At 39.6% G+C, this 66,021-nt stretch overlaps 1 protein-coding gene across 1 annotated transcript; it reads right to left on the bottom strand.

Moving 5' to 3' along the window:
* Nucleotides 1-22,966: 22,966 nt before the first annotated feature.
* LOC148112466 (zinc metalloproteinase-disintegrin-like NaMP) lies at nt 22,967-60,406 on the bottom strand. Its single transcript, XM_087875910.1, has 17 exons — nt 60,244-60,406; nt 56,953-57,059; nt 55,926-56,002; nt 54,516-54,594; nt 51,733-51,809; nt 48,002-48,191; nt 45,860-45,922; nt 42,583-42,654; nt 41,045-41,214; nt 38,107-38,191; nt 35,987-36,117; nt 33,573-33,750; nt 31,420-31,509; nt 29,829-30,024; nt 28,383-28,485; nt 24,306-24,435; nt 22,967-23,038 (listed from the first exon to the last, which is right to left on the bottom strand). Exons 1-17 carry the CDS (start codon nt 60,404-60,406, stop codon nt 22,967-22,969), a joined length of 1,983 nt encoding a protein of 660 aa, XP_087732036.1.
* Between the last annotated feature and the right edge of the window lie 5,615 nt (nt 60,407-66,021).

Here is a 66,021-nt window from a genome sequence, read left to right as displayed (position 1 = left end):
AGAGTTGGTTTTTATAGTATTTTGTGAGTAAGAGGCACTTTTTGAGCAATCTAGCATTCTTTCAATATTGCTAGCATTTAGTGCTGGTTGCTAATCAGGAAGCTCAATGAGCTGACTTGTAGTCTCTGAAAAATGATGTTATTGGGGGAAAGACTGAATCCATGTCAATGCATTTACCTAAGGGATCCCTGACTTCACTACAGGGGGAAAACCCCCTCTATGCCATAATAGATTTCTCCCTTTGTAGAGAACTCAATAACTTTTATATGTTGATGTGAATGTCAGCTGCAGTAATGTGCATTCAAAGTGAGATCAATTAATTAGTGGAATGGTTTGATTTCAGAAATTGTGGGTTCTCCAACACTGGAAGTTTTTCAGATCTACTTTTGATCTGAATTTTGGATTTTCTCCCAAATTTTGGCAATTTTGGGAGAAAGAGAAGCCACAGTAAAAACAGCAGCTGCATTCCAAGAGGACAAAGGCAAAATAACCTTCTTTTCATTTAGAAACAAGGAGGTATGTGAGCCTTTGACACTGTATTTGGTGGCCAGCTTGTTTTCTTTTAGAACTTCTGCCCTTACCATCATCAGAAGTCCTCTTCCACTAGCACCAAACTAATTAAAATTGCAAAGCCTGTTAGGGGAAGAACTATAAAAGTAGCTCAAGCCACATCTTATGCTGAATTTAACCTTTCTGTTTGAGGGGAGGATACATGATAAACCAGTATTACAATGTATGCAGACTTCTGGAAATATAGACTGCTTTTAACACTTTTCTTATCTCAGTTAGATGCTGAATCTGATTTAAAATTTCTAAATTCTTCTCTCATAATTTTTTTTTTTTAATTTGATTTATATGCCGCCCTTCTCCGGAGACTCAGGGCAGCTTACAATGCGCTAAGCAATAGCCTTCATCCTTTTGTATATTTATACAAAGTCAGCTTATTGCCCCCACAAACTGGGTCCTCAATTTACCTACCTTAGAAAGGATGGAAGGCTGAGTCAACCTTGAGCCTGGTGAGATTTGAACTTGCAGTAATTGGAGGCAGCAGATGTAAGTGGATGTTAATTAGTCTGCTGAGCCACCAGAGCTCTGAAGAAAAGATAATCACTCACATGTCAGTAGACAAGGAAACTTCTCGATCATCACATACTTTTCCCCTATGATTGTTATTCATTTCCAGGTGATTCAGATTAATTCTGTCTAAATTATTATTGTCTGAGCTCTGTTTTTCTTTCTCTGAATGTGGCTACATTTGCTTTATTACTTATAAAATACGCTGGATTTTGACTGCACATTTATTTATTTATTTAAAAAATAGTTTTATTAAAGTTTTATTTGCTAGAACTAGAATTTGTCTTTTTCTTGTTAATGAATTGGTCAATGACCATAAGAAAGTTTCTTGATTAATAATTAACCACTTCATAAGCCAATTTTCTGGGTAAATTATTTTAGTTCACCAAAACAACATATGAAAAATAAGTTTCTAATACTTATATCTAACACACTCCCTAAATTTATCTAAATTTGTTTTCAATTTCTTCTTTGACTAGTTTTTAATTTTTTTCTCCATCTCTTCTTCCACATGCTGGATTATGCTCCCTCATTTGGTAAAAATCACCATTTATTTTTTCTTTTACCTCCATGATGAAAAGAAATTGTATATAGCAACTTTTGCTCAGGAATTCACTAGCTTAGTGCAAAAAAAAATATTTCTACCTGCATTTTATTCAAGTGGGTGAATACCGTGTTTCCCCAAAAATAAGACCCTGTCTTATATTTTTTTGAACCCTGAAATAAGTGCTTGGTCTTATTGCGATGCACGCAAAAGCCTGATTTGGCTTATTATCAGGAGATGTCTTATTTTGGGGGAAACAGGGTATATATACAAGTATAAGAACTGTATGCATAAGGATTTTTTTTTTCAGAATCTTTTGCCTTTTCCTTACTAATAGTCTCTTAGACTTCCAGATATTGCTAATCAGCTGGGCATCTCCCAGCAATGTGGCCAATGTATCTAGATTTTAATTTAGCAGCATCTGGAAGTTTCAGGGTTACCATCTCCTCTACAAAATTCATAGGTATTTATTGCCAAATTTGCATCTTCAAAAACCCTTCAGCCATCTTTGCTGATGTAACAGTTCTTGTCTAGGTCACAGTTATCTCTTGGATTCCCATACTCTATCATGCATGCCATTCTTTAAAACAAGAACCTATGGAACATCTCAATGATATGTTTATTCTTTTCAACTATATTAAGAAGTGAACCTCTTGAGGTTCTTTTATTAGAGATAGCAATCATACATTCTTCTGTGCATTGAACTCTTGGTTATTTGTGCTTGACAGTCCAGTATAATTATGATTAACAGCTTTTAGTGCTCCTGGAGCCAGGCAATACATGCCAAATTGCAACTTTTATGGTTTCTTGGCTAGCCATCACCATGATGGACTATGAACATGCACTAGCTGATCTCAAACACTGTAAGTAGACTTTCCAACTGTACTCATGGAGAATGAGTGGGCATCCATATTCATTTTCTAAATAAATAAATAAATTCTCAGAAATCCCTTCTTGAACTATTCTGCATATCTTCTCCAACCATTCAGATATCTTAGTCGCACAAGTATCCCAAAATTCAGAAGGACATTATCCCTAGCACAATTCAATGCCCTCCCAATAGCAATTACTGAAGGAGGATAGCAAAAAATCCCTTCAAACAGTGGTAGAGGAATAATTAAATTGATGGAACATGTTATACTATATTGTCCTCTCTACCCAGATGTTTTCCAATAATTATTATTTCTATTCTTTACTAAAAAATCTGGTCTTTTCTGATTTGGTTTATTTCAAGATGTTATTGGATCAGTCTGTTTTTATTTCCCTGACCAAAGCCAAGTACTGTCCTATAATTTGCTCAGAATGTCATATTTACTCTAATCCTTTTTAGATATTTTAGAACAATTATATTTTTCCTTTTTATCCTATTTACTTGTGATTTTTGTATTGTATTTGCTGGTCTATTATTATCTATTGTCATAATCTAGGAGTTATTAGGTACAGAGTCAAATGATATTGTTTTAGTCAAAGAGAAGAAGCATAAACAGAAAATCATCAATGTAATCTAAGAAAATTGTTGCGTAAGAGCTACATTCAAGAATCTTTCATTCTTTTACTTTAATTTCCCATACTTCCTCCATAGAGCCCAAAATATAAATGAAATCATTTATCATTTTATCCTCATAGCACCAATCTTGGGAGTTTGTCTACACTAAGAAAAGTAATCTCCAAAGTCATCCTGTGAGTTGCATGGTAACCAGAGACTTAAACATGGCTATCCAGAATCCAATCCAACATCTTAATTTATATCAAACTGACCCTTGAAAAAGATACCAAAATAAAATAAATGTTAAAATTCAGTTGGAAAGTCTAGGATAGACATCAATACATTTTCAAATGATTCAAAGCATGCTTGGATCATTCTTCTTTTTTGCAATTCAATCTTTTTTTTTTTTTTTTAAAGGTTAGGCAGGGAACCTCAGAGAAGTATGTTCTCCAGGAAGTTAGTATCCGTTTCACCCCACTCATCAGTTGAACGAAACTTCTTTACAAGCCAAGAAAAACTGATAATATTTGTGTGGGCACAGACTTTGCAGGCTGAAAGCCCTTCTGAGCCACAACACCAGTAGAAAAGAAAGGACAACAAAGTTTAATTTGTCATTTGTGATGTTTACTATACTTGAGAAGAAATGGTTCTTTGCCAAACCACAATATTCCAGAACTGGCAGCAGCCATTACAAACATACTTATATATTGTTGCATTAGGATTAAAGTCTTAATTTTATTTATTTATTTATTTATCTATTTATTTATTTATTTATTTATTGGTTCGATTTATATGCTGCCCTTCGGTGTTCTTTTTTATACAAAGTCAGCTTATTGCCCCCACAATCTGGGTCCTCATTTTACCTACCTCGGAAGGATGGAAGGCTGAGTCAACCTTGAGCCTGGTGAGATTTGAACTCGCAGTAATTGCAGGCAGCTGGCAGCTAAGTGCTACTTAACAGCACTTTAGTCTGCTGCACCACCAAGGCTCTTGGAAAGTAGGCATTAAAGAAAGAAGATTAAAGTCTTTGGAACCATGACCAGTCCATGAATATCAGCACTATCCACAATGTGCAGTTCCCATAATATGGGATATAATTATAGTATATTATCAGGTACAAATAACCAAGAGCAATCCTAGAACATAAAAAGATATAATTGGAAGAGACCTTCTATTCCAAGCTCTGCCCATGGCAGGGGACCCTATACCATTAGAGACAAATGGCTGTCCAACCTCTTCTTGAAAACCTCCAGTGATGGAGCACAATTTCCACAGTTAAACTGTTCCATTGATTAATTGTTCTCTCTGTCAGAAAATTTCTAGGTTGAATCTCTTTTTAATGACCTTCCACTTGTTACTTCTTGTCCAGCCTTCAGCAGCTTGGAAGAATAAATTGACCCCCTCTTCTCTGTGACAGCCCCTCAAGTACTGGAAGACTGCTATCATATCACCCCTAGTCCTTCTCTTTGTTAGACAGGACATACCGAGTTCCCTCTTCTTTCATCATGTGGTTTAGTCTTCAGACCCCTTATCATCTTTCTTGCTCTCATCTCATCTCATCTCATCTCATCTCATCTCATCTCATCTCATCTCATCTCGTCATCTCATCTCATCTCATGTCATGTCATGTCATGTCATGTCATGTCATGTCATGTCATCTCATCTCATCTCATCTCATCTCATCTCATCTCATCTCATCTCATCTCATCTCAATTATTTTTTATCATGGTGACCAGAATTAGGTATAATATTCCAAGTGTGGTTTCAGCAGTGCAGTTTAAACCAGTATTATCATTTCTTGAAATTATCCACTTGTTTATGCAACCTAGGAGTACATTAGCCTTTTGGGCAGCTGCAGCACACTGCTGGCTCATACTTTAGTGGTGGTTCTACTAGGACAACTAGATTTCTCTCACAGTTGCTACTGTTAAGCCAGGTATCACCTAGTCCTATGATGGTGAACCTATGGCACGCGCGCCACAGGTGGCACACATAGCCATATCGATGGGCATGCGATCTCAGCTCCAGCAGGCCTTCTGGGTCCACCAGAAGTAGGGAAACGGGCTGTTTTCAGCCTCCAGAGGGCCTCTCGGGGATGGGGAAAGCCGTTTTCGCCCTCCCCAGACTCCTAGAAAGGCTCTGGAGGCTGGAGAAAGCAAAAAATGGGCCTACCGTGCCATCATGTGCCAGGAGCATGGGGAGCGTGGGAGAGCGTGCATGCGTGGGGGCCAGGCGCATAGAATTATGGGTGTGGGCACACGCGCACGCATCCCCCCTGCTCCTGGCACACAATGGCAAAAAGGTTAGCCATCACTGACCTAGTCTATATCTGTGCATTTGGTTTTTTTTGCCTATGTGTAAAATTTTACTTTTCTGATCACTGAATTACATTTTGTTAGATAAGGCCCATGTTCAAGTCTGTCATGGTCATTCTGAATCTTGAGTTTACCTTCTAAAGTGTTGGCTGTTCCCCCCAGCTTGGGACCATGTGTAAATTGGATGAGTTCCCCTTCTATTCATTCATCTAGATCACTTATGATGATGTTGAAGAGTAATGGGCCTAAGTCAGAATTTGGGGTAAACCACTGCATACTTCCTGCCATTGAGATGTAGTTCCATTGAAAACTATCTGTTGAGTGTGGTTGTTCAGTCCGTTGCAAATCCATCTGGTGGTGGTACTGATTATCCCACTTTTTTTTTTTAATTTGATTTATATGCCGCCCTTCTCCGAAGACTCAGGGCGGCTTACAATGTGCTCAGCAATAGCCTTCATCCTTTTTGTATATTTATACAAAGTCAGCTTATTGCCCCCACAAACTGGGTCCTCATTTCACCTACCTTAGAAAGGATGGAAGGCTGAGTCAACCTTGAGCCTTGGCGAGATTCGAACCCTGCAGTAATTGCAGGCAGCTGGTCTTAATAAGCTTAATAACAGGGTGCCTTAAACCCCTGTACTACCAAGGCTCTTCAACTTTGTTCAATCTTTCCAAGTGGTAGGCTGTGGTCTACTTTGTCAAATGCCATACTGAAGTCTAGAAAAACTATGTCCACAGTGTTTCCCTTATCTACAGATTTAGTCACTTTGTCAAAGAAATAAATATATATATATATATATTGAGAAACCCATGGTGGCTTCAATTAACTGTGGAAGGAATAGAGGGTCAGCTATACTGGACTGAATTCTGATTAACAGAGATGGAATGATAAGGGATGGATTGAAGTTGCAGGAACGTTGGCAGAGAGTGACCATGTTATGTTGGAATTCAACACAATGCAGACACAATTAATTAAACAAAACCGTTGAATTCAAAGCACAGAAGGTTTACTGTTGCCACTATACACACAAATCTAGTCAACTAATGGTAAATCCTAAATTGATACTAGAAAAGGGTCAATGAAATTCATGGAGGACTGGACTTGACAATGCAACAACTCCAAACTGATGTTACATTTAACTCCATCCTCCAGCTTTGTCTTTTCTTCTCCTACCTCTATATGATTTATGGCCAAATGTTTTCTTCTTGATTTCTGGTTTATGTTTAGATTTTCTCCCCTGCCTTTATTATTTTTATAAACAAGTCAAGGTGGTGAACATACCTAATACTCTTTCATTGTCCTACTTTCCCCAACAAGATTGTTGGGGAACCTTATGTCTTCTGTTACGCTAACAGAGAAGTCCAAAGTCACCCAATTTGCTTTCATGCATAAAATGGGCTCAGTCTCCTAATTCCTAGATAAGCATTTTAACCACTACACCAAACTGACTCTTTATGACTCCATTTGTTATTCATTTTCCTAATGAATCTCTTTCCCAATTCTAACCACCATTAACAAGGTTCAGTGATTTTCATGAGTTTTGATTGCAGCTACGGGCATCTGCAGGGAGGGTTAGTAAAAGAGTGTCAAGATGGTAGCCAAAAAACCTGTTTATTTTATATATCCAGGTGAAATGTATGCATTCTTGACTGCCAACATTAATGCTAATGTTGCATAAGGCGCAGCATGACCCTTTACAGCTTTGGAAGATAAAATCAAAATAAACAGAGAATACAAAGAAATAAAGAAACAGATCAGGGAAGAAAATGGTTCCTTTCTACATTCCCCTTGGCATTAATCTCCTTTTAATCTCCTTTAATCTCCTTTTGTCGGTTTCTTTCAATCAAATGCTGGCAAGAGACAAGGCAAAACAACTGTGAACCAATTATTATGCATAACCTTTTGGCTATCAGTTATTATTATTATTAAGGCTAGTTTTTAGGATGCAGGTTTTTCTACTGTAAAACTATTGTATTACCGTGCTGATATTACTGCTGTTTAGGTTTAGGAAAACTAATGGAGTAAATTCATGTAAAATGTAAAGGGGCAAAGTGATTTCAGTCCATACTGAAGTCCTCTAGCTCTGAACGGTGAAGCCAACTATAAGGTTCACTATATTGGTTATGCCCTGAGATGTTGACTCTAGTACAGTGTTCTCTCAACCTCAGTAACTTTAAACTGTGCAAACTTCAACTCCCAGAGTTCCCCAGTCAGCATGCTGAGTTGAGTTGCTGAGGTTGAGAAAGATTTCAAAACTTCAAAAACACATGACAGACTTCAGAATTAGGGAACAGCTGGGATTATGCCAACTTAATAAAAGTTATTAATTGTTAAAAGATCAAATGCAATATATTTCGTTGGGTTTTCTTTGTGCACTCAATATACTCTAATAAGTTTAATTACTGAATGTTTATTTGGGATTATAGTATTTACGCATCAACTTTAGTTTTTCTGCCTTTCTGTCCATAACGATATTTTGAAGATCAGTTAGGAGAAGCATTGCACACATGAACAAGATTGGGTGAACTAATGACTGGAGTAAAAGCTAAAATTTCATGGGACATCCATATTCTCTCTCTCTCTCTCTCTCCCCCTCCATCCCTCCCTCCCTCTCTTATCTATTTCTTCCTTGTTATTCTAATATATCATTCTTTCTTCCTCTTCATATAGGGTTAGGGTCTTTTTCTTCATATAAGAGGACAAAAAATAGTCCATTCTTGCCAGAGTTATGAACAGTTGTTGCAGTAATGTTGATTGTTTTACAATGAATGTTTGATATTTGGCTAAAGATTTGCAAAGATTTTTTTTTGTTTTATAGACTATTCCATAGTCTAATCTGATAGCTTTTGTGAATTTATTGCATTAAATATTAATTTGAGATGAAAGTTGTGGTATAAATGAAATAGATAAATGAGCATATTATGGCTAATTTCAATCATTATAAATTTTGTATTAACAAGAAGACTGCATTAAAATTTGTATGCATGTATATGAGCATCTAATATATTAATTTTCTTATGTACTTTTCCTAGTATGCCTAGTTCAAAGAATTGCATTAAGACATTATATAGTAATGTTGCTCTAACTTTTGTCTCCTTTGTGTTAGGGGACCTTTCCATGTGCATTTTATGAGTTGCGAATCGCCTGGTAGCCATCTGAAAATGGAGGATTTCATCAGAGGTGACCATTCTAATTTATTGAAAACCTGAGAAATCCTCTTACCTATTTATTTTTTTTTAACCATAAACAAGGTTAAGAATTTAGGAAGATTATTTTGAAGCAGAGGTCACCCAATGAAATTTAGTCCTGGAAATATATCTTTTTTCTTTCTTTCTTTCTTTCTTTTTTCTTTCTTTCTTTCTTTTTTTTTTACAGAACTTATAATTGAGCTTTGGAATTGGCTACTATGAGAGGTGGCGATGGCTACCAGTTTGGCTGATTTCCAGGACTGAGTGGCTGTGGCTTCCGGCGTCCCAGTATAGTCAGCTGGTGCCATCGCTGACTATTGGGGGTGAATCTCTGCCCCCCACAGAGAGGGCTTGCAATCTGGGCGTCCTCCTGGACTCACGGCTGTCTTTAGAAGAGCACATGACGGCCGTAGCCAGGGGGGCTTTTTATCAGGTTCGCCTGATCCGCCAGTTGCATCCCTTTCTGGACCGGGACGCCTTGCACACAGTCACTCATGCCCTCGTCACCTCCCATCTGGACTATTGTAATGCTCTCTACATGGGGATCCCCTTGAAGAGCACTCAGAGGCTCCAACTGGTCCAGAATGCAGCTGCACGGGTGGTTATGGGCACACCTCGTTATGCCCATGTAACACCTCTCCTGTGCGAGCTGCACTGGCTCCCAGTGGTCTTCCGAGTGCAATTCAAGGTGTTGGTTACCACCTTTAAAGCGCTCCCTGGCATAGGACCAGGATATCTACGGGACCGCCTTCTGCCACCAACTTTTAAAATTGGGTTTTAACTTTGGGTTTTAAAATTCGGCCAAAACTTTTTAATGATTTTAATTAATTTTAACTATGATATTGTATATTTATGTTTTTAATTTTGGCTGTACACTGCCCTGAGTCCTTCGGGAAGAGGGCGGTATATAAATAAAATAATAATAATAATAATAATAATAATAATAATAATAATAATAATAATAATAATAATAATAATAATTATTATTATTATTATTATTATTATTATTATTATTATTATTATTATTATTATTATTTCACAGAATATAGAATCATAGGGATGGAAGGGACTTCTATTCCAATTCCCTGCTCAAGACAGGAGTCTTATACCATCCCAGTCAAATTGCCGGTGAATTTTCATTCCATTGATTAATTGTTCTCACTGTCAGAAAATTTCTCCTTATTTTACTTTGGATCTCTTTTTAATAACTCAGAGGAGACCACAGAGTTGGTCTCCTCCGGGTCCCGTCAGCTAAACAACGCCGGCTGGCGGGCCCGCGGGGGAGGGCCTTCTCTGTGGCTGCCCCGGCTCTCTGGAACCAGTTACCTCCGGACCATCCCCACCCTATTGGCCTTCCGAAAAGCGGTGAAGACCTGGCTCTTCCGGCAGGCCTGGGGCCGTTGATCTCGCTGTTCCGATCATGTGAGATCCAGCCATGAATGGTGTGAATGGGTTTTAATGTTTTAATTTTTAAATGTTTTTATAATGGTTTTTTAAATACATTGTAAGCTGCCCTGAGTCTCCGGAGAAAGGCGGCATATAAATTGAAATAATAATAATAATAATAATAATAATAATAATAATAATAATAATAATAATAATAATAATATTTCACTGGAAATTGTGCCAGAAGTTTGGATTTGAGTACAGCAAAAACCACTGGGAACATCAGGTTGAGAAAGTTTTAGAGAATGAGAAACTCAAGATCTTGTGGGACTTTAGGATTCAGACTGACAGGCACTTGGTCCACAACACACCTGACATAACAATAATTGAAAAGAAAAAAAGTATGGTTCATTGAATTTGAAATAATAAAATTATTATTATAAATAAATAAAATTGACATTGCAATACCTGGTGATGCACGGATTGAAGATAAGCAGCAAGAAAAAAATCACAAAGTACCGGGACTTGCAAATTGAAGTCGAGCGACTGTGGAAAAAGAAATTGTGTGTTGTCCCGATTGTAATTGGAGCCCTTGGAGCAATACCCAAAGGGCTACCCCACTATTTAGAAATTCTAAATTTGCCGGACTTGAACGTTTTGACTCTACAAAAAACCACCTTACTCGGAACAGCTTCCATCCTCCGACGATACCTTAACAGTTCCTAGGTCCTTGGTTAGGACTCGAGCTGCTGAGCTATTAACCAGCCTCAAAGGCTGTGAATCTCACTAAAGATTAACCAATAAATAATAATAATAATAATAATAATAATAATAATAATAATAATAATAAGTCAATGCCCTCTTCACTATGATATCCCCGCAAGTACTAGAAGACACTTATCATGTCCCCCTTAATCCTTCTCTTTGATAGGCTAGACATACTAGCTCCCTCAACCTTTTTTTCCCCCTTCAGAAAAGAGTTCAATCAATTCATAGAAGTCATGAAAATAGTCATGTAACCTTACCTGGCACTGTCCACTTTTATGTTTACAAAACTTTCATATGACTTGTGATGGCATTTCATTGTCTTTCTGGAGATGGTCCTAATCCTTGAAAGACAAGTACAAAACATTTAGCACAATAAATTTCATCCATGCCAAGAACCTGTAATAATAAAAATACACCTTGGCATTTAGCTTTCTTATGGCAGGGATTAGAAAGTAATAGGAAAACATATTTACCCCAATCATTTCTGCAAAGGAAACTTTTTAACAGAATGAAGAAGCTAAAGCCCTTATTTATATTTTACTGATGTCCTCTACAGAAGGTGATGGCTTTTTTCCCTGGCATTTGATGGGTATCTTATAGTCTTATCTAATGGTCCAGCTCTTGATAAAAAATAATAATCCTAAACTTCCCTGAATCACCAAAGCTTTTCTTAAGATTTTAGCATTCATAATTATGATTTAACAAGTTAGTTACCTTCTCACTGTTGAAAGTAGCAAGCATCTTGCTGCCAACTATGGTCCATCTCCCACTTGGATTTTTGTAGTGTGTTCTACGGGGGCTTCCCTTGAAGAGTATTCAGAAGCTACCTTTCAAGAGTATTGGGAAGCAACCTTTGGTCCATTTTTGGCATTGACAGTTTTGGAGGCTCCTTGGATAGCATATGTAACACCTTGTTACAAGAACTGCACTGATCGGTTACTGGGTGCAATTAAGAATGTTAATTATTATCTTTAAAGCCCTTCATGCCATGGATCTAGGATATCTGCAGAACCATCTTTCCCCAAAACTTGCCCCACTCATGTTGGCAGAAGGGGGCTGCTGCAGATCCTTCTGCCAAGGAATTTCAGCTGGTGGGATCCTGAAGAATTGCCTTTTCTGCCATTGCTCCTCCCCTTTAGAATATCTTGCCACAGGAGGTAAGATCCACTCTCTTTCTTTTATCTCTCAGGCAAAGCCTTAAAATCTGGCTATGCTGGCCTGTCCTCTCCAAATCCTTTATTTTTAAAATTAATTAACAATGATGAAAATTATCTTGAATGCATTTGGGTCAATATTAAAGGGGAATGGGAAATGACATTGCCATAGGTCTATACTATAGGCCACCCAACCAAACAGAGGAAGTAGATGAACTTTTTGCTAGGCAGCTAACTAAGGTATGTAGGAAGTACATCACAATAGTAATGGGGGCTTTTAACTACCCTGACATCAACTGGGAGACAAACTCTACACCAAGTGGAAGATCCAACAGGTTCCTAACAAACCTAGCAGACAACTTTGTTTCCTAAAAAGTAGAGAAGGGAACAAGAGGATCAGCCATATTGCACTTAATTCTCACTAACAGAGACGAAATGATAGAAGGTGTTGAAGCTACAGGAACCTTGGGGGCAAGTGATCACTCAATATTGGAATTCAACATTATGCAAACACAAGTAGTAGAACAAAGTCAATCTAGAGTCTTGGACTTTAAGAGAGCTAATTTCAATAAACTTAGCGAGAGCTTGAGAAGGATTCCATGGATGAGAATCCTCAAGGGGAAAACAACTCAAGAAGCTTGGGAAATTTTGAAAAGTGAGATTATAAAAGCCCAGTCTAGCACAATACTAATGAAGAAGAAAAATAATAGATCTCAAAAGAAACCAGCATGGCTGCATAAAGAACTCTCTAACAAATTGAAAGACAAAAAGGACAAGCATAAAAAATGGAAAGGGGGCAAATAACTAAGGCAGAATATCAGCAAATAGCCCAAGCCTGTAAAGATGAAGTGAGGAAAGCTAAGGCTCACAATGAACAAAGGCTTGCGACTAAAGTAAAAAATAACAAACAAACAAAAAAAGCTTCTTCCAACATATTAAAAACAAGAAAAAAGTCAAGGAAACAATTGGCCCATTGCTGTGAGAAAGTGGCAAGAAGGTGACAAGCAACAGGGAGAAAACAAAACTACTATATCAGAGATCTTGGAGCACAAGGGAACTGCCAGAGGATTGGAAAAGAGCTGATGTAGTTCCCATCTTCAAAAAAGGAAAAATAATAGATCCAGGAAACTACAAACCTATCAGCCTGACCTCAATACCAGGGGAGATTCTGGAAAAGATAATCAAACAACAAATCATCGAACATCTAGAAGCAAACCAAGTAATAACCAAAAGCCAACATGGGTTTGTCAAAAACAGATCATGCCAGACTAATCTTATTGCATTCTTTGACAAAGTGACAAAATTAGAGGAATACTGTCGATATAATTTACTTGGACTTCAGTAAAGCATTTGATAAAGTAGACCATAACTTACTACTAGATAAAGTAGAAAAATGTGGGTTAGACAGCATCACTACCAGATGGATTCGTAACTGCCTGACCAACTGCACTCAAAGTGTAGTCCTCAATGGAACTGCATCTACATGGAGGGAAGTATGCAGTGGAGTACCCCAGGGTTCTGTTTTTTTGTTTTTTTGTTTTAAATTTTGATTTATATGCCGCCCTTCTCCGAAGACTCAGGGCGGCTTACAATGCGTTAAGCAATAGCCTTCATCCTTTTTGTATATATTTATACAAAGTCAGCTTATTGCCCCCACAAACTGGGTCCTCATTTCACCTACCTTAGAAAGGATGGAAGGCTGAGTCAACCTTGAGCCTTGGCGAGATTCGAACCCTGCAGTAATTGCAGGCAGCTGGTCTTAATAAGCTTAATAACAGGGTGCCTTAAACCCCTGTACTACCAAGGCTCTTTTAGGCCCAGTGCTCTTCAACATCTTCATCAATGACTTGGACGAGGGGATAGATGGGGAAGTCATCAAATTTGCAGATGACACCAAGCTGGCAGGAATAGCCAACACTCCAGAAGATAGACTCAAGATACAGAAGGATCTTGACAGACTTGAACATTGGATGCTATCTAACAAAATGAAATTCAACTGTGAAAAAGCAAGATTCTACATTTAGGGAAGAAAAACAAAATGCACAGGTACCATATATGTGGTACCTTATCAATAGTAGTAACTGCGAGAGGGATCTTGGAGTCCTAGTGGACAACCATTTAGATATGAGCCAGCAGTGTGCAGCAGCTGCCAAAAAAGCCAACACAGTTCTGGGCTGCATAAACAGAGGGATAGAATCAAGATCACATGAAGTGCTAATACCACTTTATAAGGCCTTGGTAAGGCCACACTTGGAATATTGCATTCAGTTTTGGTCGCCACGATGTAAAAAAGATGTTGAGACTCTAGAAAGAGTGCAGAGAAGAGCAACAAAGATGATTAGGGGACTGGAGGCTAAAACATATGAAGAACGGTTGCAGGAACTGGGTATGTCTAGTTTGATGAAGAGAAGGACTAGGGGAGACATGATAGCAGTGTTCTAATATCTCAGGGGCTGCCACAAAGAAGAGGGAGTCAAACTATTATTCAAAGCACCTGAGGGTAGAACAAGAAGCAATAGGTGGAAACTAATCAAGGAGATAAGCAGTTTAGAACTAAGGAGAAATTTCCTGACAGTTAGAACAATTAATAAGTGGAACAACTTGCCTGAAGAAGTAGTGAATGCTCCAACACTGGAAATTTTAAAGAAGATGTTGGATAACCATTTGTCTGAAGTGGTGTAGGGTTTCCTGCCTGGGCAGGGGGTTGGACTAGAAGACCTCCAAGGTCCCTTCCAACTCTGTTATTCTATTCTATTCTATTCTAATTTATTTTTTTTTAGTTTAGTTTAATTTTTTTAGTTTAATATTCTCATATTTATAATTGTCAAATGTTTGTGTATTTTATCTGGTAAGCTGCTCAGAGTCACCTTGAACAATGAGATGGGCATAAAATCAATATAAATAAATTAATAAAATTGTCAAAAGAAGACAGTCAATGGTCTAAAGCTTATTTCCATCTAGATGCGTTGGCCTACTGGGATTTGTGAAAGCTGCAGCTCTGGAATGTTGCAATCTACCAGATCAGAATCAGATTGGAGAAAGTCAGTCTAGCTCCTATTACAGAGTAAATACTTCCATTTGATTGTCACAAGGAATGATTAGTTGAGAAATATTCAAGTTTTTGGAGCAAAATATTGATTGATTTGTTACTAGGCGGAGTTAAGGCAAAACAATGGGAAAGAATCAGATAAAAACTTATTTAATTCTGCAATTATGATATTTTTCAGAGTATAAGACGCACCAGAGTATAAGATGTACCTTTATTTTTGGGGAGGAAAATAAGAAAAAAAGATGATTGGTGGGTGGATCCGCCTCCCAGAATACCCCCAATCAGCTGTTTCAGAGGTGAATTTTAGCAATAGGTTTGTTGGTTGTGAGCTCTGTGCCTTGCTTTTTTTTCTGCCTCTGAAACTTCTGAAACTCCATTCAGAAAAAACTTTTTTTTCTGCCTCTGAAAGCCTCCAAAACATTTCTGAAACTGTTTGGAGGCTTTTTTTTTTTTTCTGAAGCTTCTTTCAAAGGCTTTTTTTCTGAAGCTCTGTTTTGAAGGCTTTTTTTCTGAAGGACTGTCTGTACTCTGTTCAATCTCCTTTGTTTTAAATTAACCTCTTCTGATCTGTTGGTTATTGTGTCATTCTCCAGATTTGTTAGCATAGTTTGATTAGAACCTTTACTGATTCTTCTTTTGTTGCTTGCCATATTATTTTAGATAAAAGCCTTTCAGAGGCTTTTTTTCTGAAGCTTCGTTTCTGAGGCTTTTTTTCTGAAGCTTTTTTCAGAGGCTTTTTTCAGCCTTTGAAATCTCCGTTTGCGAGGCTGGGTGGGGCTACATTCAGAATATAAGACGCACCCAGATTTTCACTCTCTTGTTTAGGGGGAAAAGGTGTGTCTTATTGACTTCAAAAAATATGGGTAATTAAATGTAGAAGGATCATTCCCACTTCTATCAATTTATAAAATGCAGCTTGTTGGAAATGAGGGAATCAAAGTGAAGGTCATTAGTGGCTACATTTGGCCCTGGTAGAAAAGTGGTTGTGAAACTGAGCCAACAATTCAGGAAGAATTAGCTTTGTGAAATGGTTTCTCTGCCAAGCTCATCTAAAAAAAAAAAAATTGCTTCCTTGGCACATATTCAGCGGTAGTTCCTGTTGCCTTCAATAGGACTTACCTCTGAGTAAAAACATGCCCAGAATCATCATCTAGGAATGGAAGCTATAAGGACCACCAACTATTGCTATTTCTTCAGGAATACCTGAAGTCATGAAAACCTCTTCTACAATTCACTAGGCTTTGCTATTGTTGTGGATATATAGCTAGTTTATATTTTACAATTATTTCATGCCTCAGTGTGATCATTTTACAAGGCAGACTCAGGAAGAGTTTGCTCAGGAGTGACGCCAGCAAGGAAGGTGGCTGGGTCGGAGGGAGGTGTAGCCCGAGCTCTCTGGGATGGCTAAACAAGTGTGGGAAGACGAAGGGTAGCGGACTTGGCCCTCTGCGTGTTGCACCCCCCTCCCAGCCTTCACTCGCACCTCCCTGCCACCAGCATCTCCCGAAGCCGCTGCACTTGGAGCCACGATAGGGACTGAGGCAGCCTGGTAGCAGTCATGAGCCGTGCTTTCCTCTAAGCGGTGTGGGTGGCAGAGGAAAATGGGTGCTTCTTTCTGTGAGACTTGGAGGAAAGCGCAGCTCATGGCTGCTAAAGCACCTCAATCAGCTACAGCCCAGACGAGCTGAGGAACTGCGGGGAGCCTCCCGTGTGTTGCATCCCCCTCCCAGCCTTCTCCTGCACCTCCGTGCCGCCAGCATCTCCCGAAGCCACCGCCGTTGGAGCCACGACAGGGATGGGGGCAGCCCAGTAAGCTGGGTGCCCAAAAATGGTGCGGAGGTGCAGGGGGAAAGCTGGGACGGGGTGCAATACGCGGGAGGCTCCCCGCAGTTCCTTGGCTCGTCTGGGCTGCAGCTGAGTCCGCTGCCCTGAGCTGGCAGAGTGGGTTGCTCCGGCTGCAACCATGAGGAAGGCCTATCAGAGGCGAGAAGGGGCGCTTTTAGGCCAGGAAGGGCAACGGAGGGAAAGCCGAGACGACCACCACCACCCCACGCGTCCTGACTTGGATATGGGGCCGGAGCGTCAAAAAAAAAGTTTCAAAAAGCCCCCAAAATTTTAGCCACCTTTTCAGTGGGCGTGGCTTGGGGGCAGGTCATGTGACTGAGTGCGTGAGTGACGTCACATTGCCCATGCCCAATCAGTCATGCCCCCCCCCTAGCCACAGCCACTGAACCGGTAGTAAAAAAAATTTAGAACCCACCACTGGCTGGAGCCCAATGATATTCTGGACAATTTTAATAATTCTCTGTAGAGCTTTTATGTCCACTGCAGAGCTGCTCCCATACCATGCAAGAATGTCGTATGTCAGGACACTCTCCATGGTGCTGCGATAGTAGGACAGAAGTAGATGCTGAGATAGATTTATCTATTTACCATTTCTGAATTCAAAGGAAAATGCCAGAATCATGTGTTCTGTCTGGAAACATACCTGCCATTAATATCAGCTTGTCTTGCCTAGAATTTTCAAAGGCAAAGCTTGTACTACCTAAATTAAATAAAATAAAAAACTAGAAATGACATCCCTTCACATCCTCTTGAATTTTATCTTGCATATCATCAGTTAATACTACTACTACTACTAATAATAATAATAATAAAAAAGAACTGGGAACCTAAACATAAAATTTACTGTCCTTATCTTGGCAAAATCTACACAACTGGTGAGTTCAATTAGCTGTAATGCTCACAAAGTCTTCCGGCAAAGAAATAAATAGCATCTGTTTAAGGATGCAGTTGAGATTCATGCACAGTAGATGTCAGGATTGCTACACATATAAAGAGCTTTCTTTTTTAACAATCTACTTTTTAAAAATCTAAACATTTACAAGAGACTAGAAGACCTTGGAGTCTTCCAGTGGAACCCCTGCTGGCCAAGGCAGGAGACCTTATACCAGGGATGGCTAACCTTTTTGTTGTTGTGTGCCAAAAGCGGGGGTAATGGGGGGGGGTTGCATGCGCGTATGCCCACCCCCATAATTCAATGTGCCCCGTCCCCCCACGCATGCGCGCGTGACCCCCCCTGTTCTCCCCCCGCTTTTGGCACGTGATGGCATGGTGGGCCCGGTAGGCCCATTTTTTTGCCCTCCCCAGGCTCCAGAGCCTTTCTAGGAGCCTGGGGAGAGTGAAAACAGCCTTCCCCACTCCCCCGGAGGCCCGGAAACAGCCCATTTCCTGACTTCCGGTGGGCCCGGAAGGCCCAAAAATCAGTTGGCCAGCGTGCACATGCGTGCTGGACTGAGATAGGGCAACGCTCGTGTGCCCACAGATATGGCTCTGTGTGCCACCTGTGGCACTCGTGCCATAGGTTCGCCATCACGGCCTTATACCATTCCGAACAAATGAAGGTCTTGAAAAACCCCAGTGACAGAATCCACACTTTCTGGAGCCAAGCTATCCCACTGAGTAGAGTAGGAGTGGTGGGCCCCAGTCTCAGCCTCTCTATTCACATATGCTTGCCTTTTAGCTAAAAGATAGTAAGAAGAAAGCATACTCCAGCAACCAAAAAGATTATGTGTACATGGCACTTTTTTGGAACTGTCAGCATGGCTTGAATACATTTATTTTGAATACTTTCATGATCATTATGCTTTGCAAAAGAGCAAATTTGGGATCCACGGAGTAGCTAAGTACCTGAGTTTGGAAAATCTTGCAATCTGTAGGAATATACATGGGTTCAGTGATTTAAGTGATTGTCCAATAGGACTCCAAGATACCTCTTGCATTTACTACTATTGAGCTAGGTACCACCTATACCCGTGATGGCGAACCTATGGCACGCGTGCCACATGTGGCATGCACAGCCCTCTCTGCAGGCACGCGAGCCGTCGCCCCAGCTCAGCTCTGCTGCATATGGCCAGCTGGTTTTGGGTCTCTGTCAGACATGTGCAGGGTGCATGCAGGAGATGGGAGCGCATGTGTGGGGCACATGGGTGGAGGGTCATGTGGCATGCATGGGGGAGCGGGGCACACATGGGGGTCATGTGCGCATGCACGGGGGTCATGCGGGGGTCATGCAACATATGTGCAGGGGTGGGGGACCGAGCGTGCATTGCATTATGGGTATGTGTGCATGCTTTTGGCACTCAGCGCCAAAAAGGTTAGACAGTGATAGCTAACCTTTTTGCCGTCATGTGGCAAAAGCAGGGGTCACGTGGGGGTCACGGGTGCGTGTGCCCACATCCATAATTCAATCAGCCCCGCCCCGCCCTCCCGCATATGCACATGTGATCCCCCCACACACTTCCCCCTGCTTTTGGCATGCGATGGCATGGTCGGCCCGGTAGGCCCGTTTTTCCCCCTCCGCAGGCTCCAGAGGCTTTCTAGGAGCCTGGGGAGGGCAAAAACAGCCAGTTTCCCGACTTCCGGTGGGACCGGAAGGCCTGAAAATCAGTTGGCCAGTGCGCGTATGTGCGCTGGAGCTGAGCTAGGGCAACACTCGCGTGTCCACCAATATGGCTCCACGTGCCACCTGTGGCACCCGTGCCATAGGTTCGCCATCGCGGAGGTTAGCTATCACTGACCTATACTATACCTGTTTATTTAGTTTTACCTTGCCTAAATGCACAATAAAATCTGTAACTACTGTGTATTTCTGGAGGAAGCTTGTTATGCACTTATAGGAATTCATGCTGTGACAGAACTACTGAAAATCTGGGAAGCTTTGCTCCTATAGATGATGTAGGAAAATGGCAGGCTTTGAATGCAGTTTGGGAACTATTATTTAGATTTTTCTGCTGTTTTCTCCCATTTTTCTTAATTTCTGAGCTTCATTCTGAAAATTTTGCAATCACATAGATAGTCTGGAGCCGGGTTTAAACCCATTAATAATATGAGATTACATTAATAAAAAATTTTCTAAGGTTTAGCTTTCCAGAAAACATGATTCCCACAGGCAATGGATTATTTTTAAAAAATGAACTATACCTATTGATTGGTTTAACTGTCTGAGCATTTTTTACTGCTAGGTTAAAGCTTTCAGAATTAATGTATATGTGTGAAAAGTGGGATCGTAGAAACACCCAGGAGCATAGAAGAGTTCAGAGGCAGATGCATGAATAAATGTCTTAAATGTATTTATTCATATAATAAAGCATATTAACTATGTACAAAGGCTGTCTCAGTATTCATTATAGGATAGGGGGCACACTGTGTGTGTGACTACCCTGATCAGAGATCAAGTCTCATGAGGAACAAACGCTAAAAGAGAGAGATGGAAAGAGCAAGGTTTAAAAGGTTGGAGGGGGTTTTATATTCAGGGTAAGCCCCTCCTTTCCACATAGGGGTGGAGACACTCTCTGCCTCCACTGGTGTCTATATGACACATGGCTTGCAAATACTTGACAAAAAGAGACATGGATAGAGATTCATAATTGGTTAAGGATTTGAATTTTGACAGGAAGGAGGAAATATTATAGTATTATTATAGTAGTGTAAGGAACTTAGTAATGTTTCACTTTGGTTCTTTGTGAGCTAAATTCTAAATTCTTTGACTTTTAGGCTTGCTGTCAAACATCAGCCATAATACTAATGATTGTTTTGAACAATAGGCAGGTTGTATTACACGAATGGCTATTTTATATGTGAAATTATGACTGAAATATTTCTGCACCTATATCGGTCCACACTGTCAGGAAGTTTCTCCTTAGTTTTAGGTTGCTTCTCTCTTTGTTCAGTTTCCATCCATTGCTTCTTGTTTTGCCTTCTGGTGCTTTGGAAAATACATTGCACCCCCCCCCTTCTTTCTGGCAGCCCCTTAAAAGCCTGTTGCCTATCACACTCTTGGGCAAAGGATGTGAGCCGTTTCCTCCTTTCAGTGGTCCATGAAAGTGCATCTATAGTATGTAGATAATAAAGTTGAAAAAAGATGAACAACATTTTTACAGAACTATAGATACGTTGAAGGCTGGGAGTGACATTGAGTTGGCCACGCCTACCCAGTCACATGACCATCAAGCCACGCCCACAAAATAAGCCATGCCCACAGAACCGGTAGTAAAAAAAAATTTAGAACCCACCCCTAACTAAGATGTCTTTGATTTCACCTGCCTTTGCATGGTTTGTTATATTGCACTTAAAGTATACCTTTTTCTGTATCCTTCTTCGAGCAGACAGTCAGAGGTTATTTGATTTCCAATGTTCTGACAATGAATAACAGACTAATAGAGTTGAAAGGGACTGTGGAGGTCTTCTAGTCCAACTCCCTTCTGAGGGAGGAAACCCTACACCAATTCAGACAAATGGTTGTCCAATCTCTTAAAAACTTCCAGTGTTGGAGCATTCACAACTTCTTCAGGCAAGTTGTTCCACTGGTTAATTGTTCTAACTATCAGGAAATTTCTCCTTAGTTCTAAATTGCTTCTCTCCTGGATTAGTTTCCACCCATTGCTTCTTGTCCCACCCTTAGGTGCTTTGGAGAATAGTTTGACTCCCTCTTCTTTGGGGCAACCCCTGAGACATTGGAAGACTGCTATCATGTCTCCCCTAGTCCTTGTTTTCATTAAACTAGACATACCCAGTTCCTGCAACCGTTCTTTATATGTTTTAGCCTCCAGTCCCCTAATCATCTTTTTTTGCTCTTCTCTGCACTCTTTCTAGAGTCTCCACATCTTTTTTAACATCGTTGTGGCCAAAACTGGATGCAGGATTCCAAGTGTGGCCTTACCAAGGCATTATAATGTGGTATTAACACTTCAGCTGATCTTGATTCTACCCCTTGAACATGTACAAGGATCCAGACTGTGATACCTCAAGGATTTTAAAATAGCCCACCCACTAACCAGTAACAAATAGCTCTGCATTGCCATATGTGTATGGTGTATTTTTAAGGGCTCCTTCTGAGACAAAATTGTGAACAAAATACTACCCGTCTATTGAATTTTCTGGCTGATTGAATGAGCTAAATCCAATCTCTTTAATTCCAGTAGATAATTCACTTGATAATTCACTCATTATTGCATGCAAGTTCTTGATGTGGTTTACTCCAGAAGACAAAATTTGAAAACCAACCTTTACTAAATGCAGAATTAGATTTGTTTATTGATGGAAGCAACTACATCTTTGATTATCAGATGGAAAATTTTGGAACAGAATGCATTGCCTTTGAATATTCCAGCTCCAAAAGTAAAAAGTAAGCCTGGATAGCTCAACAGACAGAAGCACTGTAATTTAACACCAGCTGTCTGCAATTAAAGTAAGATCGAATCTCGCCAGGCTCAAGGTTGACTCAGCCTTCCATCCTTTCTAAGGTAGGTAAATTGAGGACCCAGTTTGTGGGGGCAATAAGCTGACTTTGTATAAAATATACAAAAGTATGAAGGTTATTGCTTAACGCATTGTAAGCCGCCCTGAGTCTCCGGAGAAGGGCGGCATATAAATCAAATTTAAAAGCCTTGATAGTACAGGGGTTTAGTGCACCCTGTTATTAACACAGCTGCCTGCAATTTCTGCTGGTTCGAATCTCTCCAAGGCTCAAGGTTGACTCAGCCTTCCATCCTTTTTAAGGTAGGTAAATTGAGGACCCAGTTTGTGGGAGCAATAAGCTGACTTTGTATAAAAATATACAAAAGAATGAAGGCTATTGCTTAACGCATTGTAAGCCGCCCTGAGTCTCCGGAGAAGGGCGGCATATAAATCAAATTAAAAAAAATAAAATAAAAAAAAATGTGTTGCATTAAAATGTGTTTTGCAGTTGGCAAAAGTAAAACAACCAATATTTTTTTCTTGACAGCACATATACCTTTGGTGTTGTACATGCACATGGAGATTTATGGCTGGAAAAAGATTTATTTACAGCAAAAAGTAGTCAGATTAAATGTGGAGAAGAAATATTGCAGATTTTAGATGCCATCTAGAAGTTAAGAAAGCTTTGCTAGTACGATGAAGAGAGATGGGTCTCTTTGGGTTTGAGGGAAGTCAAGCTTTCTGGAAAGAGGATCTCCAAAATCACATTTGAGAGCGGCTAATGGCTGATCCAAAAGCTGTTTTTAGGTCCATACACCGCCCGAAGCCGCAGACCTGAAATTCAATGTCAAAGATTATCAATAGAGTAAGACAGCACTTTCCTGCACTCCCTAGATTACACTCCTTAGAACTAGCCCAAGATATTCAATAAACTTCTTTCAGGTTTTATACAGTGTTCTTATTAATTATTTTGTCATTAATATAGTATGTAGACGACAAGTTAATAATTTGCAAATAGTTTTAGTAGTTCAAAAAATTCAGGGGCCAGTTGCGCCCCTGTCTGGATCGGGACTCCCTACACACAGTCACTCATGCCCTCGTCACCTCCCGCCTGGACTATTGTAATGCTCTCTACATGGGGCTCCCCTTGAGGAGCACACGGAGGCTACAACTGGCACAGAGTGCGGCCGCGCGGGTGGTTATGGGAGCAACATGGCGCTCCCATGTGACACCTCTCCTGCGCAAGCTGCACTGGCTCCCGGTGGTCTTCCGGGTGCGCGTCAAGGTTTTGGTTACCACCTTTAGAGCGCTCCATGGCTTAGGACCTGGTTATTTACGGGACTGCCTACTACCACAAACAGCCTCCCACCGGCCGGTATGCTCTCACAGAGAGGGGCTCCTCCGGGTGCTGTCAGCCAAGCAGTGTTGGCTGGCGGCCCCCAGGGGGAGGGCCTTCTCTGTGGGGGCACCTACTATCTGGAACGAGCTCCCCTCGGAGATATGGAGGATCCCAGATCTGCACACTTTCCGCCGTGCTCTTAAGACCCTCCTATTCCAGCAAGCCGGCCTGGCCTAATTTTCTCCCCTTTTTTAAATTTTTTAAACTGAAATTTTAATTTGTTTTAAATTATTGGGATTTTTAATTGTCTTGGGCTAAATTATTTAATTTGGTTTTAAATTGTTTCTAACTTTTGTATTTATGTATTTTATTCTGTGCCTGTTCACCGCCCTGAGTCCTTCGGGAGTAGGGCGGTATATAAAATTAATAAAACATAAAACATAAACATAAACATAATATTGCAGTAATATATTAATCAGTATTCAACTAGGGGGGATAATACGTGTTTATGTGTTAGGGTTTTCTTCCTTTTTTAAGGCACATTTTTAAGGTCAGTTTTCTCTTTTTTCTTCATTTGTTTTTTAAAACAAATTTTGGAATTTTGTATTATAACTTTTTAAACAATAAAATAAAAATGCAACCAAAAAAAAGGAAAGAAGATCCGAACCAGTTTTCAGCAAGATCCATTGCAAAATTATTTCAGTGATCACCCCTTGGAATAAGATCTTCCCGCAGACAGATAAGAGCTAATCTTTTACTAACCATTCCTTCTCCACACTTTGTTCCAGGGTTAACCATTCCCAAATCTTCGTTTTCTTTTGAAAAGTAGTATTTGCATGAATTCTCTGCAGTTGAATTATCTATGCAGTATAACCTGCCACATTTAATATCCCTGAAAAGGAAACAGTCAGTTCATTCTAATTAACAAAGTGGATTAATAAGACGTCTGTTTCTTTGCTCATTTGAAAATATTTAAGTTAAAAATTAAAAACAGAGGTGAAGAAACAGAAGCTTGCTCAGCCTCAAAATGAACTGGGTTGCATTTAACAGGTAAGTGAAAAATGTCATAAGGTGTTTCAGAGTTTGGAGTAAAAGTAAAGAAACACCGTTCCAACTAGCTCAAATGGTTTACCTTCTTTATGAATGTGAATATAGTTTGAGTCAGGATTCTTATCATCAGAGTAGTAACGTATCTATTATCCACATGGGAAACTCCTAAAGCAGATTTAGGTTTGGTTTTTCCAGATCTCTAGGCTAATTTTTTTTTTATTACACTTTATTGGTTTTTTTTTTACACAAGTAAAATATAATAACAATTCTGTTTGACATCGGATTCGCAGTGTTTGTACATATATACATGAAAAAATATCTGGTGTCATTTATACTATACATTTCTAATTAATTTCTACACCTTTTACTCCTTCCTTGATTCTATCATTTATCCATTCGTACCATCTTCCCCACACAGTATCATAATCTGAATTTTCATCATCATTTATCTCGTGTGTTAGTTTACTTATCTCTGCACACTCTAATATTTTGCTGATTATAAGGTCGTCTGGTGGTAGGTCTTTCTTTTTCCAGTATTGAGCATATGCCAGTCTGGCAGCTGTAGTTATATGTATTAGAAGGTGGACCTTTTCCTTTCCATGCCCTTTCTTTACCATTCCCAGGAGAAATATTTCTGGATTCAAGTCGATTTCTTCTCTAATTATGTCTTTCAACCATCTCCGAATTTTGCTCCAGTATCTTTTTGCTTTGGGGCATGTCCACCACATATGAAAGAAGGTGCCCTGACTGTGGCCACATTTCCAACAATTTGGGTGTACATTGGTCTAGGCTAAATTTTCAATAATCTGTGACTAGTGAATGATGGGGGGTGAGGTGAGTTGAAATCTAAAGGTCAGGGTAGTGATGAAATGTAAAATTTGTTACTACTGGTTCTGTGGGCGTGGCTTGGTGGTGGTGGGGTAATGTGACTGGGTGGGCGTGGCCAACCTTTTTTTTTTAACTTTTAAAACTATTTTTTCTGCAACCTCTTCAGCCGAAGAGGTTGTAAAAAAAAATAAAAATGCTTTTAAAAGCCTCTGATGATCTCAGCTGAGCCATGTGATCATCAGAGACTTTTTTAAAAAAAAATTAAAAGCATTTTTTCAGCTGAAGATGTTGTAGAAAAAATGCTTTTAAATTTTTTTTTAAAACAAGCCTCTGATGATTGCGTGGCTCAGCTGGGCATGGGGGGTGGGCAAGGATTTTTGTTACCAGTTCTCTGAACCACCCACCGCCATCGCTCCCGGATCGGGTGATCCAGTCTGAACCGGGAGCATTTCACCCCTGGGTCAGGGGAATTGCACTAAACATTAGAAAGGGAAATTGTCCTGAAAGATGGCTATTACTCCGTTTCCATATTACTCCATTAAGTTTGAAATAGGTATATATAAAATAAGGACTTCCCTTCTTTTAGAAGGAAAAAATGGCACAGGATTCTGTGGATTTGTGTAAGAGCTAGAGGCAGAGTTCATTTACACACATCACGAAAAGGTACTGCAGCTTATAGTTTGGATTGGGATCAATTTGTGGTGCACATCTCGCCATTGTGGTTTCCAAGTCATGGTTTATGACTAAGTGCAATTCATATTCATATTCTTGTGGCTTTCATATGCTACCTCCCATTGTTCCTGACCCTTCCTGTGGTTCATAGAGGAGCTACGGGTTCTGAAAGGGGCCAAGAGATGCCCAGAGAGCCTCTGGAGAAAGAGAAGGGATGATTCTGACCAGACATGACCTAGAACCATTATTCAGGCCTACTTCATGGCAATAAGAGTGGTGAAACAGCAGTATTTCTCTGCTCTTATTGTGTCCTCAGAGTGCCACCCTGAGGCCTTGTTTCAACTGAATCCTGGCAAGACCAAATGGCTTTGGGTACATGGGGCTCCAGGATCTGGGACTTTTCATCTGTGACTCTGGATGGGATTGCTCTACCTCAGACAGATCCAGTCTGAAACTTGGGGGTTCTCCTGGAGCAGGAGACAGTCATGGCTAGGAGATTTTTTTATTATTATTATTTGATTTATATGCCGCCCTTCTCCGGAGACTCAGGGCGGCTTACAATGTGCTCAGCAATAGCCTTCATCCTTTTGTATATTTATAGTCAGCTTATTGCCCCCACAATCCGGGTCCTCCATTTACCTACCTTAGAAAGGATGGAAGGCTGAGTCAACCTTGAGCCTGGTGAGATTCGAACCTGCAGTAATTGCAGGCAGCTGGTCTTAATAACCAGCTTAATAACAGGGTGCCTTAGACCACTGTACTCCCAAGGCTCTGAGATGCCCCAGTTGTGGCCTTTCCTGGATCAGAATGGCTCCTGTGATAATACCACTGCTATGTGTGCTGTATTGGTTGTCGATCTGCTTCTGGGTGCAATTAAAAGTGTCAGTGATCACCTCTAAAGCCCTTCATGGCATATGGATCTAAGTTAATTGATCTCATCCCACTGGGATTGGCCTATCCCACCTGTGCTGGCAGAGGCATGCTGCAGGTCCTGTCAACCCACTTCTTCCAGCTGGCCTGCATCCAGGAGGAAAGCCTTCTCTGCTTTTGCTCCTGCCTCAACATCTTGCCACACCAATATGAGGTTATCGCTATAACAGGATCTAGAATTTGCATTGCTAAGTGTTGTGGCCCGTCAGAGGCCTGTGCGGATTGTAGCTGATTCTGACAGCGAGGAGGCTGGTGTGGTGCTGCGCCAGCAGCCTGTGCAGGTGGCGCTCGAGTCAGACAATGAGGAGGCTGGAGAAGATGTGGTGCCAGAGGCGGGGATTCAGCCAGGGCCTTCAGAACCCCCAGAAACTTCCTTAAGTGAAGAGGACGAAGAGGAGGAGCTTCTTCTCAATGCACGGGCACGCAGAGCAGCCAAAAGGCAGGAGTGGCTCCTCAGGAGGAGGTCTCCTCGAGAGTAAGGCTTGGGGCTAATTGGCCACTCTCTTAGCCTATTTAAGGAGGAACGCCAACTGAAGCAATTTGTAGGGAACAACTTTAGTTCATTCTCCTTCGCATCTAGATTCTCTGCAAATTTGCTTCTCGGCTTTCTACCAACCTTAGTAAGATTGTGATTACTTTATCTTTGGTTTCTTGTAGGCTGTTAAGAAAGTTTCTTAACAGCCTTTATTTGGAAAAGACTGAGTTATTTTAGTAAATTTAAGTTTTGTACAGACTTTGTGTGTGCTGTGTTCTTTGGGGTCCGTAGCTGGGGCAGAACACTAAGTAAGTCTGTTGTTAAGTGACCTGCACCTGGTTTTATGATGTTTTTGCAACTCTTAAATGAATCACATGGTTCTTAAGCAAATCTGACTTCCCCTTTGGCTTCGCTGGAAGGGAAGAATCATCATGTGACCTCAGCACATTGCAGCCCTCGTAAATACATGTTGATTGACAAGCCTCTGAATTTTGATCACATGACTATAGTGATGCTGCAACAGTGTCAGTGCAAGGACAAGTTGCGAGACACTTAGTGTTGATGTTTCTTTGAAGTCACTAAATAATGGTTGTAACTCAAGGACTACCTGTACTTTTTCATACAGTCTTTTAAAAGGCACTTCTATCCTCATGGAACTCCTTTTATACCCCACTTTTAACCCAAGTGGGGTATAAAAGGGTATATCCCTCTTGTATCCCAAGATGAGAAACCAAGGAAAATTAGCCATTCAGAAATTGGCTCACACTTCTGTTGTTTTAACGGGTGGTAGAATCAGGTTCCCACAGATGTGGACCTGAAAACATTTCTTATATTATGCTTAAATGATCTCATCATCATAGCAGGAAATAATTTAGAGTGCTTACTTTGGTTCACATGGAATGTTTGTACTGCTTTCCTTTTTACAGTAGCCAATATCATTCCCTTTCTGGTTAAACGTAAAACAATTATCTGGAGCCACTTCTGCATCTGTAAAAGGGGAGTGAGAAACCAAGACAAAGTCAAGTGTCACATGACAGCAGGATTCCAAATCACCACAACATGCCACCTGATTTTTTTAATTAGGGACCCAAAACTGAACTGGAGATATTCTATATGCAGTCTCATTGTACCACCCATCAATGATCAAAATAAACCTCCTGTCAACTTGCAAAGCTTTCAAGTTACCATGAGCAGGAGGGAGGGAGAACTGAAGTGAATTCCATACATTTTTTCTGACCGCAATCAGAAGGAGGGTGTTAGGTTTCACAGCCAGCCAAAGTGGTTCATTGGAGAATGTGATTTATGACATGGCCAGAGAGGAGCTAAGAGACAGGGTCATAGGGGAACGCAAATCTACGTAGGATCAGTCCTAACTGCATCCGAGTATTGCCGGAATGTTGCTCCTAATAAATGACTGTATTTCCTTTGAAGTTTGGATCATGGCTCATGAATTAATTAGGGCATCTTTCGGAAACTTGACACCTCCAAGTTTCCTGTTTCCCAGAAAAATATGTCCTTTATATGAATAGGAGGAATTTATTCTCAGGAACTTATGTTCCTTTTTCAACGTAAAATTATGGTGAAAATTTTGGGATAGTCTGCCATTAAAGTTATGAGTGATCAGTGACAAGAATCACACCCCAAACACCCGTTTCTTTAATTACTATGCCAAATCTGAAGAAAAATTCAATCTTAGGGTTTGAATACTCTTATGTATGTTCAATCTCCATTATCTCTGCTTGAGAAAGATTGGGTCAATCAGTGACCCTAATTAATTCTTAGAAGATCAAAGCTAAATGGACAAAACTCTAAGCTTATGACGGGTTCTTGATGTTATTCTTTGTACTTTTCCAGTAGTATTGACTTACTTCACAATACCTGGTGTTTTAAGACAAAGAGTATTAGACAATAATTTTGAGCTGCTGCTGTAACATACAACATAGCAGTCTATAAATGGCATACACACACATACAGTTCACACATGTATTGTCTCATATCTTTGTCCACTTTGGGAATGTATCCACAGTCCACAAAGCCTTCTTTCCCCCAAAGTCTGCCTTTCCAGATTTCTGGTCTACAACTGCCATCATCTTTTATCATTGGCCATGTTCTCTTGGGAAGCTTGGAGCTTTAAACCAAAACATGGACTGATCTGGAGGACCGAGCTATGAAGCTTCCAAAGAAAGAACTTCATCTTGGGGGAAAAAAAATGCCATCAAAATGAAATGATGATTTACAATGGATACCAAGGAAAAAAATCTTTGATCAATAACAACAACTGTCTTAGTCTTTTATAACACCACTATTCCGAAATGCTAAGGTTGGTTTACCTGGCCCCCAGAGAGCAATACATTGGTTTGCTAAGGTGGGACATGTCCCCCTGAAGCAGTAACCCAAGTTGTCTTGGCATGGGTATCCATCCATATGTAAGTGATTCAAGGGACACTCAGCAGATTGGCCAGTGCAGAATTCAGGCAAGTCACAGTCATCCTTTGCTGCTCGGCATAGTTCTCCTGCTTTCTTAAACTGTGGGTGAGAATGAAGAATGCTGCCAACTATCAGTCTTTAGCAGCAGAGATCAAAAGCCATGATTCACAACACATTTGAAAGCCTCTTCTCCATCTGTCGTCTGAGGATTACCAAGCAAGGCATCCCTGCCATGATACAAATGGGCTCTAGGAATTAAGACATTGTGTATGGTGCCTAGAAATCCCAGCCTAGAAGTCTCAGCCTGTCTCACTTGCTATGACACAGTGATTGCCATGAAGAGCTCAGTTCCTGAAACACAAGTGCTACAGTAGGTTGGCTGACTATGAACATCAATGAAAATCAATTCGGCCCTCATGAAAAATCAAAATGTCTGCATGGTATAGTTTTATTTCCTTACATGGGAAGAAGCATTTGTAGCATTTTCTCTCATGTGCTGTTCCTGTGAGTCTTGGCTTGTGATGGAAGTATGGAAATAATAAAAACTTTTGGCCCCCTCTGCTCAAAACGTTTATTATTCAGTCAACTGGGATCCTATATAGAAGCATCTTGCTTGATGGTCCTCCAGCATCTCCAAACTGTGGCACTAAAATATTTAGAGCCTTGGAGAGTAGGTAGGGAATTTACGGGTGGGAAAGAAAGCAATTTGATTTATCTCCTAAACCCATCTCTACCTAAAAGTCATAGTAGAGAGAAAAGCAATGTCACAGCATCATCAGAGACCTCTTAGAATAGTGATGGCTAACCTTTTTGCCATCACGTGCCAAAAGTGGGAAGAGCACAGGGGGATCACACGCATGCATGCCCACACCCATAATTCAATGCGCCCTGCCCCCGCGCATGCATGCATGACCCCCGTGTGACTCCTGCTTTTCGCATGTGATGGCCGGTGGGCACAATAGGCCCATTTTCCGCCCTCTCCAGACTCCAGATTCTTACCCGCCTTACCCACCCTCCCGGAGGCCGGAAACAGCCCGTTTCCCAACTTCCGGAAACCGGAAATCAGCTGGCCGGCATGCACATGCGCACTGGAGCTGAGCTAGGGCAACGCTTGCGTGCCGGCACGCATGCCATAGGTTCGCCATCACGGTCTTAGAACCTTCCAGAATATCAGGAAGATGAGTTAGGGCATGAATCCCAAAATTGCCCAGCCTTATTTAAAGTGAGGTTCTATGCAAAACTCAGTCAAAGAAGGATATGTATTATTTTCGCCCTGCATGACTTAACATGCCAAAGGAATGCATTTTAAACTGAGACAATTTTGTGAAACTGTCTTCCCTATCTTCATAAGGGCGAAATAAACTGGAAGTAGGGATGGGAACAAGGTTAAAATGTTTTTGATCACTGGAAGCTACCAAAAGATATCACATTTTCATATTACTATTAAGATGTAGGGTAAAATCTCTCCTAGTGTTAAAAATAAGCAAGCCTTACCTGGCATTCTGTACAACATGCCCCCTTTGCACACTTTGCCTCAGGTTTCAATATACAAAATGCAGCTTCACAGCACTCATTTTTACATGTCTGAAAACCAAAAATATATATATATATATCAAGTGACATCATAGGCTTTCCTTCCTGATCTCTTTTAATTGGTCTCTTTTGAAGAGGGGAAACTGTCAATGTTATGACTCCGACCCCCGAGCCCATCTTATCGGAGGGAGAAGACTCTGAAAGTGAAGGAGAGGAGTTGGCAAGGCCTCCCTCTCCAGGACCCTCCTCTCTGGCAATGCCTCAGGTGTCTTCTGAAGGAGAAGAGATAGGCCAGGAGCCAGGCATTTCCGAGCAGCTGCAGTTAGACAGCGACGGAGATAAGTCTTGGCTGGATCCCCGACAGTGTCGGAAAGACAAGCTCGCACAGCAGAGAAGGAGGCGTGCCAGAAATTAAGCTGAATCACTGGACCACAGGGGATAAAAGGGGTTGTGGTGACCATTCAGGCTTTGTAATGGACAAAACTGAAAGCTAGCAAGTCATTCTGCATTTCTAGAACTTTGTTATATGCTCTGCTTGGACTGATTTTTTGGACTGGACTTGACTATTCTTTGGCTTTTGTGGACTTCGATGTTTTCGGTCGGAGGAGATAAACCTCCCTTTGTAAGTAAAAAACTGTTGGCAAGCAGCCACTGGGTTGCTGCCAATTCTGTTATCAAAGGAAATTCTTGTCTGCTGGTTTATTTTAACTCTTGGTTGACTGCTGGTGTGCGTGTGTGAGACGGGGACAGAACAGTCAAGGAAAAGGATATTTCTGTTATATGTTCCCTCTTATGGGCTCATGTTGGAAGATGAAAGTGACTAATAGTAGCCTGAGTGTTTGTTGGTTGCCCATCCTTGTGCCCCATGCCCCCTCCATCAATGATCCATCACTGATTCATCACTGGATCATTGGATCCATCACTGGATGATGCCCCATCCATCAGTGATGGATACCCCATCACTGGAGGCTTTCAAGAAGAGACTGGACAGCCATTTTCCTGAAATGGTATGATCTCTTCAGCTCGAGCAGAATGTTGGACTATATGACCTCCAAGATCCCTTCCGTTATCCTGTGTCCTATGTTATTGCAAAAGGATGATAGCATTTTTTCATGAAACAGATTTATCGCATATTTCCTATGTGAAAAGAAACAAACAAAAAATATATCCTCATGTCCTAATTCTGAAGTTCACATAACCTGCAGTCCAAAACTCTTGCTTGTTCTGAGCTATTTTCTACTCAGGATGCCAGCCTTTGAGGTCGGCCAGAGAAGAAGCACCAAACATGAATATTTAACACTACCTTTATTCTAAGGTTATGATAACCTTAATATTTCATGCCTGAAAGGACATTTCTCCCCTTATCTTTATGGAAAGATGGGCATTCCTCTTGAGATGTTTGTCATACCCCATTGCTTCTGCAGGCTGAGCTACCTTTTATCTGACAATTAAGTAGCCTGTTCCTTCTCCTTTTTTGTCTCTCAACCACATTCTCAAGGATCATTACATGTGTATTGACCTAAGGAGAATAAATCACTGTTCGTGTGAAAAATTACTATTAGAAAGCAGAACAGAAGTTGAAGATCATAAGTTCTAAGAGAAAGTTGCTCAAGGAAACCGTGAGATAGGCAACGTGGCCAAGTTGCAAGATCCAATATGATTCAGTCACGAGGGCCAATGATGGTAGATATTCTGGTGAGAGAGAAGTTCCCTGAGGCTGGGCTCCAGCACAAATCTGAAAGCTTGGAAGACTCAATCTCTGTTCCTTCTGACAAACCCAGATTGGTTCCTGCAACATTATCCTAGGACACATATATTTACCTTCATTCGTAATATGGGAATGTCAACAACGTAGGGGTTTTCAGTAGGGAAGGTTATTCTTAGTGTGGTAAAACACCCATTTTAAAAAAATGCATTGTCTTCCCAAAATGTAAGTGAGATATCAGTTCTCTAAAATCCAAGAAACCAACCCATACATGCATATACATAAAGGACACAAACCTATCCCATTCAGAAGCCAACCTCTTGGATGGCTCATACCACTTTTGCAAGGATTCCCATTTCTGAGACAATTCATGGAATCACCCTTGTTGATTGAAAAACAAAAACATTACCTCTGGAGGGCCACAGTCGCATTCTTCTCCCTCTTCCACAAAACCATTTCCACAAACTGCAGTTGGAATAATATCTGTGGTCAAGGGGTCATTGAAAATGCATTGTGCATGTTCAGTCATGACATACTTCTGATAATCCGAGAAACTGCAAGAGCTGAACTCAAGAGGAGGGTTAAAACTGTAAAGATGAAGAAGAGATGGCAATAATGTAATTAAAGGGATTTTTTCTCTTTTTTGGGAGATGTTGCACTTTTTATGATAACTGTTTTAAGGGAAAGAGAGAGTTAAGATACTGTTGTGGCCCACTAGCGACCTGCGTGGATTGTTGCTGATCCCGACAACGAGGAGGCTGGTGTGGTGTTGCGCCAGCAGCCTGTGCAGCCAGTGCTCGAGTCAGACAGCGAGGAGGCTGAAGAAGATGTGGTGCCAGAGGCAGGGATTCAGCCAGGGCCTTCAGAACCTCTAGAAACTCCTTTAAGTGAAGAGGATGAAGTGGAGGAGCCTCTTCTCAATGCACAAGCACGCAGAGCTGCCAAAATGCAGGAGTGGTTACTCAGGAGGAGGTCTCCTCGAGAGTAAGGCTTGGGGCTAATTGGCCACTCCCTTAGCTTATTTAAGTTTGCGCACAGCTTATAAAAATCTGCAGGAAACAACGTGTGTTCATTCGTTCGCTGATCATTGAATTTGAATTTTCTCTGCAAACCTGGTGTTGAGTATTGAGTGACTGGTTCAAACGGACCAATCAATAGACGAGACTCAGGAGTGGGAAAATTAAGCAAGCATCAGTGGCTGAAGCCGCGGACAGCTCCGGGCTATAAAAGGGGCTGCCGCGGCTGAGTTGACATTGCAGTTACGGAGCTAAATAAAGAGTTCATTCACACGTTGTGTCCAGTCCTTCTGTTGCGCCCATACTTAACACCTGGCTTCTGGGCTTTCTGCCAACTCTAGTAAGACTCTATCTTATCTGTGGAATTCCTGCCAGGTTGTTAAGAACGTTTTATTAACAACCTGCATTTGCAAAAGACTGTGTTTCGAAGTAAACTGAGTTTTGTTCGGACTTTGTGTGTGCTACATTCTTTGGGATCCATAGCTGGGGCAGAACAGATACTTATTGGACTTCTTTTTTAATATCAGCAACTTGCCACTGGGTTCTGAAAGACTATACTGAAAGAGATACAAATACAGTATCATAAATCCACTTTTCTAATGCTATTACAACTCATTAGGAATTTAATCATTGGCCCTCAAGTTAGAGGGTAAAAGCAAGAACCCAATGACCAGCTGCTTTTGGCCATTAAATAGACAACATGGTCGTTTTTTAAGGGCAAAGATGCACCAGACCCATTAGGTGGGTTTTATTAAGCAAAATTGTTGCCTAAACCAGGGCTGAAATACCAAGTAGTGGTTCTGAAGTATTAAACAGTGAGCATAATGCAAAAGAGGTTCAACAACATTCTCAATACTAAATAAAGAGCAATAAATACTCAATAAAGAGCCTGGATAGCTCTGCAGACTAAGCACTGTAATTTAACACCAGCTGTCTGCAATTAAAGTAAGTTCGAATCTCACCAGGCTCAAGGTCGACTCAGCCTTCCATCCTTTCTAAGGTGGGTAAATTGAGGACCCAGTTTGTGGGGGCAATAAGCTGACTTTGTATAAAATATACAAAAGTATGAAGGCTATTGCTTAACACACTGTAAGCCGCCCTGAGTCTCTGGAGAAGGGCAGCATATAAATCAAATTTAAAAAAAAAATACTTCCCATCTCATTGCCAGTGAATAAAATACAAGGCAATGAAGTTCTAGGGGCTTTGGCAGAAGAAAGCAGAAAATTGTCAACAGGTAAGCATGTACCCTGAGACTATGGAAAAATCTTACACAAAAGGTTACAGGAATTTTTCTAATAGACAATATCTGAGAAGATCCCATTCCTTCCTTTCCCCGTTCTCCTTCTTCTTTCCCTTTTCCCTCCCCTCCTCTCCCCCCTTCCTCCTTCTCCCCTCCATCTTTCTTTCTCCTTCCTCCCTCTTCTTCTTCTCCTTTCTTTCCTTCTCCTTCCCATTTCTCTTTTGTTTCTTGAAAAAATAAAGCCTAATAACAACATCCATCACAGTTATTAAAATTTGGTTTCTTGGGTTATGCTTCCTATGCCATTTCTTTAAACTATTGTGTTTTGGAGGAAGCTATTGAATGATGGCTATTCAACTGTTGAGAGATGTTCTACCTTTTTAAATACGACACATTTTAATCACACACCATCAATTTACACACGTTTGACCAGACCCCACTGTTCTGTAATTCTGACCATTTCGTTTTTTAAGCTCTCAGCATACTTAATTTAATGTTTAATTGCAATCATTTAAATATAACATGAATTGAAAGGCATTAAAAGTGTTTTTTTTTCTGAATCCTTACTTTATTGAGGCCTTCATAATACATGGTCCTGCGTTGCAAGTACAGGAATCTGTATCATGATTCATGCCAAGATTATGACCCAACTCATGGGTCATTACAGCTGCAATTAAAACTGCCATGTTGTTGTTATCCTGAAAAAAAGAGAGAACATTTTTGTCTACAGTTAATCCACCAAGAAACCAGAAGCGAACCCAGTTATTAGCACTGAGCTGAAATCTTTGCTCAGGGACTTTCTAATAAAAAAATCAGAGTTGAAAAAGAAATAATTTACAGGGCTGAGAATAGGTTTCTTGCAGAAAGCAGTTGTTTCTTCAAAGTTTGGTGGCTTCTTTTAGTAGCTTAGAGATGGAGGTTTCCTCCACAATTGTCTCTTTGGAATACTGCAATAATAAAGTGTCTTCCTATTTTTTTTCTGGGTTAAAAAAATGAAATGTAAATAAAAATTAGCCTCAAAGGGAGTTGAAGGGGTAAGATCCTTTTTTTTTTTTCGGGGGTGTCCATAGCTCTTTGAACAGTCATTAAGTGACCAGATGTAAAACGAGGACTATGTGTACCATTCTTTCAGCTCTTCTGAGTGCATATGTGCACCATGACTCCAGAACATGCACAAATACTTGCATCCAGAAGAAAACTTTAAAGTCCTGAAGGTCAAAACCTCTGCATCTATCTGTCTATTTATTTAGTTACTGAACTTACAGGCAACTTCAATCCAAAACCTACTCAGTGGCTTTTGCTACAAGCTAGCTAGCATTTTCAGAATATTGAAGGTTGAAATGCTTAATAGATTTATGCAGGGGTGAAATGCTCCCGGTTTAGACCGGATCGCTCGATCCGGTAGCGATGGTGGCGGGTGGTTTGGAGAACTGGTAGCAAAAATCCCTGCGACCCCACCCCCCACCCCCATGCCCAGCTGAGCTGCACGATCATCAGAGGTTCTTCGGCCGAAAAAATGCTTTTAAAAGTAAAAAAAAAAAAAAAAAAGGCTCTGATGATCACACAGCTCAGCTGGGATCGTCAGAGGCTTTTAAAAGCATTTTTTCTACAACCTCCTCGGCCAAAGAGGTTGTAGAAAAAATGATGTTAAAAGCCTCTGATGATCCCAGCTGAGTTGCCTGATCGTCAGAGGCTTTTAAAAGCATTTTTTTCTACAACCTCTTCGGCCGAGGAGGTTGCAGAAAAAATGCTTTTAATAGAAAAAAAAAGCCTCTGACAATCAGGCAACTCAGCTGGGATCCTCAGACCCTTTTTAAAGCATTTTTTTTTACAACCTCTGAAGAGGTTGTAGAAAAAATGCTTTTAAAAGTAAAAAAAAAAAAGTTGGCCACGCCCATCCAGTCACAGTACCCCCTACCAAGCCACGCCCACAGAACCGGTAGTAACAAATTTTACATTTCACCACTGGATTTACGAGTGAGTTGGTCCTTCTGAATAAAAATGAGTTTCCTAAGCAAGCAGGCTTAGGGTTACCCCATATTGTCAGGACCCTAACTCTGCTTGTTAAGGAACAAAACTTTATAACCTCCGTGTGACTCCATTCTATTCTAAGTGAACAAAGCTACGTTTACTGTTTCTCAGTAAATATCTTTAGCATTTTCTTGACTAATATGGTTTTCTTACAGGCTCTTTAAATATTAAAGTTTTTTTTAAAAAAAAAGCAGATTTAGTATTCTCTCATTTTCTCACTGTATATTAATTCAACCATATAAATCTTGATTGTAATTTTTTTGGAATTAAAGATGGATGATTCATGTTTATCATCAAGGTTACTAAGAATATTGTTCAGAAACCTTGTTTGCAAGTATTGCATCATAATTTGACCTGCTCATTTGCCGATTATGGCAGTTTTTCTTTGACTTCTCCTGATCCAAATGATTATAATATATTTTGATCTTCTGATACATAAGTCAAAGCATACAAAAAGCTTGTTCTGTGACATGTCCATAGTTCATTGTGGCAAAACGCCATCAGTTGAGGAAAGACCTGGAGATGTCAAATTCATAAATAAATATGGATGAAAATGATGTGGATCAAAAATTAGAAGAGTTTTTATTTGTAATAAAGTTATGAATGATATAAGTTTTATTGACTACAAACAGGTAACACTTGTCCTTTCTACCCACCTGAATAACTCCTGCAGAAAGGAAAGAATCGCACATGCCACCTATGAAAGCTACTCCTAAGACTCCTTTATCGAAGTGAATACCCCTGTAAGAAAGCAGGTAGGGAGGGGAATACAATTTATAGAAGATGGAAGCACAGTCTATAACATTGGGGCGTACATAACCCCCTATGCCTTTTGCAAACATCTGTCCTCAGGGATGGATTTTTAGGATGCATTTTCACTGCACATTAAGCTTGGGTGGGGAGTGATTAGCATGTTATGTGAATCCAGCACATTAAATTTATTTACATTCCTTGTGTTGCAAAAAACCTAGATTCAAGTGTCTTTAATAGTTAAGTTTCTTCTATCAATTTAGCTGCGGTATTATTGAAGACTAGTTTAGATTGGAAATGCTGGTTGAGTGACCAGTCAAATTAATAGCTGTGGGGAAAAAAATGGATATTCTGTATTTTTTACAGTCTCTCTTTCACTTTGATCTGCCCTCCATTTAGCCAGTGGTGGGTTGCCCCCAGTTCGGACCGGTTCTATAGAACCGGTAGTAAAACCAGTGGGAGGCTCCGCCCACTGGCCCCGATGTCATCAGGATGTTTCTGCGCATGTGCAGAAGCACGCACACGTGGCCCCATTGCAAACCGGTAGTAAAGGTAAGTAGAACCCACCCCTGCATCTAGCTCTAATATATTTCATGCAATTGTTATGCCCAGAGCCTGTAAGATTACTCACAATTGTTATTTGTCCAATATATTAGAGATATAAGCCAATTAACTTGCCAATTTCACATTCATACATTATATGTGACACCTCTCCTGCGTGAGCTGCATTGGCTTCCAGTGGTCTTCCGGGTGCGCTTCAAGGTATTGGTTCTCATCTTCAAAGCGCTCCATGGCTTAGGGCCCGGTTATTTACGAGACCACCTTCTGCCTCCGATAACTTCCCACCGGCCAACACGCTCCCACAGAGAGGGCCCCCCTCAGGGTGCCGTCTGTCAGGCAATGTCGGCTGGCGATCCCCCGGGGAAGAGCCTTCTCTGTGGGGGCACCCGCCCTCTGGAATGAGCTACCCCCAGGGATACGACTGATCCCGGACCTCTGTACCTTCCGCTGGGCCCTGAAGACTTTTTTATTTCAGCAAGCCGGGCTGGGTTAAAAATCTTTTAATTGGGGAATTTTATGGGTAAGGGGTTTTAAATTGGGGAAGACAAAGATAAATTTAATTTCGTTTTAATGTATTTTAATATTTGTATTGTGTGTTTTTAATTTTGGCTGTTCACCGCCCCGAGTCCTTCGGGAGAGGGGGCGGTATAAAAATTAAATAAATAAATAAATAAATAAATAAATAAAATATAACATATAGGCTGAGCTCACACTGCCTCTATAAACTAGTCACATTAAGATTTAAAATATGGATTCACACAACCTGCTAAGCACAGGTATTATCCAAGAATAGATATTTTATTAATTTTCTTTATTCTTGGTTTATCTGTTTGTATAATGGAAACATTCATTTAGCTGGTACAGAATGGAAGCCAATTGCTTGTGTGAGTGCAGCCAAAGCATATGAACAAACTAATGAGAGAATACCATGAGATATGGGGTAAAATGAATTCTGTTTGATATCTGTTCCACCTGTTTTTACAACTTAGAAGTAAATAAGTAGATATGTCTACCAATTTATTTGAAAAATTCATATGAATTACATGCATAATTCTTTTTGAATATCAATTGACTTGGATATATCTTGGATATTACTTGGAACCCAGATACCTTCATTTCTACACATTATTAAACATGGGAAGCTGTCAGAACCTTCCCATGTGACGCTCCCATGTGACCCCCCTCCTGCGCAAGCTGCACTGGCTCCCGGTGGTCTTCCGGGTGCGCTTCAAGGTTTTGGTTACCACCTTTAGAGCGCTCCATGGCATTGGACCGGGGTATTTACGAGACCGCCTTCTGCTACCAATAGCCTCTCACCGACCAGTACGCTCCCATAGAGAGGGGCTTCTCAGGGTGCTGTCGGCCAAACAGTGTCGACTGGTGGCCCCCAGGGGAAGAGCCTTCTCTGTGGGGTCACCTACCATCTGGAACGAGCTCCCCCCAGAGAAACGGAGGATCCCGGACCTGCGCACGTTTCGTCGTGTTCTCAAAACTTTTTTATTTCAGCAGGCTGGCCTGGCCTAACTCTCCTCTTTTAAATTTTTAACTCGTGTGATTTTATAAATTGGGTGTTTTAATCTGTGTTTCGGCCAAAATATTTAATAATTTTAAGAGATTTTTTTAATATTTGTATTATCTGTATTTTATCTTGCCTGTTCACCGCCCTGAGTCCTTCGGGAGTAGGGCGGTATAGAAATTTGATTAATAAATAAATAAATAAATAAATAATAAACCTGCTTTGTTCTAACTTCTTAGGACATCATTCCAAATTTCATTCTGAGACATTTTGGAGAAAATGATGCTTCCATAAACAGGGAATCTGCAAATCATTTTTACTGGTATATATTAAAGATGGGAAACTGTCGAAGTCTGGTTTGTTCTAGTTTCTAAGGACTTCATTCCAAATTTGCCAAAAAGTAAAATCTGTACCTGCCAAAGCAGAAATGCCCGATCAGAAGCCTCTGGAAGCTTCCTATATTTTCTAACATCCAGACCCACTTTAAAGTTGTCACACAAAAGAGAATATTTAATTGACAGAAGAGGAAAATTAGGAAATTTATGGCAGGATAATCATTTGAGTTTCAATTTCAAAACCAGGTGAAGTGAAATGAGCGTCATTCAGTGTTTTCTAAAAACTAGTTCTATGATAAGAAAAAATGGTTTGCTTTCACCCAGAAACAGAGTTCGCACCTTGTTTACAACATGCAACACAGAGCAAACATCAGCATTCTCATAATCTTCCACTCCTGGCCACCCCGTCCCTCTCACCACAATGAGACATACGTGAGTAGCTGAGCATTATCATTCCTTTTGCGCTTCAGTAGATCTGAATATCTCCATGCTGCAAAGGATCTCACAGTGGAGTCTGATGATCCATTGATCACAATCTTATCTTCGTCAGACCAAACTTCTAAACCAATCCATGTTACATAAAGATTCACAGCGTTGTAATACTGTGGAGTGGACAAGGCATCAATCAGAAACTCAAAACACAAATAAATGTTGATAAACATTTCAGGACTAAAAGACAACTGACATTGGCTTCTAAGGACAGGTGAACTGGGATAAATTTGGGAATCAATAAAAGAGAATCTCTGTATCTCATAATTGAGCTATGGAGTTCTTAGTGCTCTCTGAGTTTGCTGGTTTGCTTGCAGATATTCATTTCAGGTAATGAAACAGAACAGAACAGAATAGAATAGAATAACAGAATTGGAAGGGACCTTGGAGGTCTTCCAATCCAACCCCCTGCCTAGGCAGGAAACCCTACCCCACTTCAGACAAATGGTTATCCAACATCTTCTTTAAAACGTCCAGTGTTGGGGCATTCACAACTTCTGGAGGCAAGTTGTTCCACTGATTAATTGTTCTAACTGTCAGGAAATTTCTCCTTAGTTCTAAATTGCTTCTCTCCTTGATTACTTTCCACCCATTGCTTCTTGTCCTGCCCTCGGGGACTTTGAAGAATAGCTTGACTCCCTCTTCTTTGTGGCAGCCCCTGAGATAATGGAACACTGCTATCATGTCTCCCCTAGTCCTTCTTCTTTCTTTTTTATTTATTTTTTTCTTGTCTGCAAGGAAACCACCGAGGTCAGACAGCACCGAAAAATCCACATTTGAGGCACACTAATAATTTATTAAGCAGAAGAAATAAATAAAATGGTAAAGAAAATCCAGGTGATCGTGCTCTTTAATCAAGAACAGAAGGGGAGGAGGACTAAAGGGAGATTTCACCCACTAATGTTCCCATTGTCTCCCTGATTCTAACTGATCATTAACATAGAAGATAGTCAGCAAAGCTAATAGGACAGAAGTAGTCCAGTATGAGTGGATCTTCTAAGTGTCACAATGCAACTCCATCTGAGTTCTTCTCTCCTGCTTTCTTCTCAGGGATCATGTTCATAATCAGCTGAGTTTGTAATAAACTTACTCTCTCTTTCTCTTTCTAATTTTCAAGTTCAAAAGATTAACCATAGCCCAGGAAGAATCCAGCTACAGAATGCACTGATTAAATTCCTTCAACACTTTTGGACTTGCATCCTCCCAACACAGTGGCTGTATTCACATAAGAGGCTTATTAACCTAGTTACTGAACTAAACCATTTTCTGGAATAATCTAGTTACTGAACTAAGCTGTTTTCTGGGCCAAATGACTCAACTTTGCTGCACTCAAATCCGGAAAAGTTAAATTCTTATGGAAGTCCATCTCCTAAGTCTCTTTACTGGATTAAGTTTGTTCCATGAATACCGTGAAAATCTAAGTCGGGGCAGGGAGAGGTTTAAATTCAAAAAGTGAAATAACGTTTGCCATGTCTCCTTACCAAATTTACATAGTTGAGAATTTCAGATATTCTCATCCTTATACTAGTGATGTTGTGGCTGTATTTCCTGTACTACAGAAAAGACAAAAGAAAAAGTTAAGTGGAGACCATAATTTTAGGATGGGGGGGGGGGTTGAAGGAGAAAGAAAAAGAACAGGTTAGGGAGAGGAAGATTCTTAAAAATCATTGATTTTGCTGAATAGGACAAAAATGATAATTCTATATGAAGCAGTCCAATGAATTCTTTTCTGCTGATTTTTAACCTATATTTGTACTGCTAATATATTAACATTATTACTTTTTCAGCACCACACAAGAGGCCTCTTCCTGGTTAGAGAAAATTTTGGTCAGCCTACTGAAATGCTTTCCTAAATTGGATGCCTTATTTCCATGTTTAGAGAAGTGTAAGATAAGCATTCTTCACTACACATCTTATGTTGTCAACTTCAGTAAACAAATAGTTGAGGAATGTTTCAAAGAAACCTACAAAATCTGGGATAAAATAATTTCAGAGGGGAATTCTTGCAAAGTAGTCCGGACAAGAAACACACCCAACAATGCCAGCTCTGGGTAGTTACTGTAAGTTTACATTAACAGAAGGGGTGCTATGGCTGTGTCGGTTTGTTAGTTGGAGAGCTGATGGACCAGGTTTGAGATCCTACTGCTGAGCAATGGGTTGAGCTCCCGTTCTTGCTCCAGGTCCTGCCCAACTAGCAGTTCCTAAGCATGCAAATATTTATTTTTTTTATTTTATTTTTCTTTAACACATATTTATATGCCGCCCTTCTCCCAAGGGACTCAGGGCGGCGAACACAAGCTAAAAACATACAACGATAAAAGAAGAATCTAATTAAAACCAATTAAAATCAAAATAATGAATAATAAAACCCCAGAATCAGAACTCAGCCCATTTGTTGACATAGCCAAGTCTTTAGGCCTCGACGGAAGGAGCGGAGATCAGACGCCATCCGGAGCTCGGTGGGTAACTCATTCTAGAGGGTAGGAGCACCCACAGATTAAATATGATTAATAGGTACCACTTTGGTGGGAATATAACTGTCAGCATTTCAACCTGCATTTACTCTAGTGCTGACATAAGAAGGAGAAGAGGGGGCAGCTGGCAAGAGGACACTTGACTTCTCACCTACTTATTTTCCCTGAAGATAATATCCCCTAGGAGATGAGATGGGAGGGGGGACATTACTGGGAGCTGAAGTAGTAGATATGGGGAGAGTGATTTGGGAAGAGGGCCAGCAGCACTGAGGCCAGGCTTACGGAGCCCCGCGCTGGGAGGAGAGGGCAGTGAGGGAGGACCCACCCCGTTTCAGAGGGAAGTTCGATGGCGATCCAGACCAGCTAGCCCAATTCCTCAACACAGCTGAGATCTACATCGAGCGCTATGAACACCTCTACCCATTTCCCAGAGCCCTAGTGAGTGCCATTTCAGAAGGGTTGGAGGGAGAAGCAAGGAGGTGGTCAGCAGCCCTCTACAAGAACAGGGCCCCCCAACTGCAAGACGCAGAGGGGTTCTTACAACTACTACGAGCCCGGTTCAAGGAGGAAGAGGGAAGGTTTGGGGTCAGGAAGTCAGAGTTGGCTACGCCACAATCGGGGACAGGTTGTCGTGCTTAATAAAATGAAAGATTTCTTCAAAGACTGTTTGGAAATGCAATTTATTTTATTTGAGACGACATCGAAACCTGACAATAACAGCATTCTGTGTGCATTTGTCATTTAGCCATACTGGCCACATGGCCATGGAAATTGTCTTCAGACAACACTGTATCCCTCAGCAAAATAAATGGAGATGAGAACTGCACCCATAGTCAGACATAGCCAGACATTATATTAACAGAATCCTGAAAGGTTAAAGGACATCTCTCTCCCCTCCCCCCCCCCACCCCAAACTTTACGGTCCTAGAAACTAGGACTCATATTTTTTCACTCCCCCCCCCCATTCTTTCTACAGGCTCAGCTGCCTCTTATCTGATCATTGTCTAGTCTGTGGCTCTTGCTGTCTCCCAAAGTCATTCCCATATAATATTTCCCAAGGAAACAATGCTTTTGTAAATTATAACTTTTCTGTCAACTTTCTCCAACTAGTGCAAAGAAAAAAATATGAAATTGTTTTGAAATCATAGCACTAACTAAGCAGTATTCGGAAGAAGGAGCACCGTTAAGCTGAATTCATAACATGAATTAACATTTATAAAGGAGCATTTCAATATTTACAAATTCTGTGTTTTGATAGAAAATCACTGAATTCACACGGTTTCATTTTATATTTTCACAGGGCTTGTTGTTTTATAGCAGAATAAGGAGCATACATTTTTGCAATAAATAACTTTATAGGGAAACAGAATATCACTAGTCACAATGCTGAGAAGGAAGGACCTGAATTTAAATGACATCAGCCTGAAACCAATTTCCCTGAAAAGAGTTTGCATAAGATGTTCCCTTTTGAAATAATACTAATAATACTAAAAGGGGAAGCTCAAACTGGCATCTAGAAGTCCATGGTCTTCCTTTGTGGTCATGAAGATACTTTTATTTTGCTCCAAAAAATGTGCACGTAGTTAGAGATACCAAATAGTTATTTTACTGCAAATGCTGCATTGCTGCAAATTGGTTGGCTAAGTTAAATGGGGCTCTTATTTGTCTATTAGCCAAAGGTCCACTTCTATTTGAGCAAGTGGTGTAGGAGATATATATTTAATTTCAGTGATAGCATGACCATTAACATTGTATAATATTTTCTCAACACAATTAGAATTATTTTGAAGATTTATTTTGAAATAAATAAGAAAAAAAAGGGGGGAGAAAGCAAAGAATCCAGATATGCCCATCCACAGATTAATTCCTCATGAATTTTGTTCTGGATTTTAGAATGCTAGATTGCTCAAGTAGAAGAGATATATGATAGCTCACTTTCACTTTTTTTCTATTTCAAAATTTCATTTATGTTCTCTGTATTCAACTTGCTGACCTTTGCATTTCTGGAGAAAGTTTAATTAAAATTTAGATGGAGTTCGGGAAGAACTAATGTGCAAATTAGAGTATAGTTAAATTTCAAATGTGTCTTCACTTTGTAAATATTGGTTGAGACCAATAACAAAAAAAAATAAATCACAGTATATTTTAAAACACATTTTAAGATGCAATCCAATTAGAATGTTATGTTTGGTAATGCCTTCAAAAATGCCCATATTAAAAAAGACAGAAACAAAATTTTGTGCTCAACGCAGAAAGAAAATAGAATGATATCCAAGATACTTACAATTAAATTGTCTGCAACTACGACAAGCTCAATATGTTTTTCAGTCTCCAAGAATCCTTTTTTCTAAACAGAACAATAAACCGAAGAGTGCTTAGATGTGTTGCTCCCTGCAGCCAGCAGGCATATGGGTCATCAGATAATTAGAAAATTGCTTATTATACTTGCTGGTCAAAGTCCTTGAAGTTTCAGAAATATTGGTTTTTATTTATTTATTTATTTATTTATTTATTTATTGGTTCGATTTATATACCGCCCTTCTCCGGAGACTCAGGGCGGCTTACAATGTGTTAAGCAATTTTGAAGAAGACATTTATAGAGAGAGAGCTTGTTAAAACTTTAACACCTAGAGAATGTCTGAGCATGTATTAATTGCTTCTTCCTATTATTCTTTTTCCGTATGCTGGAAAAACATTTGTGTTTTTTCAGCATATGGAACTACCATATGCAAGGCCAGAGAGCTCCTAAATTGAGCCCAAGATTGCCCAGTTCTCTTCTTGCTCTCTGACAGCTACCCTGTTTCCCCCAAAATAAGACATAAGATAAGATAATAAACCCAATCAGGCTTTTGAGCACATGGCAATAAGGCCAAGTACTTATTTCAGGGTTCAAAAAAATATAAGACAGGGTCTTATTTTCCGTAAAACACGGTACTTTCTTAATTTTTTTTTTAATTTGATTTATATGCCGCCCTTCTCCGGAGACTCAGGGTGGCTTACAATGCGTTAAGCAATAGCCTTCATTCTTTTGTATATTTTATACAAAGTCAGCTTATTGCCCCCACAAACTGGGTCCTCATTTCACCTACCTTAGAAAGGATGGAAGGCTGAGTCAACCTTGAGCCTTGGAGAGATTCAAACCAGCAGAAATTGCAGGCAGCTGTGTTAATAACAGGGTGCACTAAACCACTGTACTATCAAGGCTCTGCTACACAAGATTCAGTTTGAATAAAGTGACCATGACTTGAAATTGAGACTAGACCATTCAAAGGGTGAAGGTGACTATAAAATAATGGACCACCTAAACACACTAAATATAAAACCATAACTTGCTGAGGATAAAGAATCTCCAATTTCCAGGAGCACTGAAGCCAAAATTCAAGCAGCAGACTTCATAATCATTATTGCAATATAACAACTTGTTCAAGTCTATTACATTTTAACAGAAGAAACTGAGCTTTTGAACTTCTGGATATGTTTCAGTCAGTTTCAACTTCTGCTACCAAAAGGAAGGAAGGAACTATTATTTTGGATGTAATGTTTTGTTTTCAAATTGTTCTGCCTCCCTTCTCTGTGGGGGCACCTACTCTTTGGAATAAAATACCCCCTGGAATACGAATAATCCCAGATCTTCGCACTTTCCGACGTGCCCTGAAGACCTTTCTGTTTCAACAAGCAGGGCTAGCATAAACATCTAAATTCTATGCCAAGGTCTTAGCAGATACACCAAGTTGACTCAATTTATTATTTACTGTTAAAAAAAATATATATGTATATGAAATCTTATTCTGTTCACCGCCCTGAGTCCTTCGGGAGAAGGGCGGTATAGAAATTCAATAAATAAATAAATAAATAATAGAGGAAAACATTGGAAATTTGAGGGTCATCTGTGATCAGACTCAATTTGCCTCTTTTAATGCAATTATTACGTCAATCCAATTTAGTGATTCAAATCAAATTGGAAAATTGAGTCAAGGTTATTTTTATTAGGTCTTATTAGACATCTCAAAACACTTTGATTTAATATTTTAAAACAGTTTCTTCCCCTATCCCCTGTCCCCTATGCATGCATAAAAGAGGCATTCCAATTTGATCATTTGATTAAATTTTCTAAACTAATTCAGAAAGTTGAGATGATTTGGGGATTCAGTTGAAACCATTTTCATCCAAGTGTCCAAATTAACTTTGTGTGACCATAGAAAACAATATAAATCTGGAATATGTATTTTCTGTTCAACAAGCTTCCATATTTTCTTGTACAGAATGACTGAAATAGAGTTTTAGAAATGGGGGGTTCCACTTCTATGATTTTTTTTTTCTAAGCAGTCCCAGATAATTTTTCTTTTATTTTGCCATTTAGGAACAAGTAAATGTATCCATGTTCTCAAATCATGTTAGGTACCTGAGGGTTTAATATGAGACTTACTTCTTCTGGAGTAACGAATATCTTTTCGATAGGCTCATCTGATTTCCCAGAAGAGTGGATTGCTCCACAGGCTTTAGGGGTGTCATCCTCTTTTTCCAGACTTTCATATTTGAAGACTGCATGTGCTTCATTGTCAGAAGGTTTCAAAGGTTCGATAATGTACATCTCACCATTATTCTTGAAATACCCACTGCAAAAACAATTGTAGACTCTTTTTGAAAAGGGTAATCAGAAATGGAAAATCATATTTGTAGTTCAGGGATGGATTCTTTTTTTTAATTTTTTTAATTTGATTTATATGCTGCCCTTCTCCGGAGACTCAGGGCGGCTTACAATGTGCTCAGCAATAGCCTTCATCCTTTTGTATATTTATACAAAGTCAGCTTATTGCCCCCACAAACTGGGTCCTCATTTCACCTACCTTAGAAAGGATGGAAGGCTGAGTCAACCTTGAGCCTTGGCGAGATTCGAACCCTGCAGTAATTGCAGGCAGCTGGTCTTAATAACCAGCTTAATAACAGGGTGCCTTAAACCCCTGTACTACCAAGGATTGCACTGAAGATATCACCTAGCTGGATAGTGAAATTCCTACAAGGAAACCACTAAGCTCAGAGAGCACCTAGGTCCCCTCGATGGATAACCAATTTTTAAATAATCCAGTCAACATCGCCTGTGGCTTTGAATCCCTCCTTAAAACTCACTGATTTTTTTTATTATTTTCTTTCCTTCCTTTGCTTCTCAAAGATACAGCTACGATCAGAAAAATATAAGAGATTGCACATTTTCAATACAACCATGGAATGTCTATACAATATTTGTATGGTGATAACTTGGTATGGAATCCAATGCTGTATATTTCCTAGGGTTTACAAAAAATAGAGAAAGGTTCTAGCTATGGAAATGTAAGAATACACTCTCTGAAAGATTAAATTTTTGTGGAAAACCTTATTCTCATAAGGGCGAAATAGGATATAAAGTGTTTCACCCATATATACGCTCTTATATACAAAGTATTTCACCCATATATACACTGTTGTACACTCAATCAATCATTCTTTATTCAGTCACAGACCAACATATAAAGCACAAAAATCACACTTTTAGGATAAAAAAGGAAAAAATATAATTGTTCTAAATTATCCAAAAAGAGTTAGAGGAAATATTCTGATGTAGAAACCATAGAAGAATATTTGGCTGTAGTCAAGGAAATAAAATCAGATTGATTTGATAATAACGAGCCTGTAGTACAGTGGACTAAAGCACCGTGATTAACAACTGCTGCTTGCAATTACTGCAAGTTCAAATCTCACCAGGCTCAAGGTTGACTCAGCCTTCCATCCTTTCAAAGATCTATTATGGCATAAAGTGAAGTCAGGGATCCCTTAGGTAAATGCATTGACATGGATTCAGTCTTTCCCACAATAAGGAGCCTGGATGAGGAGCCTGGATAGCTCAACAGACTAAAAGCCTGTTATTAACATTCAGCTGTCTGCAATTACTGCAAGTTCAAATCTCCCCAGGCTCAAGGTTGACTCAGCCTTCCATCCTTTCTAAGGTAGGTAAATTGAGGACCCAGTTTGTGGGGGCAATAAGCTGACTTTGTATAAATATACAAAAGGATGAAGGCTATTGCTTAACGCATTGTAAGCCGCCTTGAGTCTCCGGAGAAGGGCGGCATATAAATTAAAGCAAAAAAAAAACAAAAAAACCCAACAACAACTAAGATAAGAATCAGAATATTTAATAAAGAATATAAATAATAATTCTGGCAAGCATCTGCATAAGAGGGTAATGGAACGAGTACAGAATAACATGGAGCTGGAGGCTGAAACATATGATGAATGGTGATAGGAACTAGTCTAATGAAAAGAAGGATTATGGGTGACATAATAACAGCCTTGCAATATTTAAGGGACTGTCACAAAAAAGAAGGGAGCAACCTATTCCCCAAAGCAAGACAAGAAGTTATCAAAGAGAGAGCCAACCTAGAACTAAGGGGAAAAAATCCTGACAATGAGACCAATCAACCAGTGGAATGCTTTGCCTAGGAAATTGTGGGTGCTTCATCATTGGAGGCTTTTATCATCTGGGATGGCTTTCCAGTCTCCTCTGCTCGAGTAGGGGTTGGATTAGAAGATCTTAAAGTCCCTTCCAACTCTGTTATCCTGTCCTTCTGTTATTCTATTGTTATTCTTTTGTTTAAACAGGCCGGGCTGGCTTAGAAAATGAATTTTAATTGGGTGTTTGTAGTTTTTTAATATAAGGGCCAAAGTTTAATATATTTTAAATTGTTTTTAAATTTTATGGGTATATGTTTGTTTTAATATGGCTGTACACTACCCTGAGTCCTTCGGGAGAAGGGTGGTATAAAAATTTAATCAACATCATCATCATCATCATCATCATCATCATCATCATCATCACCATCATCCGTGCATCACCAGGTATTGCAATGTCAATGAACCATACTTTTTTTCTTTTCAACTATTGTTATGTCAGGTGTGTTACTGACAGGCACTTGGTCCACAACACACCTGACATAACAATAGTTGAAAAGAAAAAAGTATGGTTCATTGACATTGCAATACCTGGTGATGCACGGATTGAAGATAAGCAGCAAGAAAAAAATCACAAAGTACCGGGACTTGCAAATTGAAGTTGAGCGACTGTGGAAAAAGAAATTGTGTGTTGTCCCGATTGTAATTGGAGCCCTTGGAGCAATACCCAAAGGGCTACCCCGCTATTTAGAAATTCTAAATTTGCCGGACTTGAACATTTTGACTCTACAAAAAACCACCTTACTCGGAACAGCTTACATCCTCCGACGATGCCTTAACAGTTCCTAGGTCCTTGGTTAGGACTCGAGCTGCTGAGCTATTAACCAGCCTCAAAGGCTGTGAATCTCACTAAAGATTAAATAATAATAATAATAATAATAATAATAATAATAATAAATTCTATTGTGTTCAATCATTTCAATTATTCCTCTACCCCATAGAAACAGTGTCTGCTCAAAGTGGATTTTTTTATATACGTATATTTTCCTTCAGTAATGCCTGTTGGGAGGGCATTGAATATTAAAATTAAAGATAAAGCTCTTCTAAATTTTGGAATCTTTATATGGCTAAGACATCTAGATGGTTGGAGAAGACGTGCAGTGGCTCAAGAAAGTGTTTCTGGATAGAACTGAAAAGTCTGCTTACCTCTTCCTGTACACTTTCTGGCAAGATGCACAATCTAGCCTAAATGGTTTTTAATGGGATTTTTAAATTTTATAGACTTGGGGTTTTAAATTGGGAGGCCGATTGATTTAATCTCTTTCAATTATCTTAACTTTTGTATTGTATGTATTTTAATTTTGGCTGTTCACCGCCCTGAGTCCCTTTTGGGAGAAGGGCGGTATACAAATTAAATTAAAATAAAATAAATAAATAAATAAATAAATAAATCTGAACCCTACTTATCTTCTTTGCCTGTAACATCACCTCCTATATACAAAGAAGACATGGACTTTGAAGCTCCTCTAGACAGATCTGATTTAGCTCCCTACTGTGTCTACTGGCTGGCAGCAGCTCTTCTTGATTTCAAACAAAGTCTTTCTTATTTCTGTACATGTCTTCGATTAAACCTTAGTAATTTGAATGAAAGAAACTGTCTTTGTTTTAACTACAAGAGAAGTAATAATATTTACACTCTTAATAAAACAAGTAAATGATAAGACACTATCTTACTTCAAGCCGTCGCATGCACTGATGACTGCAGTTGAGTCAGCATCATTCTGGATATGTCCATGATAATAGCAGTGATCCTGCATGGAGGCAAGAGATGCTGGTTAAAGCTTTGTTTGTAGTGTGACTTGATGAGCAGAAGTGCAGTTCCAATGTATTCCACAACATCAATGAAAAAATGACTAACAGGGCAACTAGTCCAGAATGTTTCTCTTGAGGGGGAACCTGCTTAGTATTGATTGTTCAAAACAGGGGTGGGTTCTACTTACCTTTACTACCAGTTCGCAGTGGGGCCCCGCGCACATACGCACTCGCGCATGTGTGCACTCTTCTGCACATGCGCAGAAGCTTCTGCACATGCGCAGAAGCGTTTTGATGACGTCAGGGTCTGTGGGTGGAGCCTCCCGCTGGTTTTACTACCGGTTCTATAGAACCATAGGAACTGGGGGAAACCCACCACTGGTTCAAAATGAACATAGGATAAGATAATCACAAGTTTCCATTAAAGGAAGTCACACTGCAGAGGGAGTTCCATTGATAGTAAAATGCTAAGAACTTTTGGGCAGACAATCAACAAAGAAATTAAAAAAAAAGTTATGTTCAAATAACAAGCTTTTTTCTCCACCAACTTTCTCTTTTTGGAAGTCAACTCCAGTGCTGCACCACAGGATTTGCCGAATAAACTCTCAAACTATGTTCTAAAATCTTATAACAATGTAGGAAAAAATCCATATTTAGTAATGATACCAATTAATTGTTATTTCCTTGAGCCCACGTAATGAAAGCTTTCAGAAACATACATCAGAAATATAAATACACAATACCAAAAAAGATGCCTATATAACAGGAAAGACTCCATCTGGTGGTTGAATTTTGATCATTTACATCTTCTGGAAGCAGAACCAATACAGATATCAAAATCAGCAGATTTCTGTTACACATTAACTAGGAACAGTTTGTATGACCTTGGAATAGAGTATTAATCTTTATCAAGAGTAGATAATTTTTGGAGACAGAGGATGCATTTTTTATCAATTTGGTTGGAAGCAGGGGTGAAATCCAGCAGGTTCTGGAGAATCTAATTTAATTTCAACAAAGAAATTAAAAAAAAGTTATGTTCAAATAACAAGCTCTTTTCTCCACCAACCTTCTCTTTTTGGAGGTCAACTCTAGTGCTGCACCACAGGATTTGCCGAATAAACTCTCAAACTATGTTCTAAAATCTTATAATAATGTAGGAAAAATTCCATATTTACTAATGATACCAATTAATTTCCTTGAGCCCATGCAATTAAAGCTTTTGGAAACATACATCAGAAATATAAATATACAATACCAAAAAAGATGCCTATATAACAGGAAAGACTCCATCTGGTGGTTGAATTTTGATCATTTACATCTTCTGGAAGCAGAACCAATATAGATATCAAAATCAGCAGATTTCTGTTACACATTAACTAGGAACAGTTTGTATGACCTTGGAATAGAGTATTAATCTTTATCAAGAGTAGATAATTTTTGGAGACAGAGGATGCATTTTTTATCAATTTGGTTGGAAGCAGGGGTGAAATCCAGCAGGTTCTGGAGAATCTAATTTAATTTCAACAAAGAAATTAAAAAAAAAGTTATGTTCAAATAACAAGCTCTTTTCTCCACCAACCTTCTCTTTTTGGAGGTCAACTCTAGTGCTGCACCACAGGATTTGCTGAATAAACTCTCAAACTATGTTCTAAAATCTTATAACAATGTAGGAAAAATTCCATATTTACTAATGATACCAATTAATTGTTATTTCTTTGAGCCCACATAATGAAAGCTTTCGGAAACATACATCAGAAATATAAATACACAATACCAAAAAAGATGTCTCTATAACATGAAAGATTCCATCTGGTGGTTGAATTTTGATCACTAACATCTTCTGGAAGCAGAACCAATATAGATATCAAAATCAGCAGATTTCTGTTACACATTAACAGTTTGTATGACCTTGGAATATACTAAGTCAAGAGTAGATAATTTTTGGAGACAGAGGATGCATTTTTTATCAATTTGGTCGGAAGCAGGGGTGAAATCCAGCAGGTTCTGGAGAACTGGTAGCGGAAATTTTGAGTAGTTCAGAGAACCGGCAAATACCACCTCTGGCTGGCCCCAGAGTGAGGTGGGAATGGAGATTTTGCAATATCCTTCCCCTGGAGTGGGATGGGAATGGAGATTTTGCAGTATCCTTCCCTGCCATGCCCATCAAGCCACGCCCACCAAGCCACGCCCACAGAACCGGTAGTAAAAAAAAATGGATTTCATCACTGGTAGGAAGCATGTTAGTGCTGTGATATTGTAACACTTTCTGGCTGCTTTTAGTGAGAGAGAAATATAAAGATTTCTATATTCTGTACAAGCAAAGTAAACCCCTCTCACTTTTGGTGTTCCAAACAGATGACTTTGCAGCTATTTTTGTAATCTGGTTTAAAAAGCAAAGTACATCCTATCAACCTGATGCTCTCATAACAAACCTGTTTGTGGGGCTCACTCCCCAAAATGTTTGTTTTTAATCAGTAGCAAGGAATTGATGGATTGAAATATACGTCCTACTAATTCAATAGGTGGAACAGACTGGGTTTTAACAACCCACACATGCTTACACAAAATATGCTCAATATAAGACACTTCATGCATAAATAGCCCTTCTTGTTTGAATAGCCTGGTCTGGTATATACATATTTGGAATATTATGCACGAATATTCTTTCCATTTACTTCATAAAAGTAAGACACTCTGAATATTACCTCAACCTGAGGGTTTGTTGTAATTTCTCTGCCATCAGGGGAATAATGAGTCTCGCTGTAATCTTTGGAAAAAAGTTGTCTGGAAAAAATGCAAAGAAGTCATTATTTACACCAGGAATCAAGTAGGAACAGAGATAATTGCATAATAAGTCTATTACAGAGGTGGGTTTCAGTGGGTTCTGACCAGTTCTGGAGAACCGGTAGCGGAAATTTTGAGTAGTTCAGAGAACCGGTAAATACCACCTCTGACTGGCCCCGCCCCCATCTATTCTCTGCCTCCTGAGTCCCAGCTGATCAGGAGGAAATGGGGATTTTGCAGTAACCTTCCCCTGCCATGCCCATCAAGCCACACCCACAGAACCGGTAGTAAAAAAAATTGAAACCCACAACTGGTCTAAACTACAATATAATGGTATTTTAGAGATATTGTTTGGTATCAAATGAAGGGAGCAGGTATTTCAATCTCATGAGGATGGCTATTTAAGAGGAATGGAGCCCATACTAGATTCACCTTAAGCAAAAAGCCTGTAGTACAGTGGACTAAAGCACTGTTATTAACAGATTAACATCTGCTGCTTGCAATTACTGCAAGTTCAAATCTCACCAGGCTCAAGGTTGACTCAGCCTTCCATCCTTTCAAAGGTAGGTGAAATGAAGACGTGGATTGTGGGGGCAATAAGATGACTTTGTATAAATATACAAAAGTATGAAGGCTATTGCTTAACGCATTGTAAGCCGCCCTGAGTCTCCGGAGAAGGGCGGCATATAAAGTAAAGAAAAAAAAAAAAGAGAGAGAGAGAGAGAGAGAGAGAGAGAGAGAGAGAGAGAGAGAGAGAGAGAGAGAGAGAGAGATTTGCAGCAAGAAAGGTGTGCAATTCTCTTCATCAATGCTCAGAGGTGGTGTGATTGACCAGGATAAGACATTTTGTATTGCTTTGATTCTTCTGATCTATGCAACAATCAGATGAAGCTGCTAGGTCTACAAAGGAGACCAGTGTAACTCCCTTTACCTAATAGTAAAGGGATTCATATTGCTTCAGGAAGAAATCAAGGGAAGGGATGCCTTGAATCTTTATTCAGAAACATCTCTCTTGAAATGCTAAGCCAATACTATAGATTCACTTTCTACTCCTGGTGTCACATTGATGCAGTTCTCTTGGCATTGCCTTCTATGTTTCCAGTCTAGGCATAGCCCTGGTATTCCTTGCTAGTCTCCCACCTCTAGTTCTGCTTTCCTTCAAAGTCCAAACATCCAGATGCTACCCTTGAAATTCCACACAACCTTCATAATTAAACATTTTAATTTGCCAAACAAGGTAATCCGATTATTATTTCTGTTGGATTATGTCCAAGAATATACACTTTTCACATTGTCTTTAAAACGTTAAGGGAACTTCTGAGTTAACTTACTTATTTTTTTCTAGGTTAAGGACCACTGGTTCTCCATTCACTTTAAATTCATATTTCATGGTATCTTCATATTTGGTCTGAAATGCAAAGAGTGCGGTGTTTATTTTTTTAAAAAAATAAACGTGTATTCGCTTAACTAGTCTACACCTGTGTCAAATGGAAACCCGTAGTCAATTCATTTATTAGATTTGGAGTATTTCATCTGGTGTTCGAAAGGCACTGTAAAACCTTCTTAAATTAAATTAAACTTTCTTGCATAAGTTCAAGATCTCCTTCTCTTATTTAACATCTTGGTGAATGAGGTTTGGATGGGACAGAGAGACTGACTTGAAAGTCATCCAGTGATGGTCTTGAATCTGGTTCTTAGTCCTAACCTTGAGCTATAACCACTACACCAGTGGTGGGTTCCTCCCGGTTCCGCCCGGTTCCGCCAAGCCAGTAGCAGTGACGATATGACGTCACCAAGCCAATTCTTCATTTTCATGAGATATTAGAGCTGTGTAAGTTTCACTCAAACTACGTCAAGTGCAAATCTTGATATAAGTGTACATGGACTTTTCTGCAATTTGACATATTGGTGAAATGGACTTTCAGAATTTTACAGTCTTATGAGACTTATCAGATGTCATCCTTACTTGGAGCTCTCTCTAGAAAACTCTCTATGCAAATATTATGCAAAATATTAAGATCTCTAAGGTTTGAAATAGGATCAGATCCAACCTAAAATTGAAATAGGTGATAGGTTCCTATTACAACCCCTCTCCCATCATCACTTTTCATAGTCTATGAATTCTGACAAATATGTGACTTTGTAATAATTTCCCTTTACAAAACACAACAATAAATAAACTTTAAAATGAACAATAAAAATGGTTGGAATTTCATGGAAATTTGTTTGAAGAACCTAATGGCAAAATTTTGAAAATAGTAGAGTTTAACTCTAACTTTGCTTCACATGCATCTTGAGCAAAATCTAGGGTCATATTCATCAATGAATAACTTGATGAAATTAAGAATTTTTTCTTACCTTTTCCTCACGCCGCTCAATTCTTCTTTTGGGCAATGTAGGGACTTTTTGTGGATACACTACTTCATAATCTTTAACTTTCCCAGATTCCAGGATTGTAGAGCTCCCTTCATTGGAAGGAAGGAAGGAAGGAAGGAAGGAAGGAAGGAAGGAAGGAAGGAAGGAAGGAAGGAAGGAAGGAAGGAAAGATTCACTTGCTATGTTATTCTACTACTTTAAAATCTACTGTGTAATTTGTTATTCAGTTATCAATGGAGAGAGTGAAATCCTTTTCTAGTGGAACACAGTACAGAAATCTAAGGGCTTTTTGGTGCATATGAAATTTGCTAAATGGTGTTTGATAGTTGGGAAACTAACTGGAGTCAATGCTTTAGGAAGATCCAAAAGAAAAATTTTGAGCAGCAAAGTAAATAAATAAATAAATGCCATCCACTGTCCAGGTTTGTGTGTTGAGTGATGAGTGCTAAAGGATGGATGAGAAATCAGAAATCACAATAATCTGATTCACACAATTCAATAAACCAAACTATATTAGGATTAGCATATATACATTAATCAGAGAGTTAGGCACACGTAGCTTGTTATGCAAATACAGCTTATTAGCAATTCCTTTCAGTTGAACTTCTTTGTCATTGCGATCCTAATAGTTTCACTAACTTTCTTTCATTTTCAAAAATATCTATGGAGAGTCCATAGCATCATCGTTACCACTGGGGCACCTAAGAACATGTCCATAATCAGATTCAGTGATTTCAGACTTAGATCAAGAGTCAAAGAATTTATGGTTGGTTACTGTGTGGACATTCAATGGTCATCTACTATTTGCTTCTTAACATATTTTGTAAATGTTGTGGACCACAGCACCAAGCCTTGACTTACAATGACAATTAGGACCAGAATTTCTACCATTAGATCTTTTGCGGGGAGAAGGTTGGAGACAGAAGCTGGGAAGGCTGCAAAATGGCAGGCACATAACCTTCAGACATCACAACTGTCAGTTGTGGTGTCTGAAGGTTATGTGGCTGCCAGTTGCCAAGCACCCACATTTTGATTATATGACCTTGGGGTTGCTGTGAAGATCATTATTTTTTGCAGTGCCACTATAACATTGAACAGTCACTATGTTATAAATAGTTGTATGTCAAGGACTACTTGTATGTGATCTGCACTCAGAGGTGGGTTTCAGCAGGTTCTGACCAGTTCTGGAGAACCAGTAGCGGAAATTTTGAGTAGTTCGGAGAACCGGTAGTAAAAATTCTGACTGGCCACTCCCCCATCTATTCTCTGCCTCCCAAGTCCCAGCTGATCGGGAAGAAATGGGGATTTTGCAGTAACCTTCTCCTGGAGTGGGGTGGGAATGGAGGTTTTACAGTATCCTTCCCCTGCCATGCCCACCAAGCCATGCCCACTAAGCCATGCCACACCACCGAGCCACACCCACAAAACCGGTAGTAAAAAATTTTGAAACCCACCACTGTCTGCACTGATATCCCCAACACTAAGGAGGACAGGACTTCTTTAAAAACTTGAAATCCCAGAACTACAGACTATACTGGGAAGCTAGGAAACTATCCCTGAAGAAAGTTGTGGAAAACCACTTCCATTCTGTAGCCAAGCATGGTAATACAATCATTTGTCAATCACCATGTAATTACCAGCAGCTGATTCAACTCAGGATTCCTTGTCATACAGTAGATGTTGTAACTGGGAGACTGACAAAGAGATGTATATATTTATTTTTTAATCCAGTATTTCTAGCATGTTGTGCATATCTAATTAATACCCTCGCTACAAAAAAAAAAGTGCCAAAATAAAATGCTTATAGTTGTAAATGGAAATAAACCAATAAACTAAAATATCAATAGCCACAGAGTATGGGGAAAAACTGTTGTAGAATACTGACAGAAATCAGACAATATTTATTGTCTGCTTCAAGGCAAAATCGAGAGAGCAAAGGAGAGAGAGGGGCAGAAGGAAATTTCTTAAAGTAGAGAGTGACTGAAATCTAAATACAACTAGCACTTGACCTTGGAAATGTATCTTCTGAGACTGATGGAAATCTTTTAACCTTAAGGTAACCCTAGGCAGAAGTTTAAACCTTCCTCATACTTTTACGTACCTGCCCATTTGTACCTGATATTCCAAGAAACATGGGAGAGGTTCAACTCCACCTACTAGAAAGAAAAGTTACTATTCCCTCCTGCTTAGAGCACAGAAAAAGCAGCATTTCTCCTTCTGTCTCCCTTTCTTGTTTATGTTTTCTCCATCAATTACTCTTCTAATTTTGGAAGCTTCCCACTTGGTAAGGGCAACCCCATTTTTCCTTACTCTACTCTACCCAACTTTTTTTTTTAATTTGATTTATATGCCGCCCTTCTCCGGAGACTCAGGGCGGCTTACAATGCGTTAAGCAATAGCCTTCATTCTTTTGTATGTTTTATACAAAGTCAGCTTATTCCCCCCGCAAACTGGGTCCTCATTTCACCTACCTTAGAAAGGATGGAAGGCTGAGTCAACCTTGAGCTTGGAGAGATTCGAACCAGCAGAAATTGCAGGCAGCTGTGTTAATTACAGGGTGCACTAAACCCCTGTACTATCAAGGCTCTTTTACTTTTGACCCTTAATTGTGTTTGGGCAACCGTTTAAGGCAATTGAATATTGTTGTTTGTAATCATATGTGGGAAAGGCTTGGGAGACAGCAGGAAGAGTCTGGTTAACTGGCATGTAAAAGATATCTCAGCTCACAGAAGGAAGAAGAAGAACAAAGGAAGCATATCAGGAACCCTCCCAAGTTTTTTGGAGAGCAAAAAGAAAGGAGGGAAGAAACATTTTAAGATAATTTAGAATCTTACATTAAGGAAAGTTGTCTCCCATTAGCTTGAGTACAGTTTGAAGATTCTCTGAAGATTACAAGAATAACACTAGCTGTGGTTTATGCAAGCTTAATTATATGATGTCTAACTGACACAGTGAAAAAAAATTAAAACTAAAGAAACTTCCTGAATTTTCTACTTGTTTTGAGGATCTTAGATCTTTTCTTTTTCAAGATCTGTTTGCTGATTGACAAAGTTTAAGCAATTACAAAAAGACAACCTATGTAAATTCATAACAAATGCAATCTTCGAGTGTTCTTTTGGTAGGTCTGTAGAAACTGAAGTGGAGCAAATTTTGGCTAAGCATCAAAAGAAAACCATAGAAATTTGTGGGGTGCCATAGACTTTTATCAGTAAGAATCTGAATAATTATCTGAATAATAATAATAATAATCTGAAACCAAAGAGAACATCTTACCTTGATATGGAAAAACTGCTAAGCATATAGTTACCAAGAGAGCTTGGAACATTTTGGACTCTGGATCGGACTGGCGGACAAGGAATCTCTTTCTGCTTCCAAGCCAACCTGAGCTCTTCTCCTGTTGACTGTGAGAAGCAAGTAATGAGTCCTTCAGCTTCATTCATGCCCTTATATGCAAAGGTGTTTGCTAAAGGATTTGCCCAAATTCTAAGTTGTAACAATATTACTGGAGGGCAGTTTTCCAACTGGCTTAGTGCTTGCCACTCCAACAATGACATCTGGAAAGCTTCTTTGAAGGCGTCCCTCAAAGCAAAAGCCAAAAGGAGAGGATTACATGCTCACAGCATTGCCTTCCCTGGCTCACATGTTAACACAACTAAATTTGGGGCCTCTTAATGGGAGCATTGGGGTTTTAAATGCCAAGAGTTGATTTTTATAATATCCAGTGAGTAAGAGGCACTTTTTGAATAATCTAGCATCCTTTCAATATTTAGTGCTGGTTGCTAATCAGGAAGCTCAATGAGCTGACTTGTAGTCTCTGAAAAATGATGTTATTGTGGGAAAGACTGAATCCATGTCAATGCATTTACCTAAGGGATCCCTGACTTCACTTTATGCCATAATAGATCTTTCCATTTTTAGGAGACCCTGGAGCCTTTGTATAACATCTGCACCAGTCCTCTATTATCTAAAACAAAAGATGTATGTCTTCATGGTGCAAATTTCAGTGGGCAGACTATGCATCCAAAGTGAAAACTGTCAGCAGGATGGCTTGCCTTCAGAAGCTGTAGGTCCCACAGCACTGGGGGGAGGGGGGGGTTTAAGAAAATATTGGGCAACCTTTCTCTCCAGAATGGTATAAGATCACTTGCTTGGACAGGGTGTTGGAGTAGAAGATGCCCAAGGTCTGGACAAATATAAAGAAATGGTTAGAAAAGATAACCGATCAAACAATAGAAAGAAAACCAGAAACATTTCTACTAGGAATATTTACGAGAACATATACCAAAGAAATAAAATATCTGATTTTATACATCATAACAGCGGCTCGAATAACATACGCACAAAAATGGAAACAGGAAGAAACACCAACAGATGAAGAAGTGATAAAAAAAGTTTTAGAATGTGCTGAGATGGACAAATTAACAAAAGAAATTAAAGAAAAAGAAGAGACAGATTACTATACAATTTGGAACAAATGGTATGAATGGCTTGAGAGCGGAAATAAAGAACAACAGAAATAGGGGGGAATATAAAATGTAAAATATGTATGCAACAAATATATATGTGTATATTTGTATATATTAGCTAATTGTTTTAAGGAAAAAAAGTTAAGCATTAATGGGTTTTTCAGGCATCTGAAACAAATGCATAGAAATGTATAAAATTAAGGCTATTAGGATTAAAAAATATATTGTAATCAATCAAAAAGGGGACAATGAAGAAAATGAAACAATATGAGAGACATGGTGGAGGGGAAATCACAGTGGAAAGCAGACACAAAGAAACACTTGTTAAAAAGAGGATATATTTATATGTTGTATGTTGTGTGTTTGTCATAATGTGTAGTAATAAAACAATAAAACTTTTTTTAAAAAAGACTTTTGCAATGAACTTTCTGGAAGTGAGAACTTGGTTCTATTTTAGAATGAAGAGATTAAAAAATACAAAATTCCAAGATTGAGGTCATTTTTCATAGCTGCTACACAACTGGACAATATCAATCCCTGCAATTAATGAGCTATAATCATGAATTTCTATTATTTATTAGAAAAATTATATTTTTTATTTTTTATCCTTTTTGCTTGTGATTTTTATGTTATATTTGCTGGTCAATTATTATCTATTCTCTTATGCCATTAGTTATTAGGAACTAAATCAAATGATCTTGTCTTGGTCAAAAAAAAGAAACAGAAAGAGAAAACTCATCAATATAATTTAAGAAAATTGTTGCATAAAAGCCGTACAAGAATTTCTATTAATCCCTTACATTAATATACCATCTTTTCTCCATGGATCTCAAAATAGAATACATGGATCACCCTTCATTTTATCCTCACAGCACCAATCTTGTGAGTTACGCTAGGCTGAGAAAGGTAAGTGTCCAAAGTCATCCAGTGAGGTGCATGGTAACTGGAAACTTAAACATGGGTATCCTGAACCCAATCCAACATCTTAATCTATATCCATGATTGCGAACCTATGGCACGCGTGCCACAGGTGGCACGCATAGCCATATCGGTGGGCACGTGAGCTCAGGTCTGGTGCACATGCACGTGCTGGCCAGCTGATTTTTGGGCCTTCTGGGCCCACTGGAAGTACGGGGGAGGCTGTTTTAACCCTCCCCAGGCTCCTAGAAAGCCTCTGGAGCCTGGAGAGAGAGAAAAACGGGCCATCGCGTGGCAGGAGCGGGAGGGGGGGATGCGCGTACCTGTGCAGGGGTGGGGTACATGAAATTATGAGTGTGGGCATGCACACATGCGATCTCCCCGCTGCAGTTTCCCTGCTCCTGACACATGATGGCAAAAGGTTAGCCATCACTGATCTATATCATACTGGCACTTCAAAAATAGCAAAATAATTTTTTTTTTAATGAATTGGAAATCTAGGCTAGACTCAAGAGATTTGCAAATGGTTCAAAGCATTCTTCCTTGTTTCACCGTAGCTGCCAAGTTTCCGAAAGATGCCCTAATTAATTCATGAGCCATGATCCAAACTTCAAAGGAAATATAGTCATTTATTAGGAGCAACATTCCGGCAATACTGGGATGCAGTTAGGACTGATCTTACGTAGATTTACGTTCCCCTATGACCCTGTCTCTCCCCTCCTCTCTGGCTATGTCATAAATCACAGTAGCCTTAAAAAAAAACACCTGAGTGGAGACCACCAGAGAAGTAAATATTTTCTCCAAGGAACTAATACAGTGATGGGATTCAGCCAGTTTGCACCATTTCGGGAGAACCGGTTGTTAAATTTCTGAGCAATTTGGTGAACTGGTTTTTGGAAGAAATCATTAGGGTAGAGAACCGGTTGTTAAATTAATTAAATCCCACCATTGAACTAATATCACTTTTACCCTGTTCACCATCTGATAGAAACTTCACTTCAGGTCAAGGAAAAATTAAAAATGTTTGTGTGGGCACAGATGTTGAAAGTTGCTGACCAAAAGCTCTCCTGAGTCACAGCACCAACAGACAGAAGGCTTCTGTGAGTTCCCTCCTGGACAAGAGGATGATACTTTACTGTACTTGAGAAGAAATGGCTCTGTGCCAAACCATAATATTCCATAACTGGCAGCAGTCATTTCAAACACACTTATAGCATTGTTGCATTATGATTAAAGTCTTAATTTTCTTGGAATGTAGGCATCAAAGAAAGAAGGGCCAGATTAAAGTCTTTGGAACTATGACCTGTTCCTGGAGAGCTCTGAATATCAGCATTGTCCAAAATGTACAGTTCCCATAATACAATTATAGACATATTTCCAGGCACAAATAACTGAAAACAATCATAGAAGATAGAATAATACTGTCAGAAGGGACCTTTGAGGTCTTCTAGTCCAACCCCATGGCAGGAGATCCTATACCATTCCAGAAAAAAATGTCTGTCCAGTCTCTCCTTGGAAACCTCCAGTGATGGAGCACTCACTTCCAGAGGCAAACCATTGCACTGATTAATTGTTCGCACTGTCAGGAAATTTCTCTTTAATGATTTTCCACCTATTACTTCTTCTCCTGCTCTCAAGTGCTTTGGAGAATAAGTTGACTCTATCTCCTCTGTGACGGCTCCTTAAATCCTGGAAGACTGCTATCATATCATCCCTAACCGATCTCTTTGTTAAAGTAGACATCCCTTTCCCAAAAGTGCTTTTTCTGGAGGCAACTGGACTTTCTTGTTTTTTCTTTTGAAGACATTTAGCTTCTCATCCAAGAAGCTTCTTCAGCTTTGACAGGATAGTGGGGAAAGGAATCCTGTCAGAGCCGAAGAAGCTTCTTGGATGAGAAGTGAAACGCTCTCAAAAGAAAAAAACAAGAAAGTCCAGTTGCCTCCTGAAAAAGCACCTTTGGGACAACCATGACCTGGATGACTTGTAGACGTGCCTATTTTCCTCAATCATTCATCATGATTTAGCCTCAATTCTATATTTATGCACTTGGTTATTCTTCCCTAACTTATTTTCTTACCACTGAATTGCATTTTGTTGGATAGGGCCCAGTGTTCAAGTATCTCAAAGTCATTAAGAATACTAAGCCTATATGCAAAAGTGCTTGCTGTTCCCCACCATCCATCCAATGGTGTACTGTCTATTTCACATTGGAATAGAATAGAATAGAATAGAATAGAATAGAATAGAATAGAATGGAATGGAATGGAATGGAATGGAATGGAATGGAATGGAATGGAATGGAATAGAATAGAATAGAATAGAATAGAATAGAATAGAATAGAATAGAATAGAATTCTTTATTGGCCAAGTGTGATTGGACACACAATGAGTTTGTCTTGGTGCATACGCTCTCAGTGTACATAAAAGAAAAGATACATTCGTCAAGAATCATAAGGTACAATACTTAATGATAGTTACAGGGAACAAATAAGCAATCAAATCATATTAGGAAACAGTCAATATAAATTGTAAGGATACCAGCAACAAGATTACAGTCATACAGTCATAAGTGGGAGGATATGGGTGATGAGAAGATTAATAGTAATGTAGACTTAGTGAATAGTTTGACAGTGTTGAGGGAATTATTTGTTTAGCAGAGTGATGCTGTTCGGAAAAAAACTGTCCTTGTGTCTAGTTGTTCTGGTGTGCAGTGCTCTATAGTGTCATTTTGAGGGTAGGAGATGAAACAGTTTATGTCCAGGATGCGAGGGGTCTGTAGATATTTTCACAGCCCTCTTTTTGACTCGTGCAGTATACAGGTCCTCAATGGAAGGCAGATTGGTAGCAATTGTTTTTTTCTGCAGTTCTAACGATCCTCTGAAGTCTGTGTCTGTCTTGTTGGGTTGCAGAACCAAACCAGACAGTTATTAGAGGTGCAGATGACAGACTCAATAATTCCTCTGTAGAACTGTAACAGCAGCTCCTTGGGCAGTTTGAGCTTTCTGAGTTGGCGTAGAAAGAACATCCTTTGTTGTGCTTTTTTGATGTCTTTTAATGTTAGCTGTCCATTTTAGGTCTTGAGATATGGTAGAACCTAGAAATTTGAAGGTCTCTACTGTTGATACTGTGTTGTCTAGTATTGTAAGAGGTGGTAGTATGGGAAGGTTTCTCCTAAAGTCCACCACCATTTCTACAATTTTGAGTGTGTTCAGTTCCAGATTGTTCCGGTTACACCACGAGGCTAGTTGTTCAACCTCCCATCTGTATGCGGATTCATCATTGTCTCGAATGAGACTGATCACTGTTGTGTCAAACGGCTGTCCAATCTATTTTTGAAAACCTCCAGTGATAGAGCACCGACAGCTCTATTCTATCGGTTACATGTTTTTATAGTGTGATACTGGAAGGCAATTACGTCCCTTTAATCCATCTCTTCAATAGGCTAAATATACATAGCTCCCTCAACCTTTTTTGTTTTTTAGAAAAGAGTTGTACTAATTCAAAGAAGTCATGGAGATCAACAGTTGTTAGCCTTGAAGGCAGAAGGATTATCTCTGAAAGCCGTCTGCTGGGAGACCAAAGAGTTTCTTGTGCAGTTGGTTGATTATAAATGCTGGATTAGATGGGCCAGAGGTCCAACCCAGTGTATGTTCTTAAGTACATATTC

This window comes from Pantherophis guttatus, chromosome 9, assembly GCF_059756535.1.
Source record: "Pantherophis guttatus breed Tessera chromosome 9, ASM5975653v1, whole genome shotgun sequence".
In the NCBI taxonomy this organism is placed as follows: Eukaryota; Metazoa; Chordata; class Lepidosauria; order Squamata; family Colubridae; genus Pantherophis; species Pantherophis guttatus.
This window is presented reverse-complemented; position numbering and strand designations above follow the sequence as displayed.

What these genes read in the sequence shown, in the direction of transcription:
- LOC148112466 (XM_087875910.1), bottom strand. Translation starts at nt 60,406, where the DNA reads ATGAAGCTGAAGGACTCATTACTTGCTTCTCACAGTCAACAGGAGAAG. An exon ending in CTTAACCTAGAAAAAAATAA is followed by an intron (nt 54,595 to 55,925) that starts GTAAGTTAACTC and finishes CATTTTTTCCAG; the next exon opens with ACAACTTTTTTCCAAAGATT. An exon ending in ATTATGAAGGCCTCAATAAA is followed by an intron (nt 33,751 to 35,986) that starts GTAAGGATTCAG and finishes TCATCTTTACAG; the next exon opens with TTTTAACCCTCCTCTTGAGT.